The 72,089-nt window shown below is 36.0% G+C and overlaps 1 protein-coding gene across 8 annotated transcripts in view; it reads left to right on the top strand.

Annotated features, from left to right (window-relative positions):
* The first annotated feature begins 70,679 nt into the window (after positions 1-70,679).
* Positions 70,680-72,089, top strand: part of NTNG1 (netrin G1) — a 473,391-nt gene continuing 471,981 nt past the window's right edge. For 2 of the 8 annotated variants that reach the window (XM_056819152.1, XM_056819154.1), the window contains exon 1: positions 70,725-72,089. This exon is cut by the window's right edge and continues 149 nt beyond it. The gene's annotated coding sequence lies outside the window, so the exon portion shown is untranslated. The other 6 variants (XM_003340407.4, XM_007485050.3, XM_003340406.4 and 3 more) reach the window with 5 other exon arrangements.

The following is a 72,089-nucleotide window of genomic DNA, read 5'->3' on the forward strand; positions in this document are numbered from 1 at the left end:
CAAGTTATTTTACTCTATTTGCCCCAGTTTCCTTGTTTGTCAACTGAGATGGAGAAGAAATAAGAAAATTACTCCAATGGGTACAATGCATAAAGCTCAATTTCAAAAATTGTAAATTTAATCTAATCAGGACTTCCAAATTACAGATTTTCTCCTAGACAGAGTCTCCCACTCATGTTCCCGAAGATCCTCAATGAAGATAATTTTCATCTGCCCTGAATAGTTCCAATTCAAAATCCCAAAGTTTAATTCAATCCAAATTCTGATATTTAAATTTAATTTTAATTTAGTGAAAATCTCAAAATGTATACACTAGGGGATTCTATCTGAGTATATACATCACTATGTCCTATGTTTTGGCCTAAATGTCTTTTGTTAGTCCTTTCCAATTTCTAATATCTGAATCAAGTCCTATACTTTTGGATAAAAAATATTCCATTATCTGACATAAAGAGAAAGTAACAATGACTATAGACCTTTTCCTATTTGGACATAATAATAATAAATTAAATAATAAGAAAAAAGGAAAGTTTTTTTTTTTTTACCATAGTGTTTTCAGGATATAAAATGCAGCCACATAATTATAAAAAAAATTTATATGAATGGTCTAGATTTCTTTAATTTAATCCATATAAGTTAAACATAAAACCAATCAGTCCCCCTTATCTTAACTTGGGATATATTTTCAAGAAAAGAATTTTTGGGAAAGCTTACCAATCTACAGCATTGAAAAAAGCTTAACTTGTCTTAAAGAATTGGCATAGGAATGGTGGGAAAAGTCCGACATCCCATGACCAGTATCTCAAAAATTCATCCAGTTATGCACTTCCTCTTGGGTCCCCAACACGTGTGGCCTAAGAAAGTAGGAGCCCATCCCTCATTGTCCCATCTGTCACCATGATGTAATGCCAGAAATGCCAAAAATGTGTCCAATTTGCAATAAAACAACCAATTTAGGACTCTGATTCAAGAATTATTTATCAAAGGGACCTGGTTCCCTTCAACAAGTTGGATCCCAGACCTCTCTCATGGTCTGATGCCCCTACTTTCTCCAGAGTACTGCTTTCAGACCTCTTTGGGCCCATTCCAGTCTTCATGTGCATTGGGGGATTCCAAACTCTTGGTATATCCCTAAATCATGTTGCTACAGAACAGCAGTGTAGGCACATGGCAAGTAGACAATCTATACTCCATCCTCATGACAACAAGCCCATCTACATCCTATCATCATGACATCACTCTGCCAACAAGCCACGTGTACTCTAACAACAGATCCTAGGCTGATATGGTTAAGTGAGGTTGCTAGGTCTTGAGTCCATCCTCATAACCTCTCCTGCCTAGGATGGGTCATGAGAAGGGGGAGAGGCTCTTAATACATCTCAGAATGTTTTGCTGAATCTTGTGACATTTGGGTGGAGGCTCCTTGTGAGTCATGCAGACAAGTTGAAGTTTTGCATGAAAGAATCTATTCAACTATAAGCCTGATCTGACTATCCCATAATTATATTCTGTATTAAAATTAGCTAATTATCCCCAACTAACTGTATGTATATTAGTGTCTGTTAATACAAAAAGGATATCTGAAATATAATCCCATGTCCTATGGAATCACCTTAAACTAGATAATACTGATTGAATATTAGAATAGGGATGAAATAATGAATTTAAGATGAACAGGAGTCTACTAAAATAAGGTAAGGATCAATTTATTTCTCATTACTGCTTCTTTTTTTGATCATTGTATCCCAATATATAACTCAGTTCTTAGCATATAGTAAGTGTCTAATATGTGATTGATGATTAAAGACTTTTTATCTCCTAATCCCTTAAATGTCTGTCTTCAGAGCTCTGTTCTGAGTCCTCTTTTGTTTTTCTGACCAATATCCCTTAGTGATCTAAACTGGCCTCATGGGGTCAAGTTTTTTTTTTCTATAAAGTGATGATTTCTTTACCTCTAGCATTGTTGTTTAGTCCATTTCAGTCATGTCTAAACTTCATGACCCCATTTGGGGTTTTATTGGCAAAGATACTGGAGTTGTTTGCCAGTTCCTTTTCAAACACATTTTAAACATAAGGAACTAATGCAAATTGGGTTGAGTGACTATTAAATATTAAATTGGGTTTCTATTGGGTTACTATTAAATTGGGTTAAGCTAGTGAATGTCTGAGGTCAGATTTGAACTCAAGAAGACGAGTCTTCCTGACTTCATGGCTGTAACTTTATCCATTGTAGAACCTAACTGCCCATCTCTCTATCTAGTCCTAATCTCTCTTCTGGACTCTAATCCCACATTGTTAAATGCATTTGAATATCTCTGCATAGATGTCTGTTATATATCTCAAATTGAATATGTCCCCCAAAGAAGTTATTCCTCTCTACCCAACCATATACTCTATCAAACTTTTCTGTTTCTATCAAGGGCACTGCCACCTTCTGAGTGATACAGGTTCATATATTTTGGAGTCATCTTTTCTTTAATCTTTCTTCTCATCCATCTCTTCTACCCAGTTAATTGCCTCATCCTGAAGATTTGATTTTCACAATATCATTCATATCTGATCTCTTCTCTCCATGGATATAGCTAGTATTCTGGCTCAAGTCCTTAACTCTTTTTCATTTGGACTACTGCAATAATCTATGAAATCATTTCTCTGATTTCAGCCACTCCCTTTTATATTCTTCATACAGCTATCAAAATAATCTTTCTGAAGCATGTGTTACCATGTCACTACTTTTCTAAAATGTCTTGTATCCCCTGTTGTCCATCAGAGTAAAGAAAAGGTCCTTAGACAGACTCCTACATGTCTTTCTAGAGTTATTTCACACTATTTATTTTCGTGAACTCTAGTGAATCCTTGAAATAAATGTTCTAAGTCCTTCATTCACACAAACCATCTCCTATAGCTGGAGCATACTTTCTCTCTCTCAGGGTTAGCTTCCTTTAAAGCTCCACTCAGATTCATCTCTTTCATGAAGACTTCACTGATCCCTCCAATTGTTAGTGCTATTTCCTCCAAATATTCCTTCACTATTCATATTTGAATAAATTTTGCCTGCCTCTACTCCAGAGGATATGTAAGCTCCTTGAGAGTAGGCAGCTATTTTGCTTTTGTTTTTCTGCTTCAAGTGTCTTGAATGATGCTTAGTGAATCATTTCCTCCCCAAATTGAATGCAATATTTTGATTTTAAAGTTAGCTGCTTAACACTTGGTTAAAATAATAGGAATGGATGTTATCTGCTTCCAGAGAAAAAGAACTGATAGAGTCTGAATCCAGACCAAAGCAAACTTTACTTTTTCCTTAATTTTTTTCAATATAGGGAAATCTACATGAGATTGCTTACCATCTCAATGGAGGTAAAGGGGAGGGAGAGAATTTGAGACTCAATACTCTTTGAAAAATATTGGAAACTTTTTACATGTAATTAGATAAAAATAAAAATAAAGTTTAATTTTAGTAAAGTAGGGAGAAGGGAAGCCTAACAGTATATGATATCAAGTGAAACTACAAAGTAAGAGTCTTCAGAACTATTTGCTACTGGCTTAAAAAATAGAAAAGCCAATTAGTGGAACAGATCAGGTGTACAGTGTACAGAAGAAAATGAACATAGTAGCATAGAGTCTGACAAATATGAATACCTGAGAAAATGGGATAAAGAGTCAATTTTCAATGAAAACTGATGGGAAAGCTGAAAAACAGTATGGCCAAAGATTTAAATCAAGATCTCATTATGTACCACAATTATCTCCAACCAGACACATGAGCTAAATAAAATGTTTCCATCATAAACAAAATAGAGGGGAAAGGAAGAAAATGTATTTTGCTACTATGAATAGGAGATGAGTTCATAACCGGAAGAGGGTTAAATAAGGCCATAGAAAATGATGTAGGTAATTTTGATTACATAAAATTGACTCGTTTTTATAAAATCAAAATCAATGCTGTTAAAATGAGAGGAGAAAGAGTTAACTGCAAAAATATTTGAGGCAAGATTCTGATAAAGGTCTTTTATCCAAGCTACATAAGGAACTGATTTAAATATATAAGAATGGCAGCCATTTTCTTATAAATGAATGGTCAAAGATTAAGAAGAGGCCCACTATTGGGAGCTGTCCAAGTTTTCAGCATCCAAAAGAAAATAATGTCAAAAATTATTCCATATATCAGGAACAGAATAAAGTGAGGGGTATACAAACACAAGCAAAAAGAAAGATAGTACTTGAGCACCAGGAGCTTTCACTGTAATGGAGAAAGCAATACATAAAAGAAAGATGAAAGGGAGGGAAGAAGGAATAGGGAAGAGGATACCCACATCATGTCTGTAGCATCTACTGTGTACCAGTATTGTACTAAGCACTTTTTACTAATGTCATCTCATTTGACCCTCACAAATCTGCAAGGTATGTCCTATTATTGTCTCCATTTTACAGCTGAGGACACTGAAACAAAAATAGCTTAACTAACTTTCTCTGGGTGACATATCTAGTAAGTATATGAGACTGAATTTGAACTCAAATCTTCACCTAGCTACTATAATTCACAAAGAAATATTCTTCCTTTCAACTGCTTGATGGATCATAATATAGGCAAGTGATTGAACTTGCTCTACTATGGCCCAATGGGCAGAAGTAGAAGCAACAGGCAGAGATTTTCAAAAAGAAAAACAAATTTAGATTTGATACCATGAACAATTTATTTAATCCTTCCTAAGAAATTGGAACTATCTAAAAGAGGAAAAGGTTTCTTTGGAAGATGGGGGATAATGCAGTGGATAGAACGCTAGATCTAGAATCAGGAAGAACTGAGTTCAAATCCTGATCCAGATACTTACTGGCTATATGATCCTGGACAAGTCACTTAACCCAATTTGCCTCTGTTTCCACATCTGTAAAATGACCTGGAGAATGAAATGGTAAACTATTATCTTTGTCAAGAAAACCCCAAATGGGATCATGAAGAGTTGGCTATGACTGAAACAACTAAACAGCAACAGGTTACCTCTGACTGGATTTCTTCAAACATAGGCTCAATAAAAATTTGTGAAATATATTAAATAGGAGATTTTTGTTCAAGACTGCAACAGAATGGATAGCTTCTGAGGGACCTTCCAAATTTGCGATTTGGTGATTCAATCAAGGCTGTCCTGCTTGGCCCTAGAGGGCAGAGATAGGAACTTAAAATTTCAGAGAATTTTTTATTTACTGCATGTCAGAAAATACTGAATAACAGCTAGGTAGTACAATGGATTGAGCCAGGAAGAGTTCAAATCCAGCTTCAAACTCTTACTAGTTTTGAGACTCTGGGTAAATCACTTCACTTCTGCCTTAATTTCCTCATCTGTAAAATTGAGATACTATTAGCACCTACTTCCCAGAGGTTTTTGTGAGGTTCAAATTTGATAATAATTATAAAACATTTAGCATAGTGCCTGGCACTATATAAATGTCAGATAACAATTTATTATTATTAATAATTAGTTATTAAAAAATAGAATGAATCTCTTCAGGACGTAGTGGGTTTCCTCTTATTAAAATTTTTGAGGCAAAGTTTAGATAATGATTTTTCAGTTATAATGTTAGGAGTTTTGCTTTGGTTCAATTTGACCTAGATTTTGTGCTTGTGTGCTACGTTACTAATGGCTTCAGGATGAGAAGCAGCATAATTGACATCATCAGGGACAGGAATAATCTGAAAAAAATTGGGGGGCTACTCATGTAATGAACCTGAGGAACTGTTGATGGACAGTCCCAGTGATTTATTGGTACTTCCATGATATTAGAAGAACAAAAGAAGTTAATCCCCCATGTTAGTATGTAATCTATAGAAGATATCAAAACACAAAAATGTAGAGTTCAGGAAGGCATAATAATAATCTGCATTGAAGTCATGAGCACCAACACTGAAGGAGAAAAAAAAAACAGACTAATCAAAGCAAAGTCACCTTTGCTACTGGTATGAAACTGTAAATTAGAGTGGTTTGGGTGAACACTATATCTGCTTGGCAGAAAACTGTTCTTTATGCTGGAGACAACAATGGGGCTGGAGGTACTGAATACTACACATCATATTGACAAGCCCTTCTCTACAGACAAGTTCTTTGGTTGGCTTTTGCAATAACAAAGAATTCCCAAAGGGCTTTGTCTATAAAGATCTTAAAAATCTTAGAGTTATTAGTCATAGAATCATAAATTTAGATCTGGAAGGAAACTTGAAAGGTAAAATAGCACAATCTCCTCATCTTACAAATAAGAAAACTTAGACCTAGAAGGAAAAAGTGTCTTGCTCAGTCATAGAGGTCATTTTTGAGCCCGAGTCTATTAACTCCAAATCTAGCATTCTTTCAACTGAATTGCATTGCCCCTTTATAGCAGTAGTAAAATGGTCAGATTTTCAGACATTTTCCCCTCAGATATGCTTATTAAAATTAGAAGAAAAAAAATAAGGCACCAAAGCAAATAACCAAGCTAGTCTTATCATCCAGACTCTAAACACCTGAACCAGCCCAGTGTTCCCTGGCATTTGCTTGAACAGACTCTGAAGAAGTAACATTTTCTGTGCCCTTTGTTTTCTGCCAAAACATGGCAGCCAAAACACAAGGTAAATCAATGTACACTCTCTTCTGAGTCCCTCAGGTACTTGTGAACTGTAATAAATGCAACTCTTCACTTTAGTAATGCTGGGCTGTAATCCAAAAGAAAAGAAATTCTTAAATTTGGAAATGGAGTCTTGGATCTGTCCATGGCTCAGCAAGATATTCCAGGTTTTAGAGCAGCTAACCACATTGGAGGAAGAATGAAGATAGAGCATGTTTGGGGAGAGATTAGTCACCCCTCCCAACATTGGAATGATTTTAAAATGATCAGTTTTCATATTGTGGATCTTGAAGCATACAATTTTATATTTTTCCTGTGGTATGTTGTTGTTAACTGACTCAGTTGTAAATTTATTATTAACTTACTCAGCAGTAAATTTTCAAGTGGAGAGGAGAGCGTTGGAGTTAGATTCTGAGTCCAATGATGTTCATTACCCAGTGGCCCAGGACACCTCAGGAGAATGGGAAAAGATATCTAAGAAAGAGATAAACTCGTGGAAATTGTATAATAGTGTCAACTTTCTGGTTTTATGTACAGAATATATTATAAGATACAAGTAACATAGATTTATCAAGTCAAAGATTTATTGCAAAATGAAGGTGAAGTGGGGATGGGAAATGGTGAAAGAAGTGAAGTTAAAGATATTAAAAATGATCAATAGATTGTTAATGTCTTTTCTTTCAGGGATGCTTCTCTGGTCTCACATTGAGAAAGTTGCCCCAATTTAATAAAGCTTGCTAATCTTATTTTTCTCAATAGCTTTTTGTTATTGTTATCATTGCTGTTTGGGTAGAGAAGGGAGCATTGCTGAGATCTTTTGTAATATTTTATCACTTAAATAGCAACTAGGTATATAGGGATAGAGAATGGAGAGGGGAACAAAGACTATGTATGTGTATTTAAATATGTATACATCCTCCTGACAATTTTATTAGTAGACTAAAAAAATGAGAATATCAACTCATCCAATTCCCTTTCAACCTGCCTTTCCATGTTGGAACTTTCTTCTGTATCTTTGGCCATCACACCTTGGAATAGCCCTTTGCTATGCCACTACTTTCATTGGTGTATTCTTCTGGAGCCTACATTTTGTGACTGGACCCTAAGATGTAAATACCATATTCCTCAACCAGCCATTCTCCATCATTCCCTACCTCTCCCTCACTTTTTAGATTCCTTTTAATTGTAGTTTTCTCTCATTAGAATGTATGTTCCTTTTGGACAAGGTCTAGCTTCATATCTGTAGAACTCAACACAGTGCCTGATATATAGGAAATTATTAATAAATGATTATTGCCTGCATGTCTGCCTGCCTACTGGATGACTAATATCTTCTACCAGATCTTTATATTTGCAATCCTTTTCATGACATGTATTTTGGAAATAATGATTACATACTATGATATCTATTAAAAACATTATTCTTAAGATTTTGTGGAATAATATTACATACAGATAATTGTAGGCAATAGCTCAGTTTTTGATGACAGTGTGGGTCCAGTACAAGTGTGTTTATTTAGTTCTCCAAGATATTTTGAAGTCAATATTAATAATATAGAGATATGTTGTTTGTCAGTTCATGAAAAGTAGCTAGCTTCTAATATGTAATTTCAGCCACTAGGTCTGGTTTTGCTAGATATTTTGTAGGTGTAAGCATTTACAGTCATCACTGATAATGCACAATTTACACCAATTAATTGCATAATTCAAATTGATCACTAAATTTCAAGTTCCTTAACTAAAACTCTATAATTTCTGATGGCATTAATCTGTTCCTGAATTACCATCAAAACTCATTCTTCTTTCACAAACAAATCTGTAGGATTTAGCCCTTTGGTTGATACTTTTTGCTGAGAGGTTTTTAGGTAGATTCATGTGGAGGCCACTTATGAAGGGACTTTTGGTTTCATATTTGGATCTTAGATAATTCATAGGCTAAACACTAGGTTACATTTGACAAATCCAACGGCATGTACCTATAATCAGTCACACTTTATTTCTTAGTTAAGTGTTTTGCTTGATACAAATATTTTAATGAAGGTGTCTGACTTATTTTTTATGCACTTGAAAAATGTTTAACAATTTTTTCTTTCCTTTTTTGTGTGTGGGAGTGTTAAGCTTCCAATAAGGCGATGAACCTCATTTTGTTAAAATTTTATGAGATTTTGTTAAAATACCTTCCAAATCTGATATTCCATTTGGTACTCCATTTGGCAGTTCACATTGCACAAATACTCTTGTCTATCAGCTTTGATTTAAGGATGCCAATAAATCTATTGAGTTATTCAAGCATGGTTTTCTCCTTGATATAGCTAAGCTTAAAAGTGTCTTGTCTAGAGAAGACAGAGATTTTTCAATATTAGCTTGATCCTTTGCAGCAATATGACAATTGCCTCGAGTTCAAAGTCCTTAGTCTTCTTTTCTCCCATGATGAATAAGAATTTTGTACTTAGCAAGTACACATAATTTTATGTGATTAGCAATATATATATAAAATAAATATATTTAATATAAAAATATATATAAAAAATAAAAATTAGCATAAGGTTTACTAGATTTAAGAACTGTTCTATATGTTTTGGGGTACAATTATAAAGCTTGGTGCATCAATGTAAGTAAAAGAAATCACTGAATGTTTTGGTTTGACTTTCCTTTTAATATGGAAAATATACTTACTTCTAGTTTTATCCTATGGGTTTCCTTGTTAAATATGGCAATTTATTTCACAATTTGGTATCAGCTTCAATCCTAGTAAATTGTTTACTGAACCTTGATAATTATGGGATTGCTAACCTCAAGATAGTCTTCTATCCACATAAAGCTGCATTTGTTTCACCAGAAAATATATAGAACTTTGTATAAACCAAAATGTATCTGGAAATTTAGAATATTACCTAAAAAATTCTCCCCAAGCATTGCTATAAAAATTTCTGGAGAAACCTTGTTCCTGGAGTTCAGATAAACCCATGAAACGCATGAAAATTTCAACAACTATTTTTCAGCCCATGAAATGTGTGTGGTTCATCATGTGGTTAATACTTTTGTAATATCTTTCTAATGCTATGTATATTTTCCCCTCTCAGTATTTAAAAAACTATGTAATTTACCCAAGTCCTATGAAAATAAATTCTTACATATGCCCTTGAGTTGAAAATAGCACCTATATTTTATAGATAAAAATTTGCCCTTCAAAAAACAGATAAAACAACTTTCTAATGTGCCCTTGAAGATAGGCACGTACTTCCTTATGGTAGCCATTAAAAAATTATTCAAAGAGTCATCAGGAGGGAGCTACTCATATCCATCTACTTTTAGTGAAGAAAGACTTTAGCAGCTATATATTCTGGCAAAAAAGTATTCTGCCCACTATCCATATGGGGAAAAGTGAATGGATGAGATGAATGCTTTATATCCAGACAATATGCATTTGAATAAAGTTTACCAATCAGCACACAAATCTTGAACAAATACTTCAAATTGTCAATTGGCTTGGCCCAGAACACAACAAGAGAAGAAGACCAGACTGGATTGCCTTTAGTGAACTGATCTAAAGTTTTTCCCTAAAACAAAGGTCCATCTTTTGAAGACCAATATGCATCCCATAATGTTGGAATGCTGCAAGCTATTGAAGTCTTTGAAGAGCTGAAAGTAAAAGTCTCTCAAAAGGCAAGATAGCAGGTTGGAAAGGTGCTGTCCTCTGTGACAAATGTGAAATGATATATTCATGTGAAATGATGCAAAGTATGTAAGTGGAGAGTTGTTGTAGTTTTTAATAAGCATGCAATTCAGTCACTGGGGTACACCCTTCCCTCACTATCACCAGGGCAGATTGCCAACTTTCCTATAAACTCTAGTTTTCAAAACTTGCTTAAGGGTACTAGAGGCTAAATATTTTCCCTTAGTCATATGATTAGTATGTGTTAGAGGAAGAATTTAAACCCAGGTCTTCCTGGTTTCAAGGCCATTATGCCTATCCAAAGATATGTACCACAGGCAAAGGAAAAAAAAATAGATGGGCTACTCAGTGTGAGAGTGACGTAAAATCACTGGATAATCATTGTCCTTCCATGATATTTACATGATGTCAAGATAATAGGAAAAAAAAACCAATCCTACAAAATGCATTGGCCAGACCCTCTATTGTAACTTTATAGAGCTATTTGAATGAAAGTTGGTAGAGTAAGGGTTAAATTAGGAGTTTTGACAAAATAAGAGAGCAGCTTTTAATAACTTAAGTTTTAATGAGAATATAGTAGACTTGCAAAATAATATTATCCCTTTAAGTCTGAGAAAAGAAAGCTTCTAGCAGCTTTTAACAATTAACAGTTTAGTTTTATTAAAATAGAGATATACATATATCCCAGCCACCAACTAACAACTAATCACCAATCCACACCACCAGCAACCAACCCCCAATGACCAACTACCAACTACCAACCACCTCCCAACCCAAAAAAGGTCAAAACTCCCCTCTCAGTCCTCATGCTTGCCTTTTATATTCCAGCAACTAAACACCAACCACCAACCCAACACACTCCCAGCAGCCATCTTCCCCACAACTGCCACACCTAACTGTCAGTAACTGACTGACCAACCAACTGCCTCTGGCCCCTTTTCTACCCCTTTCCACCTCACTTCCTGTCTCTATGGTTCCTCCTTCCTGTCTCTATGGTTTCTAACTTCCTGTCACTGTGGGCTTGTTAATCCCTACATATCTCTATGGTAAGAGGACCTCCAGGTCCCCCATAAACTTAAAAAAAAAAAGGAATAAAGAATTCCTTTTTATATTAGGATGAGCAGAGTCATTTCATTCATGGAAGCATTACAATAAAATATGCATCACTGGAGAGAATAGCTATATCAATGAGATCACAAATCCATTGGAATATTATACTGTTTTGTATATATAGTCATTCTGTTCTCTTATGCAACTAGGACATAGAATGAGAGGGTCACAACACAGCAAATGAATTTGGTTATTTTTTCTATAACCCTAATGTAGCATCAGAATTTTAATGAGCTAGTAAAAATCTGAAAGGGTTAATAGTTTTATTTATTTAAAAGGTTACATGTATGCCTAAATACTTGCATGTGTATATATATATATATATGTATACATATACATATATATGAGTATTTATGTATATATATATATATATCCATGTATACATACATGCACACACAAACATATATATACAAGTATTTATACATATGAACCTTTGTCCTCTAAACCAACTAAATCTCAAGGACAACTTCAATACTTTAAAAGAAAAATAAAACTAGTCTAAATTTCATACTTGCATGAGGACGTAGTATAAACACATGTGTGTTCATGTGTGTGTATACATATACATACATATAAACACAGATATAGATATATACACATACATATGCATTTCTTTGTCTTTTTCCCAGAGATAAAAATCCAAAAATATTTCTATAGAATGTTTATACAAAAATGCATAAAGGCAGTATAAACTTTATTAAAATAATATTTTACAACACTGTTGAATAGCAATCTTGACCCAAGTCTTAGCATGACTTTGAGTAGAACAAAGAAAGGTCGGAAACATTCTTTGCATGAAAGTTTTATAATGTGGCAGCTCAAAAGAATAGAACCCTCTCATCTGAAATCACACTTGTCTGTGAGGCTTTCTTTTTTATTCTTTCCTTGGCACACAGTAAATTGAGTCTTTTCTGGCAATAATGCTGTTGGGAACTCTAAAGATAATTAAGAAACATAAAATATGTCAGTCTTCTCTAACACAGTTGGAATTTGGGTTTTGAATGTCTCTCTCCTAGCAAACAAATGAGGATAGGTTTGAAACTATGTTCTCATAATTTTGTGTAATTGATCTCTTATAATGTGCTTCAATAATAAAAAAAAAAAGATGCCTAATAACTGTGCACAGGAAAAAAAAAACACTTACATACTTACACATATTTCTTAAGAGACCTAGGAATGATTATAATGTATTGGCAATATGTAAGCAATTCGTTTTTTCCACTATATAAGATAAATGAATAATATGATAATTAAAAAAAGTTATTATTGAGTATATAAATATAAAGAACTCAAGCTCTGATCACTGGGCTTGCTACTAAATTATTGGGCTCAATTCTTCCACTCAATTTGAGAAGGGGCCAGCAACCCACAGAAGGTAGAAGAGTCTACATTTCAGAAGACTGTGTGTCTGGAACTATGAGTTGTCCATCACAAGTTGTTTATCCCATGCTAGGAGCAAGTCCTAATTCAGGCCAGTCCTCTGGTAACTAAGGGCTAAAACCAGAATGAAATAATCCTCGTTAACTAAGCAGTTAATAAAAGGAGTTTGATTTAGCTATAGCTGGGAAAGAACATCCAGGGCATGGAAAGGATAGTCATCTAGTACATAACCTTGATTCACTGATTACAATTCTCCCAAGTCAAAGTGGTCATCCTGACCTCTTGAGGAAGGAGTACCCATTCCTACTGTCCTGGCCAGAGTCTTGGTACTCTGAAACAATTTTTTTTAATTAAATAAAATGTATTTCTATATATCTTAGCCCCTCTCTCCCCTCCTTGCACCATAGAAGATATCACCCAACAGAAAGATATACGTATATGAATTGTGTTCTTCATGTTTTTATCTATCAATTCATTCTCTGGGGGTGGACATTGACTAGTTATTGTTCAAATATTAGTTCTGTAGATGTATATAATGTGCTCTTGGTTCTACTTGTTTTACTCTGCATTAATTCATGTACATCTTTCCAAGTTTTATTTTTTTCTAATTAACCTGTTCATCATCTCTTATGTCACAATGGTATTCCACCACAATCATATACCATAATTTGTTCAGCTATTCCCCCGATGACATTCCTTCAGTTCCAATTTTTTTGCCACCACATAGGGCGACACTGTAAATATTTTGGAATATATAGATTCTTTTCCTTTTCTCCCTGATCGCCTTGGGAAACAGACTCAGCAATGGTATTGCTGGATCTATGGATATATACAGTTTTATAACACTCTGGGCATAATTCCAAATTGCTCTCTGAAATGATTAGATCAGTTCCAAGTTCCACCAACACTGTATTAGTGTCCCCATTTTTCCACATCTCCTCTAACATTTGTCTTTTTAACATTTTATCATTTTAGCCAATCTAAGTGGTGTAAGATGATGTCTCAGAATTGTTTTGATTTGTATTTCACTAATCAGTAATGATTTAGTGTATTTTTTCACATACCTATATATAGTTTTGATTTCTTCATCCAATGTCTGTTTATTCTTTTGACCATTTCAACTGGGGGATGACTCTTATTTTTATAAAATTGACAAAGCTCTCTATGGATTTTAGATATGAGATCTCTATCCAAGAAACTATGAACCTTTTCAATTTTCTGTTTTCCTTCTAATCTTGCCTCTATTTATGCATAAACCATTTAATTTAATGTTACCAAAACTATCCATTTCTCAATGTTATCCATCTCTTGTTTATGCATAAATTCTTCTTCTATCTATAAATCTGAGAGGTAACATGTTCCTTATTTTAATTTGTTGATGCCAGGCCTAGAGATGGGAGGTCCTAGGTTTAAATATAGCCTCAGACACTTCCCAGCTGTGTGACCCTGAGCAAGTCACTTAACTCCCATTGCGTAGCCCTTACCACTCTTCTGCCTTGAAACCAATAAACAGTATTGATTCCAAGATGGAAGGTAAGGGTTTAAAAAAAATTGTCCAAGTCATGTATCTACTTTGATCTTATCTCAGTGAATAGCAAAATATAAACATAATATAAACCTCATTTCTGCCAAACTACTTTATAATTGCCCCCAGCAATTTTTACCAAATCGTAATTTTTTTCTAAATATTTTGGATCTATATCTTTATCAAATACAAAGTCACTATAATTTTTTACTAATGTTTGTTGTATATCTATTCTGTTCCACTGATTTATTTTTCTATTTCTTAGCCAGTGCCAGATAGTTTTAATAATTACTGCTTTATAATATAGTTTAAAAACTGGTACTGATGGAACATTTACATTTTTTCACTAATTCATTTGATATTCTTGATCTTTTGTGCTTCCAAATGAATTTTGTTGTTATTTTTCTATCTCAATAAAATGATTTTTTGAATTTAATTTGGATGGTATAAATTTCTTTAGGTGAGATGGTTATTTTAATCATGTTTACTCTGCCTACCCATGAACAAGTAATTTTTCTCCAATTACTTAAATATGGCTTTATTTACATAATAAGTGTTTTATAATTATGTTCATATAGTTTCTGGGTTTGTTTTGGCAGTCATACTCTCAGGTATTTTATTCTGTTTGTGGTTGAAATAATTAAATCTTGAGAATGATTTCCATATCTTTTTTTTGAATCCTTGTCTTCCATCTTCTAGTCAACACTTAATATTGGTTCTAAGGCAGAAGAATGGTAGCACTAGGTAAATGGGATTAAGTAACTTACCCAGGATCACACAACAAGAAAATCTCTGAAGCCAGATTTGAACCTAGAATTTTCAGTCTCTAGATCTGACTCTCAATCCACTGAACCATTTAGTTGCTCTGATTTCTATCTCTTTTAAAGAGAAAATAGCTTATGTAGCATATCTGCATGGTTTGGTGGTTGATAGGATATTACTTCCACTATAGCCTTCATAATGGGATCCAGGAATGAGTAAATGAACAAAAAGGCATTATTAACTATCTATATGTTCTAGGTTCTCTACTAGACACTAAGGATAGTAATGAAAGTGGAAGACAGTGTCTGCTCTCAAAGAGCCTACATTTTTAAAAGGCAAGACAATACATTTGAGAGAGTGTTGTACAGGGATGGGGCTTTTGGTCCAGAAATTCACAGGGATGATGAGTGAAGACATAACGATGAAATTGGCATGCACTTTCTAATAGCCATGGCCATGTTGATTAGATCATGAGTCTGAAAGCAAGAATAAAAAGTACAAAGCAAATGGGGGTGGTCATACATGTGCAGAGGCAGGGCTGATGGAAAAATGATCTCATTGGTTTCCTTGTAAATGGATGGCTTGGATATGAGGCAAGAGAGAACATTATCTTCCTTTCTTTGTAAATTAGTAAAGTCAGCTGAAAATAACCCCTGATAAGTTTGTGGTTGTCTTATACACTAACAATTTGGGGAAATGAACTATAATCATTAAATTTTAGATTTTGAGGTTTTCCAAACTTAGCTAAATTTATTAAAGGATAACAAGTTTATAAAGCAATGGGACCCTATGAGTCATCTAGGCCAGAGAGGTGAAGCAACCTTTTCCCTTGTCCCATAGTTACTAGTAGAGAGCACAACGCCCATCTCCAACCCAAGCTTTTTTTTTCCCTATCATGGAATTAGAGATTGAGGATTGGAAGAGATTTTTGCTTCTCATCTAGTCCAACTGCTTTATTTTTACAGAAGAAGGAACTGGGACTAGAAGTAAAATGAATTGTCTAAGACATGTAGAAAGCACATCGCAATGCAAGGATTCACACATATTTTCTGATTTCAAATCTAGCTCTTTTCCCACTATTTCATATGGACTTGCTACACAAGGCTGTTGTGTGGCAGAGATTAGACATCTCTTCCTATAGAAAATAATTGATTCCCCTCTCAGGAATCAGTCTCAGATTTAGCCACAGTTACTGTGGAAAAGTGGGATGTCTTTTCTTTGGAGTGGCAAAATGACATTGTAGAATCAGCCCTGGAATAGGAGTCAAGGCACCTGGTTTCAACTCCCTACTTTGTCACCATCTAGCCTTGTGATCTAGAGCAGGTTATGTAAAGTCTGTGGTTATTAGTTTCTTTTTTTGTGGAAAAAGTATTCTGAACAAGATGATTTTCAGCCCTTCCAACACTGATGCCCTCTGAGCCTGTCTTGGTTTTCTAATTTTTAAGTCAGGCTTAATGGTTCATTCAGTACAGAATGGAGATGCACAAGATGGCTTCCCCAGGGCCCTTTAAATCTTAAGATCCTGTAAGAATACTGTTGACTGTCCTGGATAACCAACATTAAGCAATGTAGCATTATCCTGCTAGGAGAAACATATAGCAATATAATTCTCTCAGTGAATTAAAAAAAATTCTAATATTTCAACTATGAAGTGACTGGCCTGCCTCAAATGAAGTAAAAGATGTGTCCTCTAGAATTTTAGTATGCTTATGTTGTTGCTAGAAGGTTAAAATGAGTTGGCTCTATATTTGAATCTTATTTATAAAAATCACTTTGTTGTAAATTGTGCATTTTAAAATGGCTCTGAACCCTGGGAGACTACATCTCCCAGGACTCTCTACCCCAAATTCTTCAGACACCTTCTACTTCCTTTGTGGGAGGTGTCTGAGAAAGTATAAAAGAAGAGAGAAGCATGGGTTTTGGTGCCTTTTCTGGAGAGGCACCTTTTCTGCAGAAGAGCCTTTTGCCCAGTTACCCCCAGACTGGAGATCTAATTTTCTCTAGTCTTTCTAGACCTTTATTTTCAGAGCAAAAATAAACCTTTCTAAGGATCCCTGAAGTCTGGCTTGATTTAATTTAATCCCTACCATAATTACAGAGAAAAAGAAAAACCTGATCAATTTCCTTACTGGGACTGGGGGACCCCTGACTAACTACCTTTCCCTACCCTTTCCTTCCATTTTCCATCAACATTATTTGGTGAGCTATTTTTGAAATTTTAGCACATTTCTTATAATTGCATGTGCAATTTAATTTTTCCTAAGCACATGTCATCTACATAAATTGAAAGATTTTAGATTATTATATTAGTGTAGATTTACTATGTCCATTAGTTCTAACTGTAACTGCCTGCCCAAAAAGCCTTAGACTACGGAAATTACCATTAGTATTTAAATATTATGGGACTTAATACATATGTCTGATTCGAAGGAATGGGAACAAAAAAGGAGCGCAGACCTGATCTACACAGTACCAAAGAGGCACAGACATCTACACAGTGCCACAGAAGCATGTATTTAACCTGAATGGTGCCAAAAGAGCACACAGATCAAAAAAGATAAGCCAATCCTGCTAGGATTGCTGAGACTTGCTGAAACTTCTATGCCAATAAAAAAAAAAAGGACTTGAACCTAGTGTGAGACTTGAGGTTGTGGCGCTTAATGTATGTTAAGATGCAGGACTCCTTGAACCACACTTCTTGTGAAATTTATATCAAGTACCTAACAACTGGCTCTTCTGGCTTGATATTCTATCCCTGAGAAGAAATGACGAAAGAAGAATATATCAGACCAAGGAATAAAAATCTAGTCCCTTTACCTAACTTTCTTGCTGTGGCAGTTGATTGCAGTCCTGGCTGTTGAGTGGGTAAATGCATGATATTGGGCATGAATTACTTTAATTGGGAATTATTCAAAGATCTATTACAATTTTGTATTTTTCTTATTTAGACTTTTCCATATAAAATTTAGGATTAGATGTTTAGAAATTTCATCCAATACTTATTTGGCTTTTTTGAGCTATTTTACTGATGATTTTAATTGGCAATGATTCATAAACCTCATGCTTCAGACATGTTTCCCTGTGTGATTTCAATGTTTCTTGATATCCTCCTCAGGGGGGAATGTGTTTTTATTTCATATGAAAAAAGATTTTAAATTATTTTAGGGAAAGAAATTTACTGTCTCCTGGAATCCTGATGGAGATGCCCATGGAGACCACATGAAGACCTCACGCTACTCCAGGAGATCCTGAGAGAAAATCTAGATGCACAAAATTGAACATTGGGGGGGTGTTGAAATTCACTTGATTTGGTTAAAAGTTCACTCGTTTTGTCAAAAAAATTCATTTCTTATCTATGTGTATATATATATATATATATATGTAGTTGTGAAGAAGGGGACTGCCCCCTGATTTCTTTGTAAAAAAAAAGTGCCAAGTATTTAATTTTCCTTTGTTGTAAAATTGTTACTATTTCCCCCTTGCATGGATGTATATACCCTTTATTTTTATTGTGATTGTAAATGTATTTACATTTGTTTTGATCCACTGGGGAGACTGGTCTCCCAAAGGATCACAGAAGGAAATTCCATTTACTTTGTGGGAAGTGTTTGAGAAAGTATAAAAGAAGAGAGAAGCATGGGTTTTGGTGCCTTTTCTGTAGAGGCGCCTTTTCTGCAGAAGAGCCTTTTGCCCCGAGACCCTTTCCCCCCCCCCCCCCCCCCCCCCCCCCCCCCCCCGGCTGGAGATCTAATTTTCTCTAGCCTTTCCAGACCTTTATTTTCAAAGCAAAAATAAACCTATTTAAAGATCCCTGAAGTCTTATTTGATTTAATTTAATCCCTAGCATAATTACAAAGAAAAAGAAAATCCTGGTCAATTTCCCTACTGGGACTGGGGGACCCTGACTAACTACCTTTCCCGACCTTTTCCCTCCATTTTCCATCAACAAAGAGAAGACATAAATACTTAAGTGAGTAAATGAAAGACTGGAAGAAAATTTGCTTTAGGAGACAAAGATAATGAGAAAGGTAACTTTTTAAAAATTTTATTTTTCCCTAATTACGTGTAAATACAATTTTTACATTCATTTTAAAAAAAGTTTTATTTCTAAATTATCTCCCTTCTTCCCATCCAAGCTCCCTCACTCCCTTTCATAACCTTATCCCTCCCTGAGATGATAAATAATCTGATATAGATTTTACAAGTGTAGTCATGTAAAATATTTTTCCGTATTAGTCATTTTGTGGGAGAGATCTTAAACAAAAGAGGAGGAGAACAATGAGGAGGAGGAGGAGGAGGAAAAGGAGGAAGAAGAGAGAGGAAAAGAGAGAGAGAAGGAAGGAAGGAAGGAAGGAAGAAAGGAAGGAAAGAAGGAATAAAGGAAGGGAGGAAGGAAGGAAGGAAGGAAGGAAGGAAGGAAGGAAGGAAGGAAGGGAGGAAGGAAGGGAGGAAGGGAGGAAGGAAGGAAGGGAGGGAGGAAGGAAGGGAGAAAGGGAGGAAGGGAGGAAGAATGAAGTATATGTTTTAATCTGAATTCAGATCCCATCAGTTCTTTCTCAGAGGGCAGAAGACATTTTTCACCATGAGTCTCTAGGATTGTCTTGGATCATTGAATTGATGAGAATAGGTCATTCATAGTTGTTTATAAAAAAATGTTACTGTCACTGGATACAATGTTCTTATGATTCTACTCATTTCACTTTGCATCAGTTCATGTGTTTCCAGATTTTTCTGAAATCATCCTGCTCATCATTTCTTATAGTACAATGGTATTCCATCACAATCATATACCAAAACTTGTTCAGCCACTCCCCAATTTATGAACAATCTGTCAATTTCCAATTATTTCCTATCACAAAAGAGCCACAGTAAAATATTTTTGTACAAATAAATCAAAAAAGTAAACTTTTTGTGGTAAAATTTTGCTTCTGTCTTCTATGATAGTTAAGGTAATATTTCTCTAGTCTTTCTACTTAATTTTACATAAAATAAATGTACTTGTCGGGGGAGATAATCAGATTTGAAATCTTGTGATTCTGGATCTTAAGCTTTGTGCTGGTTGAACTAGTTCCAAGATTTTAAAAATCCATAGAATCATGTGAGGAATAAGATCTTAAAAGACAATTTATTGATATTTGCTATGGCTAGAGAATCTCATTGATTTATTGTAAGGAAAAAATGAGATAATATATGTACACTATTTAAAAAACCTATGTAAGTAGAAACTATTATTATTGTTCTTATATGTATTGTGTGAATATGAAATTTCTTCTTTGAGATCTCTTGATAATTTCAGTATTTTTCCCCCTTATTTTCCACTATTACTCACTTCCTGATTCCCTCTCTTTGATTATGGCTTCTGTCAGGGCCAGACCCCAAAACTGTCTCAACTTCCTCCCACATTGGACAATTCATAGTTGGACAATTTCATCATTTTCTGTCCTGAGTCTTAGCCTCAAATGACTTCTAGGAGCCAGTATTGGCCCTAGTTCCATGCAGAACTCATCCTCAGGCTAAGTGGAGTGCTACATAATCACATACACATGGTCATGGTTACTCCAGGTTCCTCTCCTCTTTAATTCTGTCTGAGCTCTTTTGTGGCACAGTGTCCCAATTCTGTTTGCCTGAGAGTGGTTTCTGGTAGGGTTGGGAATGCTGAATGATCATATTATGGGCTAGAGATGTTTTGAACTGTTACTAATTTGGGGTTCTCAGTGTTCTATGCAATGGAAACAATTGGAATTGCTTCAACTCTTCAATATAATTCCTGTTTTGGAGAGGTCATATGATTGGAGAACATGTTAATTCCTCCATCTTACTAGCCATGTGACCCACCATATTTTAAATAAAAGAAAAAAAATAAAAGTTCTACTTAGTAGAATTAAATTCAGATGTATAGATCAAGTGTTACCTTTTATCTAAGAATTATCTGATTTTCCCCTTGTTCAAACATTGTCTCCTTGGAATGACATTGTTTTGTGTAGTATGCATACTTTGTCCTTACTTGAGCAAATATTGTGTCTTCCAAGAAAAATGTGACCTCCTTGAGGGCAGGCAATCGGGGTCTTTCTTATGTATGCTTAAATGTTTTGTACATATTGTTTATTGGACTGAGTTGAATGGAACTCCATGTTCTACAAATTTACATATGGATTTGACATTTGTGGCTACATTGATTTAATTTGATAAATGTTTCCCAGTCCAATTAGAATCACTGTAACTTTCCCTCCTTGTTACCTAATGCCTTTGGCTATGTTAGACCATGCTTCTTTTGCTAGTAAGCACTTAATAAAAGCTTGTTGACTTGACTTATTCTTCCTGAGAAAAATCTAATTATTCAAATGGTCTATTGGCACAGTAGTATTTTGTCACATTTCCTGGCCCCTTTTACACAGCATGAATAAGCTGTGAAATGTATTCAAAGACAATGTATTTAATGACTTTATTTAAGAATACATTTCGGGTTATTCATGCTGAGAAGTACTTACTTTCTGAACTTTCAAACAGCTGGGCTGAGTTCAATGGGCAGTTCTCCACGATTTCAGAAACATCTAAAATTAGAGGAAAAAAAAGATTATAAAATAGAAATGGCTCTACAGTCTATCCTTTCCTTTTCACATAAATATTGTAACTAATCACCCTTGCTTCATGCATAATTTGTGAGAAGAGGCCATTATATTGTTTTACATTTAACCTGGCCCACAGATAAGAGAAAGTAAAGTCAAATGTAAGCTCACTTCAAATCAGAGAATATCCAGGTTGGGAAGGGAATGGCTATTTAGTTCAAGGAACACTGGAATAAGAATGCCTTTGAAACAGATAATAGCTAACATTTGTAAAGATTTGATTTTTAAAAATAATTTAATGTATTCATTTGTTTGTTACATTAAAATTCCCAGATATCTCCTGCCCTTTCTCCCCTCCAAAGCATAATTTCACAAAAAGACAGATGTAATTTATATAGCTTCACTCCCCTGTGCCAGGTAATGTCTTAAGTGCTTTATAATTATTATCTCATGTTCCCTTCACAAACAGCCCTGGGAAGAAAATATTGTTATTCTCCTCATTTTATAAATAGGGGAACTGAGGCAAACAGAGGCAAAATGACCTACCTAGGCTGCATAGCTAGTAAAAATGCCCAAACTTATCCAAGAAATAATCATTCATCCTTTCCTAAAGATTCTAATTATAGGGAAACCAATTGACTCCTAAGGAAGTCCATTCTACTTTGGGGGTAATTCTAATTGTTAAGATATTCTCTTGGCATGAAAATTAATTTTCCTCTTTTCAGCTTCGACCCATTAGTCCTAGTTCTATCTTTTATGGCCAAATGAAACAAATTAATCTTTATTCCATAAGATAATTTTCAAATATTTTTAAAGAGCTTATCATGTCCCCTCTGCCCCATTCTTCTGCAGACCAAACATGCCTAGTTCCTTTAATTAAGGCTCAAATAACACAATATTAAGATCATTCTTCATTTGGGTTGACTCCTCTGGATGGTGTCTTCAGATCAATATCCTTCTTACAAAATGAAGTCCCAAACTGAACAATATCCCTCAGGTATGGTCTAATAAGAATAGAGTTTAGCAGAACTTTTATCTCCTCATTCATGGCTGCTTATATTTTTCTTAATGTAAGCCAAGAACACACTAGCATTCTTAACTGTTATATATCACACTGTTAACACATACCAAGCTTGAAATAAAGTAAAACTTCAAGATTGTAAAAAAAATAAAGTTGTCTAAGTATAATTACCTGCCTTATAATCATACAGTTTGTGTTGATTTTTTAAATCCCAGTGCAGGACTTTCTATTTACTTTTATTTTATTTGGTCCATGTTCTGTTACTCTATATAGCATTCCATAGATTTGAATCCCCCTATCTCCTTACCTTACATTTTATCTCTGAAATAGAGGGGGGAAGGACAGCGGAGAGGATGGATTGGCTAAGATGTTTGTTGTTGCCACTAGGAGTATAGCTATTAAAGCCAGCAACAGGGTATTATTCCCATCAAAGACACTAAACATTAGTAGCAAGTCCTGAAATACTCCTTTGGTTCTTAATAAACGAGGTCATTTGTGCCTCTTGTTATTGTTTCTCTCTGTCAATCAAGGCAGTCATAAAAATATAGAGCAAAAGGGGCAAAATTATAAACCAAGCTAGAATAGTAAAACTTTTGCTTCTGAAAACTGAAGGGTCAAAGAAAAATCATGAATGGGGAAACTTTTGAGTAAGTAGGGAATAATTATATGTAATCTCTGGGAGAAATGCAACAACAAAATGTGTACTCCTCTTCTAGATACAACTTGGGACATGTAAAATTGAGTAAGCAATTAGTAGGCACTGCAAAGAAGCAAATTTCTGCTTTATGTAATGAAAAAATAACGAATGATTAGATGGATGTTGCAAAGTAGAAAATTTGTCCTAGATGTGATTTAATTTTTTAAATGGCCTAACTATTAAAGCCAACATTTACTAATTATTGAAATTAGAATGTGCTGACTAGCAAGGTAGTGAGTTTGCTGTCACTAGGCTTGAAATGAGAGCTGGATGATTATTTTTTTGATGTGAGTGCCAAACAGGGAGATTTTGTTCAGGATTGAATTAGACTGGATCACTGTGATTTATGAAAAGAGAATCACATTCATTGACTTTATGATTCTATATTCACTCTAAGATTGGCCAGGCAATTTTGACCCCGTTTTTCAGCATAAACCTGAATATTCCTGACACCACTTAAATCATAGTTAGGATATGACTGATAAGAAATGATTAAGAAATAATTCCAGATCAAAAAGGCAAGATAAGGCACATGGTGGACATCTGCTCTTGTTTTCAGAAGAGTAATGTCCTGGAAACCAGTGAATTAAGGCTCCTAAAATCAGACAACCTAATTGGAACATTAAAGTGATAAAATGACAAAAATACAGGTGTTTTAGTGAATCTAAAGATAAAATTAGAACACTTGAGAAGTGACTGTGAAATAGAACTATAGCTGAGTTGACTTAGATACAATTACAGATAAAATTTGGGAAATGAGGAGCAAAAGACATGTTAGGAAATTTTTCTCTTTCCTTCTTTCTTTCTTTCTTTCTTTCTTCCTCCCTTCCTCCCTTCCTCCCTCCCTCCCTCCCTCCCTCCCTTCCTTCCTTCCTTCCTTCCTTCCTTCCTTCCTTCCTTCCTCCCTTCCTTTCTTCTTTCTTTCTTTCTTTCTTTTTCTTTCTTTCTTTCTTTCTTTCTTTCTTTCTTTCTTTCTTTCTTTCTTTCTTTCTTTCTTTCTTTCTTTCTTTCTTTCTTTCTTTCTTTCTTTCTTTCTTTCTTTCTTTCTTTCTTTCTTTCTTTCTTTCTTTCTTTCTTTCTTTCTTTCTTTCTTTCTTCCTTCCTTCCTTTCTTCCTTTCTTCCTTTCTTCCTTTCTTCCTCTTCCTTCCTTCTTTCCCCTGGAAAATCCTCATTGTTCTGAGAAAAGTTATAGGGATTTTCCTTTGAAATATAGAAGACAAATAATCACTATGTTTTTTAAAGATTTTTCCAGTATTATAACATTAGTTTTACAGTTTTATAATATTTAAAAATAACAGGATTTTCCTATGAGGTGAGTCAAATCATCATTATAATTATCATTTTTTTTTGCCATTGGTTGTTTACATTTATGATTCATCAGAGGTATTCCAAGATTAAGTCTTCTTTCACCAATGAAGACTGGCAACAACTACTACAGTTGCCTATAGGTATGGAAAAGCTTTCCTTTGCCTCTGACCACAAAACCAGTAGGTGTCAGAGATAAGGATTGAATCTAGGTATTCCGTATTTCCAGGCTGGCCTTTTCTCTGCTATACTACATACTATCTGTTTCTATTATTTATTGATAATGCCTGTCAGCTGAGTAACCACCCCAAATCACATGGCATAAAAAGAGCATATTCAATATATTAGACACTTTCAAGGATATTCTAGTCTGATGTTTTCTACTCACATTAAAAATGAAACATTTATTGAGTTTCTACTATATATAAGGCATGGGATAAGATGCCTGGGATATACAAATAGATAGGACACAAAGCCTACTATCAAGGTGTTGAAATAATTTATTCATTTGGGATTCGATACTATAGTAATATAAAATTCCAAACATTTCAGAGTGGTTTGTGTTTCAGAAATGCAATCTAAAAGCATTTAATTATTTTTTTCCAGATTACATATAGATGCAATTTTTCATAATAATTTTCTGACTTTTTTTGATCCATGTTCTCTCTTTTTCCTCCATTTTTTCCAAGATGGCATGTAATATAATATAGGCCAGGGATGGTGAACCTTTTAGAGCCTGAGTGCCCAAACTGCATCCTCACACTGCATGTGAACTGCCCACTTACCCTAGACAGGGGAGGGAGGAAGCACTCCAGTTGGGCTGCTGGGCAGAGGAGTGAATGATGTGAAAAATGTCCTCAGTTACTGTGGAGAAGGAGGAGGGAAACCATGAGTCCAGACACGCAGAAGTTCAAATTAATGGAACCAATATTTATTTATTAATCTATTGATTAATAAACATACCTACTGGCCAGGACAGACTTTCTTAGTAAAAGCTGCGCCAGACTAAAATTACAATGCAGTTTTTATAGTGTGCAAAATACAAAACAGTGTTTATTAATGAGACATAATCTTGATGAAGCAAGCAAACCTTATTGTCTAGAAGTCATATTTGTCATTAACGTGGGGTACAGGACATTGTATATCTTATCCTAGACTGGCTGCTTGTTAATAAAGGAGTTACTTTTTCATGGAGCCTGACTGTAGGTTGTTTTGGTCAGTCGACCTTCACAGGAAAGCTCATTTCTGATTTCAACTTTCCACAGGGAAAAATAGGTTTTCTGGTCAATGATTTAGTTTACTTCACTTCAGCAGCCATCTCTGGCACACATGCCATAGGTTTGCCAACACAGATATAGGCTATACATACAATACATTTTTCTATGTTTGTCATGCTGTGAAAGAAGACACTTTGCTTATATATGAAAAAAACTCATAGAGGAAGTAAAGTGAATCATAATGTGTTTCACTCTGCATTTGGACTCCATCAGTTCCTTCTATGACAGTGGATAGCCTTTTTCATCATGAGTCTCTTGGAGTTGTCTAGGATCCTTGATAATAGTTATAACTGAGAATAGTTGTCATTCACAGTTAATCATTGTACATAATTGCTGTTATGTACAGCATTCTCCTGTTTCTGCACTTCACTTTGCATCACTTCATAGAAGTCTTTCTAGATATTTTTTGTGCAGAAGAGCAATTGTTAATGTAAGCCCATGTTCCCTTTTCTAATAAATATAATATAAATGTGGTCTAGTTCTCAGGCTAGCCTATACACATGTGTACACATATGGTATGGTATGGTAGTAGTCTCTCGGTAACCAAGGATGACGATTGTCTTTGTGCGTTTTCATCTATGATAGATGAGTGTGCACAAAGACACTTGTGCGTGAAGGAGATTTAAGTGGGAAAGTTGATGCACAGAGACAGTCCCACTCTCTCCGCATTGGAAGCCTGGGTCCAGTGGCACGAAAAGTCGTTACACCTGGAGACTTCCTCAGCTGCATTGGATGGCCGTGTTGTCCTTTGTGCTCCAACACGCCCTAAGCACTCCACAGTGCTTTGCTGCGTCGCCCTCTCAGCCGTTGAACCTTCTTGGTTTTTTCCGTCTGTTCCGCCGAAGCAGTCTTCACATGCTGGGTGAGCAAAGCCCTAGTTCACCAGGGGTCCACGATGACCCGATGGCTACCCTCACAAGGTTTAGCCAGCCTGTCGAAGCCGTTGCCCGGGGTGTGGCCGCTGCCATATACTAGCAGCTACTGGGAGCCACACGTGAGAGCTGGGTGTCAGGTGAGGGTCAGAGGCTGGAGAGCTGCCCTAGGAGGGCACGATAAGCCCTCCATACCAGAGATACTACCCCTCCCTGAACACCCCATACACATATACATATCATATTAAAAAATCTTTGTAAATCTCAAAGTGCAATCTATATGTGAGAGCACACTGATCTACAAACAGTGAGTATTTAAAATATGTTTTATTTAATCTAATTGAAGTGTATTTCATAAAAGTCTTACTCTTCTGTCTTAGCATGGCACGGAGGTAAATCTGGGTTCTTGAAGTCTATTCCAGAGAAGAGCAGAGTCTGAAAGGTTCTACTAAATTAGATGGGCTTCAAGTACAGGCTCACCAATAATAGATTGGGACTGCTGTCTGAAAACCAAGGATCTACTTGCTTCAGTAGTTTAGTGGATCTGTTAGTTCAACAATGTGACATTTTTTATAATGATGCCAATCAAAATCTGCTTATACCTTCTGAAAATGTCTTTCTAACTTCCATAGACAAAGAAAGAAGAATTTGAACTGACTAAGGAGGAGGACACTGTATGTGATTTGGAGGGTTTTGCACTGATGAAGGACATCAGAGAGTAAATGTAGGAGAAACTGGGGGAAAATTGTAGAAGTACCATCTTTAGTTCCTGATACTTTATACCTGAACTTTATTTCAGATTCTACTCCAGGATCCTTTAAAGAAAAGAAAAAACAAGGTCAACAATGAGTAAGGTGGCTATAACAGGATTAAAGTGGATTAAGGGGAATTAAATGAGATTAAGGAGTAAGGAACTAAAGAGGTGGAAGAAAGGAAAGCAGACAGGTAAGAAAAAATAAAGTAAGCAAAAGAAGTTAAATAGAGCAACTTAATGAAAATTAATAGAGTGAATTGGTGTGTTGGGTGACCTGGTGAAATAGAGAGAAGATTTATGTATGGTAGAAATGGAAGGTGAAGTATGACTAAGAGAAATTAACTGAATGGGGTTTTCAAATTATTAAGAGATTATAATTTGGTATAGCAATTTTAGATAGTGCTTAGGGTTGAGGTTTAACAATCTATAAATAATCATTTTAAATTTCAAATGATTGAAACAAACCTCAACCAGTATGGAGAAAAGTGAAAGCCATAAGGCAACTTCTATTGAATATGGAATGTTGCATTTCAACCACAGAAAAATGACTGCTATCTATGCTCCAAGTATAGGTTGATCTCTCTCCTGAAGGAGAAAGTAAAGATAATTGGGGAATGACTTCACATTCCTGGTTGTTATAAATAATAAAAATCTCTAAAGAAAATTGAAGTGAGATTTCAATGGAGAAAAGTAGTTGAGGTGGAGATATGATTTGGTAATATGTTCATAAATTCTGGAGTGGAATCATGTAAAAGTGGTATAGGGTGACATATATCCTATGACCAAGGGTTCAGAGGAAAGGTTATTTAGCATCCTATCAAATAAAATTGTACATGGATAGGTCAGCCTGGGTGGGGATAGGAAACTCAAGAATGAAAATTTGAAGATATAAAGGAAGACAATTCCTGAGATGGGGGGGGGGGGGAGGGATGGGATTAGATTGATTTGGATACCTCACTAGATAATTTAAATTTAGAAAATATATGTATACAAGATGGGACAAGAGCAGATACCAAAGGATGAATATAAGAGCATGGTATGGTCCCATATAAAGCAGGTTAGGAATGATTAAGCCCAGAACAATCTGAAGCTGTCAAAGAAAACCAAAAATATCAACAAGTTTTTGTTAGCTATATTTGGAGAAAAAGAATAAAAAGGAAGGGATCAGATCATTACTATTGTGGAAAGTATGTTGATAACAAAAGTGAGAAGGTAGAGCTCCTCAGTGATGATTTTGTTTCTCTTTTCTCTTTCAAGGAACATAGTTTCTGAACTAGAAAGGTTGAGACAAAACCATTTAACAAAGCTGAAACGCAAGATAAATAACAAGATAGTAAAAGAATACCTATTTGCCTTTGATGAATTTATGTCATTTAACTTAGAGGAACTACATTATTATATCCTGAAAAAACTGGCAGTTGCTACAACTAAACTAAAGTCCATAGTATTTGAAAGATCATAGAAAAATGAGAGATACAACTATTTTGTAGCAAAGTACTGACTTTTTCTTTAAAAAAGGGAAGAGAACACACTTCAAATAATAGGTTAGAAATCTTGATGACAACTGAGAAATTCTAGAATGGATAATTTTAAAAATGGTTTCTAACTATCTCAGAAGGGAAACAGTGATTACCTAGAACTCTCATGACCTCAGCAAGAACAAGTTATGCCATACTGATCATATTTCCTTTTTTTTTTTTTGACAGTTACTTTATTATTTTAGCTAAGGACTTTCCTGTACAGGAATCTCCCTCTCTTAAAATAGACTATGGGCAGTAATGTTTGAATGTTATCAACATTAATCTTATGAAATAAAATTTTATTTTTATTCTTATAAGGTTGTATGGGTCAGCCTTCAAAATGCCTGGCCAATTTCAAATCAATCAGTTAGCTAACAAGCATTTATTAGGCACTTAATATATTGCAGGTACTATACTAACCGCTGGATTGACAAAAAATTTAGAAAGGAACATACATTCTAATGAAGAAGACCATGAAAAGAAATATATATATATATATATATATATATATTATTTATGTATGCATGTACATATGCATATATGCACACACTCAAAAAGCATCTTTATTCTCTCTATATATACACACAGATAATACATCTACACAACATAAATAGATAATCTCAGTGGGGAGGCATTAACTGGGATGATCCAGGAAAAACCTGTTGCAACAGGAGGGATTTGAACATAGTCATGAAGAAAGCTTGGGAAACCAGGAGGCACAGCTGAGGAGGGAAAGAATTTCTGGTATAGGGAACAGTCAATGAAAAAGCATGAAAAATGGGGATGGAATGCTGTATTAGACTAATAGCGAGGCTAGTTGTTCTAGATCATAGAATATTTGGACCAAAAGAAAGAAACCATATGAAAGAAAAGTAGGAATGTAATCTCATCTAAAGTTCAGCATTTATTCTTTAAAAATCTTTCCCTTCTGTCTTAGATTTGATACTCAGTATTGGTTTTAAGGCAGAAGAGTGGTAAGGGCTAGGCAATTGGGGTTGTGACTTGCCCAGGGTCACATAGCTAAGTGTCTGAGCCTATATTTTAACCCAGAACCAATCCACGTCTAGGTCTAGTAATCTATCCCCTGAGCCACCTAGCTGCCTCCAATCTTTAGTCTTAATGAATATACAGGTGTTAGATCATGTTTTGCTTTTTTTGATTAAAGGTATATCCATGCAATCAAGTAAGTTCTATTGATGACTGCTTTTAGCTTAAAAAATGCCAGTGTGTTTCAGAGTTCTAGGTCAACATAGCAGATCATCCTCTGATTGGTCTGTATTAGAGCTGGTAAATAAGTGGCAAAAACCATTTTCTGTTTAGAGCATTAAGAAATGAATTTCTGATTTCAAATAGTCTATACAATAAACACAATAAGGTACACTGGGAAAATGTGTATGGATTTAGAGTCCAGATTGACCCAGATTGGAATTTTTGCCTCTGACACTTTCTGTCTGTGTGCTTATGGGAAAATCTACAGTTTCCTCATATATTGATAAAAAATGCTTTTATCATTTATGCCACAAGGCTGTTTTGAGGAAAACATTTTGTCAATCTTAAAATCATATAGAAATTTAACTCTTTTCAGAAGTTCTCTAACACATATAGCTACCACATCATCCATTTTGATTTGATGTCAAATAAAGACCCACAACTTTGTTATATTTGTGACACATTCCATGGTGCGATCTGATGGTCAGAACAGAAAAAGACAATGATCTGTAAGGTCTTACAACCTCTAATGTCCTGTGTTCCTACAATATAATAAACATTGAGTCAGGATTTTGCCACACAAGACTCTACTTTAAGATGGGAACAAATTGTGCCTAATAGCAAGGTCTTTGAAGCATGGAAAGCATAACTCCATGGAATTTTGAGATAATATACTTCATTTATTTTTTTTACTAGATAAAGGCTGCATGTTGCTGATTCTTTGTTTAGTTTTTTTTTCTTTTACAGGCTCTTCCAGATGCTACATGTTTAAGTAGATCAGCTCTCAGGTTATTAATATTTGAGTAACTGTAAAAATTAAGCTAAAATACCAGCCGGCATCACTGATTCATTTTCATCTCTTGCCTTTGTTGTTTCACACCCTTTGGGATTTTTGGCTTGGGTCTACATAGTTTGGGAAAATGACTATTTAGAAAATATTTTCATTATCTACAATGATTTTTCAATAATAGGTCAGCATTTTAACTGAAATAATATATTTTATTTTAATTATTCTTTTAAGATTAAGATTCAAAGGTGGTTGAGTTCAGATATGAACTTGGGTCTTCCTGATTTTAGGTCCAGTCCTCTATCCACTGAGCCACTTGGTGACCTTTTTTTTTTTCTATCATACCTTTCCTTTAGTCTTTTGATTACTCACAGTTCTAAGCCTCCGAGAATTGTGATGGTGTCCAATTTTTTTTATGTATGACTATAATGCATTTAAGAAAGACTGATTTCCCCCCTTTTTTGGTACTTTCAGTAAAGATCTCAAAAGTCTTAGGTGGCACCCCATCCAAAAATAAGATAGAGTACCATTGAAGATGTCAGACTTTGTAATAATCTATTAATTACCAACACTACCCATCCTTCTCACAATTTGTCCTTTTGTTTGTGATTCATGGATATTCTCTGTTCATGCAAGAAGGTTTCAAACATAACAAGTACTCAACTGCATATAGATAGCTCTTTTTTATGCTATATTAGATAGTATATGACCTTCCTTAGACAGTGGAGTGATTTGTCTCATTCTGATAAATATTTTCTGGTTGATGGATTGCAGATATTTTATTTATGAAGGAATGGTAATTGGGGATAAAATAAATGGCACCCTTATGAACCATTCTGGATTTTACTTATATGGAAATCTCATAATTGTTGACACAATAGTAAAAGTCTTTAAATACTGAAACACTGACCTATAAGATTAACTATGTGGATATTCCATCTAATAATGCAGATTACAGCTGGTCTATGCATGTTTAATATATATGACTCTCATCTATGGCTATCCATGATTCCAGAGCAGAAGACCCATCCAACATACTAGAAATATTTATTTCATTTTTCTCTTTAAATTGAATAGAAATCAGTCTAGCACATTGGTTATTATTACTTTCTATTGGTTATCCCTCATGCTCACCATATGATTAACCTATGTTCCTTTTTACTTATACATTTCTTTGATGTAACTTTGTATTTCAATTCTCCATTATTCCTTATTTAAAATTTATTGAAGCATATTCACACCCACCTTTCTTCATCTCTAAGGGAAGGTATTATGTATATTGGAAATGAACACTGAATCATCAAAGATTCCACGGAAATAAATCCTTCAGGTTAAGATTGAAAAAAAAATGTACACAAAACATCTAGTCCATAACATAGCCTACCTATTGTAAGTTGCAGATCCTGAAATCAAATAGACAAAAATGTATTTATACAGCATATCAGCCTAAAACAATGTAATCTAGGAAAATGTCTTTCTAATTTCCAACTCTAATGACTTCCCATTGGTTATTGAATACAGACTATTCTCATTAACATGGAATAAAACTTTATAATCTGATTCTAACCTACATTTTCACTTTTCTCTCACAGTAGTTCATATCTTTTACTAAATGCTATGGGAAAACTCCATTTTTTACTATCATCTGAACACATAACACACATTCATGCCTCCATGCATTTGTTTTTACTAGGACTGTCTTGTGCAATTATTAAATTCTAAGTTGGAATTGGGCAGGGGCAGAAGACTAGTACTAATGAGAAATTTACAGGGAAGCTCAATATGAGAAAAATCTTCCTAACAACTAGAACTGTCCAATGTGCTACTTAGATATATGAGCTTCTTGTCAATGGAATTTTTAAGTGAAGAATGGATGACCCCTTTCCAGGAACATTGTAGAAGTTATTGTTTCAGGTAAATGGTTGTATTAGAAGAATTCTTTCAGACCTTCCAAATTAAGAATTCTACTTGAGATTAGAAAGTCTTTTTTGCCTTCATCTGACCTCAAAGAACTTTGTGCTTTTTGTGTTCTTTTCATAGCCTCATGTATTTGATCTTCATTCCTATGTTGTAAACTTCTTAGGAGAAACTATGTTTTAGTGATCTTTACATCTTTCTCTGTGCCTAGCACAGTGCATAGACAAAGTATAGCATATGACTGATGTTTCAATGTTTGCTAAAAGAAGACTGATGATATAGTACCTCTTTAGAGGAGGAAAGATAACACTAAATAAAAGAAAAATCTTGAGGGAAATTTGGCTTACATGAGCTCTGAAGATGCAAAGTCAGGATGATTATCAGGATGGGTGGCTAGAATCAAAAGTAACTAGTACCAACATCAACATTAAAATATTATAAGTGATTGTCCTTTGTGAAGATTTTGCTAAAAAAAATAAAAAAGATAACCCATCTACCTTATGGATTGAATTATTAACCATGTTGATTTTCTTCTAAGAAAACAAATCACTATGAGATGGTGTGGTGCAGAGGAGGGAGTTCTAGTTTTGTAAGGCATGAACATTTACTACCTGTGATACCCTTTTTGTGATTCAGTTTCCTCCTTTCTAAAAACCAGAGTGTTATATTAGATAAATTCTGAGGTCTCTTTCAACTGCACCTATGATCAGGAAAGGAACAGGAAGGAAGGAACAATTTATCTACCTCAATGGGTCATTTATGTACTAACTCCCTGAAAGCTTAAGTGACTGTGATTTAGAGAAGTTTTGGGATTTTGTCAGTGTGGGATATTCATGCAGGTTAGGAATTTCTTTCACCACTATAAATTGTAACACATTGAAAATTTAGAATACTGGTCCCCAGTGTTTTGTTTTTTTTATCTTGATTTCTTTTCAGCCACTCAAACAAAAATGTGTTCTAACCCCACCCCAAGGTAATATAATATATTCCTGATTACATTTTGTAATTATTTACTGCTTAAAGTACCATTAAATAAGTTTTAGCCCCAATTCCTTAAACTATAAGTGTCAAACATGGGGCCCCTAGGCTACAATACTCCTAAGTGTAGCTTGAACCATATTAAAATGTAATTGGGAAATATTTAACAAAAGAAATAAAAATACAATCACACACAGATATTACATTTTAAAATTAAGTCAATATATAGCCCATAGGGAACCATTTTCATGGTTTAGTGGCCTTTTTTCTATTTGAATTTGACACCAATGTCTTAGACCAGCATCATGAACCTCTTGGAGTCTGGTGAGACACTAAATTCGAACCATTGGTCTAGAAAATAGTACTGAGACTAAAAAATATTAAAAGATTTGCCTTGATAAGACCAGCACGAGAATGGATTTGAATTCAGGCTTTCCTGACACTAAATCCAAATCTCTATCTAAGCCTCCTACTTAATCATTACAAACCTTCCAATTTTTAAATCTTAAATTAGTAGATGTCTTCAATAGCATTCATTTGGTCATTATTTCATTATTAAATTTTTAAGTGCCTACTCTGTGAAAAATACTAGAGGTGGTAGAGAGATAAATATGACCAAGAGTTAAACTCCATGACCTGGAGTTTCCAGCCTAATATATCTATATTACAAATGAAAATGATCTACAAATTCTACTGTCATTCTCCAAAGTCCAGGATTTGGGAAAATAAAAAGACAAAAAAGAGGAACTGTTTCAAATTATTAGTTATAATACACAAATTGTGAGGAAACAAAATAATCCCTACCAAAATGTAACTTCTCTTGGTGATCAAGAATCAGGTTTACTGTGTGTGATGAGGTCAGAAACATTCTTTCAACCTCCAGTTGCATTTGTCTCTGGAAAGTGGACAGTTTCGGTATGGTGCAGCTTGGTCTTTCTGAATCTGCCCCTTCCCACTGAAGACCAAAAAGAGAATAAAATGTTAGTTCCCAAAAGCAGGCAAAGTACTCTTTTTCTCCAAGCCAACACAAAACATGTTTCTGTAAGCCTGAAATGTAGGGTACAAATGGAGCCAGCTAAGTGTTCACAGCTGTTGTGTTGACTACCTCTCCAACTCAGGATGACTGAAATGAAGTTAAGCTAATAACGTGGGGCCTTTATGACATTGGCTTTTGTGCTGGTATATCCTTCAGCTGCAACATGTCTATAACCATGTCTCCTGTCGGGCTCAATTGTTGTTGCTGAATCCCTTTCTTCTTTGAACACAGTATGGGGTTCTGAATGGTTTTCATTTGTGTTCTTCTTGTATAATCAGATGGGGTGGGAGAAGCAACAAGGCAATAAGAGCATTTATATTAAAAAATACTAACCTACTGAAAAATGATATTTAACAGTGTTAAGTTTATAATTCTTTTTGTTTCCTGAATAAACCCAATTATATGTATTTATTCTTTACACATGAGGAACAATTAAAAGTATACATCAAATTGGATTAAACACAGCCTATATTTTTTTAATAGTGAGAATTTGTCATATTGCAAAAATAAAGATTTGGTGATTTGATATTCCTGCACAGGAGTTCAGAAACAAATCATAGTGAGAGTTGGACTAAATAACCTATAAAGTCCCTTCCCATCATCAGAATCAAAAATTAGGGCTGGAAGAGATTTTAGAAATCATCTAGTTCTCTCCCACAGTTTTAAGGATGAGGAAATTTAAGTTGGTGAGATTGAATGACTTGGCCTGAGATCACACAGCTAGCTCATGGCAGAGCCATCATGAGAACCTATACCTCTTGACTTGTCCAATATTCCTTCAACTATGCCATACTTGGTTTTTCTACTAGCCATAAAAAGTAATAGTTTGAATTTTCTACAGTTATTCTCATCTTTAACAACTCAACAAATATTTTAAAGTCTCAACTATGTGAATAATTGTGAATAATTGTCATCATGGTCTAATAGTTGGGTGTTAGGCTTGAGGTTAAGAAAACCTAAGTTTAAATTCTTGTCTATGATTCTTATTAGATGCATGACCCTGAACAAATTATTTAACCTCTGTATACCTCTGGCAACTCTTTTGGGCAGATTTTCAAAGAAGTCATTGAATTGATGAGGGAATATATGATTATGGATATTCTGGTATGACCCCAAGAAAGTGACTGTACATTATTTATAGCCAATAATTAAAATGAAAATAATAGGAATCAAGAGAGAACAAGAGTTCCGGATCTCAATATATATTATAAAGAGTAATCACTGAAATAATTTGGAAATGGTTAAAAATAAAGAAAAAAATATACCAGTGGGGACCAACTCGATAAGCCAGAATCAGAAACAATCTACCTCAGTAATCTAGTGTTTATCAACTCAAAGAGTATCAACTACTCGATGAAGGATTTTCTATTAGACACAAAAAGCAGAGAAAATTGGAAAGCATTTTTGGTTAAAAAAAAAAGTTATACAAACAAACGTCTTATACCACATACTACAATATGTTTCAACTTTCATTCTATTTCTTACAACCTCTTTTTGTCTTCTGGTTTCCATTGTAGAGAAAGTTTTAAGATGCTACATATTAGTTCCTTCAATTGTATGTCTAAATTTCAGTCATTGTAGAAATATCTAGGGTATAACAACATCTTGGATCATTTCTATAGGTGGTTTTATATATATATAATTCTTTCCACCCTTTTCTCATTTTTCTGCCATCATGCTACTCTCATTGAGGAAACAAAAGGGGACTACATATGACTGGAAACCATTTTACATCACTTTAAAAAAGGATTGCCATCGCTGAAGAATTTATCACTAAATGGATAGTCAATTGGTGATGAGACTCTTTGTGTTTACTTAGGTTGAGCTGTGGAAAGCATGCATATTTTGTTTCCAGTGGCAATTTGAAACTTCTCCAACATAACAGAATGTCCCAGTACCTATGCTCTATAGAAATAACTTTCAAGAACCCAGAATCATCTCAAAAGCATGACAGGGCATCAGAGGAGACCTTGTGGAAGACATAAAGAATCATAATAAAAATTAAACAGGTTAAGTACCTAAAAGAGATACAAATAGGATAATAGATAAGCTTTAAAGAAAGAAAAGTAATTTCCATCTGTGGACATGGGAAAATGCTGCATGGTATATTATAGGAAGGAGTAGATTTCCAACATTGTAGATTTTTTTTTAGCCAATTGAGGAATATTGTTGTAGGGAAAGTACCAGACTGGGTTCAGGGAAGGAATAAGATTCTTCAAGCAGCTGCCTTGGCTAGAGAATGACTAAAAGTATCATGCTGATCTTTCTTCATCCCCCACTGATGCAACTAGTACACAGCTCCAACTGACTTCAAAAGCAGAACTGTGATCTAAGTGCATTTACAAGCTCCTGAGCAAGATGATTAAGAAACTAGAATTGGTAAATACTTTACTCAAAGTGAAAAAAGTCTTAGACTAAGGATATGATTGATATGCAGGTATTTCCTAGGGTTTATGCCAGAATGTTTATATTAAGTCCCATCAAAGCTTTTGTATTAAGTACACTGGTCAGAATGTCTTGTCCAGTCAGACAGCTATCTTCAGGTAGAATTTTTAATGATGGCTCCCATTGTCATTGGGCTCCTGGTACTCATAGAAAATGCTCATGTACTGTGGTCTATGGATCATCACTAGCTGCTGAGATAAACTGGGGAATATAAGGTCCTTTAATGCAGGGACTATTTCATTTTGACCTATCTTGGTAATATTTGCAGTCAGTCAACCAACAAATACATTGTTCCTCAGGTATGGAAAGCCTGGTACCTCCTCACCTTGACACTGTACAATCAATCCCTAGCTTCCTACTTGTTTTGTATATCAACTGGATATTAACCACCCTCCCCCAGTTCAACAATAATTCTCCTTGGCTGAGAAAGCAGAAGTAAAATAAGAGTCCAGCAAGTCTGCTTTCTCATTATCATGGATTTTAACCATCCCATCCAGCCCCAACATTGGTTTTATCTTTTTATTTTTACTTTATATTCCCTCAATATATCTTTTTAAATATTATTTTTGTTTTTTTAATGTTTTCTCTCCAGCCTCAGTTCATTTTACATTTTCATTCATACTATATACATATAATATAACTAATACATAATAGTTATGTTTAGATTGTCACCTTTATTAGATTGTGGCCTCCTTTAGGACAATGACTTTTTCTGCATATCACTTACTTAGCATAATGCCTGACAGATAGTAAACACTTAGTAAATTATTTGGGGCAAATTGATAGATTTTATACTTCGACATTCCTGCCACTATTGCTTTCAAAGTCCTCTTTTCTTACAGTCTCTCTTCCTTTCATCTTGTTTACATCTAAGTGTTAGTTTAAGGTGGTTAACAATGACTTGTGCATCAATATTGATTTTTTAAGATGACTTTTCCTTTTCTCCTTGTTGGAATTGTCCCTTTTTGTGTTTCCCAATTAATTCCTAATCATTTTTCTAATGATATTCCTTCTGAGCCTTTCTTACTTGTGGAATTTTAGTGAATGAGATGCAACCTATCCCTCTACAGAAGCCTTTGAAATCTGCTCAGTGGCAGAAGATCTGAGATCATATCTGGCCTCAAATACTAGCTATGTAATCCTGGGCAAGTCACTTAGCCTCTGTTTGCCTTGGTTTCCTATCTGTAAAATAAGGATAATAGTAGCATCTCCACCCTAATGTTGTTTTGAAACCAAATGACATAATATAAGTAAAAAGTTTTGCAAATGTAAAGAATAATATATTTAGTATTATTCTTGTTGCTGTGGTTGCTGTTATTTTATTTCCCTCCTTGTGATATATAATAAAATAATCTCTCATTACTTTCAATATTGTGTTACATAAAAGATGTATTTCCTCAATGTTTACTTAGTCTAGTTCAGTCATTCCTTCTAGTTTCATCTTTTTCAGTACCATTCCTACTTCTCTTTATGACATATCAGAGATTGAGGTATTGAGGTTCAAAAACATGGTTGTTCCTTTACTATTTATGAGGAAAATAGATCATTATAGAAACACTGATTAATTTGTTCCATTTTCCATCTACTTATTTTCCTCCTGTCAGTTTCATCTACAAATGCTCTTGGGATAATGTTTGTTTGGATCCTAGACTATTATTTCTATAGACTTGTTTTCTTTCATTTCCAATGCTTTTTCACTGTTTTATGAAGCAATACTGCTTGTAATCTTCCACAATCCTTCCCAGTAGTGTTTTACAAATAAGTTTGTATTCTAAACTGCTGCTGTCCTTGGCTGCTACATCTTTACTTTTGGCAAAGAGTTTGGGTATTTGTTGACTAAAGTGATTTATGGGATCTTTTGGGCTCCTTGTTGTGGTGGCTATTTTACATTAGTTAAACTTGCAGGAAATGCTGATAATTAAGGTCAGTGTTTTTGCCTTTTCAATTTCTCTGGTTTTGTTTTGTTTTTTGGCATCCAAAGCTTATTTGAATAGATCCTGTTAAAGATGATACACATTCTTCAGTACCTTCTTTTCATCTCTAGCCAATGTTTACAGAGAAATGAAGCTGAGGATTGAGAAGGCCATAGCATCTGGGAATAGTATCATTTTTGGCCTTTGAGAGTTGATCAATGACCCACCAAAGGTTCCAACACTTGCTGGCAATATGACTACATCAACATCACTTCATCTGATTTGCTTCAATTTTCTTATCTCTAAAATGAGAAATAAAATACTTTATTGTATAAGATCATTATAAGGAAAATGTTTTATAAAGCTTATAATGCTACATAATGGTTATTATAATTATTCTTAAAGAAGGTTAAGTGGTGGGTGAGGTCCATATCCCAGAGAGATTTTTTAAAAGGGGGGAAATACCTAGTTGTACAAAAATATTTTCGCTGCCCTTTTTTGTGGTAGCAAAGTATTGGAAACTGAAAAAATGTCTGTCAATTGGGGAATGGCTGAACAAATTGTAGTATACGATGGTGATGGAATAATATGCCTTAAGGAATGACCAACAGGATGATTTCAGAAAGAGCTGGAAAGACTTTCATGAACTGATGCAGAATTAAATAAGCAGAACCAGAAAAACACTGTGCACAGTAACAGCAATATTATGGAATGATCATTGTGATAGACTTAGCTTCTTACAGCAACAAGAAGAGCTGGGACAATCTGGGACTTAGGACAAAGAATGCTATTCATCTCCAAAGAAAGAACTGTTGGAGTCAGAATGCCCATGAAAGCAGATGATTTTTCAATTGTTTACTTGGGTTTATGTTTTGGGATTTTGGTCTAATAAGGATATCTTTTCCTGCTTCAATTTCTGACTCTCCTGACTTTACTATCATTCTTCAGTTTCCATCTGGCTTTGGAAGATCCCTCTACTCCTTATTCCTTTCTTCCATTGGTGAGTTCCTTCTGGAATTCTTATTTTGAGTACATGTTCTGCTTCTGGTTCTTCAGACGTTTTCAACCACACCTTCATATGGACATCTTCTCCCCTTCCTATCACTGTATTCATAATCCCATTTGAGATTTTCCTGGCAAAAATACTGGAGTGGTTTGCTATTTATTTCTCCAGCTCATTTTACAGATTAAGAAACAGAGACAAACAAGGTAAGTGACTTGTCCAGGGTTACAAAGCTAGTATCTGAGGTCAAATTTGAACTCATATCTTCCTGACTCCAGACCTGGCACTCTATACACTGCACCACATAACTGTCCTTTCTGTGTTGTTTTTTTAAATTAAAATATAAGATTCTTGAGGGCAGAGAATGTCTTTCTTTTTGCTTATATTTGTATTCTCTATGCTTAAAAACAGTGCCTAGTAGAGGGCACACAATAACTCCTAATTAACTTGACACTTGATGTCACCATCATCCTTCCAGTGAACTAGTTTTTCAAACTTGGAATCAATGAATTGATCAACATGCATTAATCAACAAGTGCCTAAAATGGAAAACATATTCCATAGACACTATATACTGAGGACTTGCAAAGAGCTGTAAGTTCCTGCATTCCAGTAACACACATTCTAAAGGGCAAAACATTCTGCATTCTATACACAATGTATGCAAAATGAATAGGAGATTCTTTTAGAGGCATTGCTCTAATAATTGAGAGGATCAGGAAAATATTTGAGTGGAAAACTTTAACTGAGCCTTGAAGGAAAACAGGGATTCCAAGAGGCAGAGGTGATAAAGGAGTGTATTCCAGACCTAGGACATCCAGGACAAGGACATGGGAAGATGGAGCACTATGTGAGAGATAGCCATTTGGCCAATATGACTGGACCATAGAGAGAAAGATAGGAAGTAATGCATAAAGAGCCTTAAAAGGTAGAAAGGAGACAAGTTGTAAAGACCTTTAGATATCAGACAATTTTTTTATGAAAATAATTGAGATTCATTGAAGTTTAACAAGTGGAAGAATAAGAGGCATGTTAGAACTATGCCTTAGGAAGATCATTTTGACAGCTTCGTGGAAATAGAGTAAGGAGACACTTGATTTAGGAATTCCAATTAGAAGATCGGTGTAAAAATCAAAGCATGAAGTAAAGAAAAATTGAACTAGAATGGTGGTTGTATGAACAGAGAGAAGAGGATATATCTAAGAAAGCTTATAAAATATAAAAATAAGATTTAACAATTGAATAAATGAGAAAACATGCCTATTGTAGACTGAGCAATAAATGTTTTTCACAGACATTATTTTTCAAGCCTATGTAGATATGAATAACAAAAAAGTTCATTTTAATGCATAACTAAATTGTTAGTAACTTTTTTCACTCATCCCCTTCTATTTCTCTCTTCTCCCTCCCTCCTCTCATCATCTTTCTTCTTCCTTCTCCACATATTATTATCATAATAATCATAAATGGTTATTCCAATAGATTTTTTAAGATAATTTACATATTTAGGAGGTAAAATTGAGGATAGCAAAATGTGTATTCATCTATAATGTATTTCCACCATAGCTATAGAAAATGCTCAACATCCTTCACAATCAATATACACTAATACTGCAAGTATTATTATTGAGTGGAGTGGTTCATGATATTTTTAAATTTTAACTACAAGAGTTCCTCATATTTAGATCACTTAGACTAAAAGTTTTTTATATGAATTACAGGATCATAAATCTAGAATGGATCCCATGAGATCATTCCATCCAATCTTCAATCAGATTGAATTTATAAACCACATACATGGTGCAGATGGGTGTTTATTCTCTTCTTGAAGAGCTTAGTATGTGTTGTAATCCAAGAGTCCTCTTTCTCCCTCATTGCCTGTGGTCAACATGTTATGGGGTCAGCAACAGCTGTTTGTAATTTGGATTCTACATGCTCCATCTGAAATCTCAGCATGCTGATTAATTCAGATTTGGATATTCAGTACCTTTTCACTTGCCTCAGCCCCTTCTGCCTTCTGATTAGAGAGTTGGACAGCAGAACACTGAATTTTCCAGCTAACTTGCCACTTTCTAATAGCAAACTCTATGTGGTGTGGCCTCCATAGAATATTTTTCTCTGTGCTGGGTACCCCCTGCTTCACTCCTAACCCTAACCCTTTTTCAGCTTCCTTTTGTAGGTTGTCTTCCATTAGATTGAAACTCCTTTAAGGTAGGGATTGTCTTTTTTTTTTCTTTTTTGTATCCCTAAAGTTTAGCACAGTGCCTGGCACAAAGTAAGTGCTTAATAAATGCTTACTGTATTGGATTGTTAAACCTTGCTGATTTCACTTCCATAACATCTATTTCTAGCATCCTTTCCTTTCTCTTAGTTCACCAAACTACATCCTATTTTAGACCCTCGTCACTTCTTTGCCTAGACTATTGCAGTAGCATTCTAATTGCTATTCCCTGTATCATTTCTCTCCACACTAATCCATCCTCTACACAGCTACAAGGCAATGTGATTGGCCAGGCTAGGATAATAAATCATACCTTTGTACAATTTCTGCAGGCCAATTAGATCTGCTTTCTCAGGATCTACTGTATTGTTCTACAGTAATCTCTGTAGGTGATCTATCCACTTTATTCTTTATGACTAATAGTAATATCAATACAGTTAGAATATGCTTCTTGCAATATGTTGTCTCTCCAAAACTCAGTCTCTAAATTATGCAAACTAGCCTTCCAGGGGACTTCAGGCTGTCTTACTATAACACTTTGTACAAAAGCAAAAGCTGTCCCTCTGAGACTGTCTGCCAATCTTAACATCTTTTCTGATTCTAGTGCCTTTCACCATTGTAATGCCTCAGTTTGTATGATGATCCAAAGTTTTGCTGTTCTCCTGAGGGATACAGTTCTTGTCCAGAGAAGGTGTCAGTTTAGAGGCTATAATATCTACCAGTATATACCAAGAGGTATAGCCTTAGCTTAGTCTACAGATGAAACATTATTTTCAGACTTTAAAATATGTACTTTCCTCTCTCTCACTTCCTATTATTCTCTTTTCCTTTCTTTCTTTTTTCTTTTTTTTTCTTTCTTTCTTTCTTTCTTTCTTTCTTTCTTTCTTTCTTTCTTTCTTTCTTTCTTTCTTTCTTTCTTTCTTTCTTTCTTTCTTTCTTTCTTTCTTTCTTTCTTTCTTTCTTTCTTTCTTTCTTTCTTTCTTTCTTTCTTTCTTTCTTTCTTTCTTTCTTTCTTTCTCTCTAACTTTTCCTCCTCCCTTCTATCTTCTCTATTATTATCATTATAAAGAATTATTCCAATATATTATTTAAAATTTTTTAAATTTAATTTATTTTTCTATTTAAAATTTTTTTAGTTCTGAGCTCCAAATTTTCTTTCTCCTCCTGCCTGGCCCTTCCCTGATCCATTGAGAATTTAAGCAATATGATATTAATTCTTCATGTAAAGTTATACAAAATATATGTCTATATTAGACATGCTGCAAAAAGAAAGGGAAAAACAATATGCTTTGATCTACACATGGAGTTCACTAGTTCTCTCTCTGATGGTATATAACATTTTTCATCATAGGTCCTTTGTATTCTAATATATTGTTAAGAATACAATTTATATAGTTTTGAGACAAGCATCCACAGTAGTCATATATGAAGAATCTGGTCATTAAAACCAACTGACTTTCAGTTACAAATGGTCAACTTAGTTGGGTAATATCTACATTATTTATTATTGAAGATTATCTCATTTAATCCAAGAGTAACATAATAAGATGGAACTAGCTTAGTATTTATTAATAGAAAAGCAATAGCTATGATAGCAATGGGGAAGCTAGGTGGTATAGTGGATAGAGTGTCAGAAGACTCATCTTCCTGAATTCAAAACTGGCCTCAAATACTTACTAGCTATCTGAGGTATATGACCCAGGGGAGTCACTCAACCCTGTTTGCCTCAGATTTCTCTGAGGCAAATAAAATGAGCTGGAGAAGTAAATGGCAAACCACTTCAGTGTCTTTGCCAAGAGAACTCCAGATCTGGTCATGAAAAGTCAAACACTACTGAAAAACAACTCAATAATCACATAATAGCAAATTTTAAAGTAGATTATGGATTTGTTGATTTCTTGGGTACAACATATGACTGTGTGTGTATTTCTGTGTGTGTGTGTGTGTGTGTGTGTGTGTGTGTGTGTTATGTGTAAAACAGCTGATGCTGCCCTTTGCTGATCTATGGTGGCATACCACAAATCAGTCATCACAATGGACTGACAAGAAGGAGGCAGACCATATGTACCAAATGTAGTTTTACTCATAATTAAGCATTTATATAATGTTCACCCCCAAACTTCTTTTCCACATCCAAAGGCTAAAAGAACTGTCATTTATTCTGCACTACTTGAAAAAATGAAATTGTAATATTTATTTCTTTTATATCATTTATTGTAAACCATTGTTCTCATATGATCCTTTAAGTGGTATCTATAACTATGTTGTTAGAAAAGTTAGTCCCAGTTGCTAATTAAATGTCAATTCAGGAATGTTAAGTACAAAACTTGTCTGAATCCCAATTCCAAATAAAAATAACAGAAGCAATTATATAGACTTGGTTGTAGAAGAAATTTATTACTAGTATTTGCTTTAATAATGTCTATTTATTTATATCAATAACAGAATCCTCAGTTTCTATAAACCAGAGAGACAATTCTGTTTATCTTTAAGTCTCTTCCTAGAGTCATTGTATGAGGGCATTAGTTACAAGATCAAAAAAAGTTTGGAATTTGTACTAGAATTTATCAATTATTAGCTAATCTACTTTTAACATTGGTTTTGTTCATTGATGATCTGTATTAACTGCTAAAGCTTATAAAAATAACTGTGAATATCCAAAAGATGTTCTCATCACAAATGGGTGTGATGAGACCCCCAGTTCTATTTCACCCACAAATAAAAGTTGAATATTTTCGGCTTGGAATTATGTCCCAGAGATTTTCTTTATTTCTTGCCTACTATCTATCTGAAATGCTGTCATGTAAGATGAGCCTTTTCCTTTATTTCATCAATTTTAGTTTTGGAAGGCAACTGGTTACCTGCATCATGGTGTAGTGCAAAGGCTCTAGGATCCAGTATCAAAGAATTGGAATTATTATAGTCCTCCTGTGAATGTGGGCAAATCAGTTAACTTCTCTGGTCCTCAGTTTCTTTATCTGTAAGTTTCCTTATTTATAACATGAGAGAATTGATAAGCCTTCCCAAGAGAACTGAATCAAATTTATAAAGGTATTCTCCAATTGAGAAATTATCAAAGGGATATGAACAGCCAGTTCTCAGATGAAAAAATAAAACTATCTATCTATCTATCTATCTATCTATCTATCTATCTATCTATCTATCTATCTATCTGAAAAAAGTTCCAAATCACTATTGATCAGAGAAATGCAAATTAAAACAAGTCTGAGGTACCACCTCACCCCTATTGGACTGGCTAAAAGGAAATAATAAATGCAAGAGGAGATGTGGGAAAGTTGGGATACTAATAATGACTAATATTATATATATATATATACATATATATATAAAATAAAGTGTTTGTCATAGCTCTTTGGAAAGAGCTATAAAACTTTGCATAGTCTTTGACCCAAGAATACCACAACTAGGTATATATCCCAAAGAGATCAAAGATGGGGGAAAAGATTTAATTGTACAAAAAATATATATTGCAACTCTTTTTGTGATGACAAAGAATTGGAAACTGAAGGGATCTCTAGCAATTAGGAAATGGCTGAACAAGTTGTGGTATATAAGTGTAAGGGAATTGAGTCATAAGAAATAATATACAGGATGATCACAAAAAAAATTTGGAAAGTCTTATAAGAAGTGATGTAAAGAGAAGTTGAACCAGGAGAATGTTGTACACAGTAACAGCAATAATGTATGAAGATCAATTATGAATGACAACTATTATCAGCAATGCAAGTATCCAGAACAACTCCAAGGGACTCAAAAAAGGGCTATCCACTGCCACAGAAGGAACTGACAGAGCCTGAGTGCACATGGAAGCATACCATTCTTTGCTTATTTCCTTCATGCATTTTTCTCTAGTATAAATGATATCGTTCTTTCACAGCATGAACATGGAAATATGTATTGCATGATAGTATATATACAACCCATATCCTTTTACCTGTTAGCAAGGGGAGGAGGGAGAGATGGAAGGGAGTTAGAGAACATAGATTAGAAAATGTCAGAAAAAGATGATTAAAATTGTATCTTCATGAAGGTAAAGGAAAAATATTACTTGCCAGCTCTTCATCTAGATTTTGTCATCTGTCTTGATAATGACTACTTTTATCTTAATAGATATCTTATCTCCACTGACTTTTCAAACAGGTCAGACATTCCTGAGTAAAGAGAATGGCAATCAACACTTCTGCTTATTAAAATTCTCGTTTTCTTTAAAAACACAGCTTAAGTATAACTTCTTCAGGAGCTCTGTCACATTCACCCCAGCTTCTTATGTATTTATCTTATATGTCTCTATTCATACACATGTTGTTTCCTGTTAGAATGCAATCTTCTTGAGGGCAGGGACAATTTTTCTATTCCCAGCATTTAGCAAAATTTCTGTAGGTGCATCATAAATGCTTGTTAATTGATCGGATAACTGATATGAAGCACCACAAATAAATAACTCCCCAAACAGAAAAAATTAAGGGAAGAAGAAAGGAAATGAGCATTTTTATATAATGACTAAGCACTTTACAAATAATTCAACTGATTTCCACAACAATCTCTTATCCACCTTTTACAGATCAAGAATCTGAGGCTATTAGGGTAAGTAACTCACCCAGGGTCATATAATTATTGAGTACAAGGTCAAATTTGAACTCAGGTCTGACTTCAGACTTAGTGCTCCAACTACTGTGTTACCTAGCTGCCTCTAGAGGGAGGGGAAAGAGAGAGGTGCAGCCAGGCAAACAGGCAGACAGGCATAAAGAGAAACAGCAAGACAGAGAGACCAAGACAGAGATAGAGAGGAAGGAAGGAAGGAAGGAAGGAAGGAAGGAAGGAAGGAAGGAAGGAAGGAAGGAAGGAAGGAAGGAAGGAAGGAAGGAAGGAAGGAAGGAAGGAAGGAAGGAAGGAAGGAAGGAAGGAAGGAAGGAAGGATAAAAGGAAGTAAAAAAATCTTTGCTCTCCCAAATCATTTTCCATTAATTATGTTTAACAATGAAATGAAGCTTGGGAATTTTAACTTTTAGCACAAAATATATAATAGCAGATTCTCAGATGTTGGCTTGTTTTATTTCTCGGGCACCATGACATTTTGGTTTGTGCCCCCTGAAATGTAAATTAAATTCAGTGTTCTCTAAAGCCCTGTATTTGGTCAGACTCAATGTTGGCCTGTGAGGCCAAAATGACTGCAAGTTTGGCCTGGATCAAAATGACATCTCCTTTAGACTCTGCAGCGATCCCTTGACCCAGACATGCTTTGACAGTAGACAAAATGTTGAGCTCACTTCTTTATCAAACTTTCTTTCCAAGGCTGGCGATTATCACTAGTCATCCACCTAAATGGAATACATATTTAAGTTTTGGGGAGTCAAGATTCAATTTGCAATGAGTTATAATTTATTATTACATTGATCAACATATTCAAGCAACATCTGGTTATATGAAGTATAAGTAATAGTAATGAGATTCTTTTCACTTAAATAAATATTACTTCATATGAGTCAGGTGGCTTTTTCAGAGGATCTTCGAATACTAGAATGATTTTTCTGAATTATGTCTCCAGAAAGGTTTATATATCTATTTTGTAACAGGGAAACTCGGGTCTCAAAAAATTCCATCATGAAGAAAAGGAAGCATTTAATAGAATGTTACAATGAAAGATATTTATCAAAAGGGTGTTTTATTCATTTGAAGACCACAGGCATTCATAGTCTACTATGTGCTAGGCACTGTACTAATTAGAGTTGCAAAGACCAAAACCAAACCCAAACAAAAGCCAACAGAAAGGGAATTGTCCTTGTCCACATAGAGTTTACATTCTATTGGGGAAATATAGCATGGTCAGTTTAATGGACAAGAAAATATGTGTTTTATTTCTAAGCTAGGGGGAAACATTCAAATTTATGAAAACAAAAGATATTCCTAGATTAATAAATTCATAGGAAGGAAAATCCCTCTACCAATGCGGTTCAAGGTTTTCTGCAACTTATACTCTTAAAGAATTGCCTGGGAAGTCCAGGGACTTACCCAGGATCACAGAGTATATGTCAGAGGAAGGCCTTGAATCCAGGTCTTTAATATGAGAGCAGCTCTCCATCTACTATATTGACTGTCATTTTACACTGAGATTATTACAATAAAACTTTTATAAGTCCTTCTGCATGAAATCTCTATTCTAATATATTCCCATAAACTACTCTTCCAAAAACATCATTTTACTCAAATTATTCCTCCCTAAAACTGCTCAAGAGTTCTCAGTCCAAACTCCCCAGCCTCATATTCAAGGTCCTCCACAATCTATAACCAGTCAAAAAGAGACTGATTTACACTAATGATCAGTTACCTGAACAAGAGAATGGACAAACAAGACCAGGAGCCAAAGAGGCTGGGGATGGAATAAGTGTAAATGAAAGTCAGGATAGAATCTCCATCTGTGGAGTGTTGACCTCCAAGGGACTGGGATGATTGGGAAGATTTCCTACTTATAGCAGAGATTCAAGCCTCTCACAATGCCAATAAACATGGATCTTTCTCTCTTCTCAAATCCTTTAGTATTTATTATCTGCCACTCATTTTGACATTTAGGCATTTAATCATATACAGATTTGGGTTGCCTGTTCTCTGTGTTATATTCTTATTTATCCTCCAGAATACCTAGCACAATGCTAAACAGATAAACATATGTTTGTTGAATAAATGTGTGAACTCATGACAAGAATAAAAAGTGTAGTACTTTTAATTAAAGAGGACCTTGTCATACATGGGAAAATGTTTTTTAGTTTATTTATTAAAGGGTGTGCTGGGGGAACTAGCATCTCTGGGATGAGGGCTTACCAAGACCTTTTCAGGGATGCTCGTAGATGTTTCTTTGGCATCTACCTGTCATCAAATTCTCCCACCTGTGGCTCCAAGAAGCTGGTAAAAATGTCTCAGCAGATAGACTAACCCAAGTTAAGGGAAATTTACAGACCTTAAACCTACCAATGACTAAGGGTATGTCTACCCCCAAGCATGGGAAGACTTCCCCCAGGGGAATGGGTAGATGAGAACAATTTACTCCAACAACCATGAAGGCAGATGAAGAAGGTGTTGTAGATAACTTAGAACTTGGTCGGATATCAAAGATGCCTAAATTATCCACTGCATCCCAAGCTATCACCAGTCATCTTGACTTTTGTCTTACACCTGAACTTTGATGAGTCAGGAAGAGAGAATGAGGCTGATGACTTTGTGCGACTCTGCCTCACTAAACTCCAATTCATAAGTCAAGACATCACCCCATGATATCAATCTTGAAAAAGCATCTTACAAACATTATGCCATTTAAGCCTCAGAACAAGCTTACAAAGTATTTAATTTTTACTGTTCCCATTTTTACAAATGAGGAAATGGGTTCACAGAGATTGAACAATCTGCATGGGGTCACTTTGATCAACGAATCCAAGATTTAGCTAATTTATTTTTACAAATTCTGATTTCATCTTTCTACCATTCTCTGCTCATATTTGTCATGCCATAACTTTTTGTTGATCTGAATTTGAATGGAATCAAATTCTGATACACCAACAAGTAACAGGTGCACTAAAAACTTTCCAACTTTGACACAGCTTCAACAGCTCAATTGACTCTTCTCCTTTCTTCTTTTCCTGTGTATAGCACAGTTCACCCTAAAACACAATTTCTTGACACTGCTTTTAATGTTCAGGTCACTTTTTGTTGTACTTTAGGGAGGGATCTCTTCTCTCCACCCTGCCCCTTTACCTTTTCTTCCCTGAGTGCCTGAATGTCCAATGCTGACCCAGCTTTTTGGGGGAAGGAGAAGAAGGGGGAAAGAAAGGGAAGAAAGCAGGAAAGAAGGAATTTTGTACATGACTTTTAAACCCAGCATTTTTCAAAATTTTATATAGTATATATGCCTGGATGAAGCAAGTGTGGCATGTGTTGAAATAATGTTTAATTATAAAATATTTATCCTTTAAAATTCTTCCAGATTAAAAAATAACCCTTAGCTTTTCAGAAATAGCCAAATCTGGGGTGGCTAGGTAGCTCAATGGCCTACAGATGGGAGAATCTGAATTCTAATTTGACTTCAGATACATCCTAACTGTGTGACTTTGGGCAAGTCACTTAATTTTTAAAAACTTTTTAAACATTATTTTATTTGGTTATTTACAAACATTATTCATTGGAAACAATGATCATTATCTTTTCCTCCCCTCGAACCCCTCCAACCACTTCTCCCATACCCTGCGCACAATTCCACTGGGTTTCACATGTGTTCTTGGTTCAAACCCATTTCCATGTTGTTGGTATTTGCATTAGAGTGTTCATTTAGAGTCTCTCCTCAGTCATTTCCTCTCAGCCCCTGTAGTCAAGCAGTTGCTTTTCATCAGTGTTTTTACTCCCACAGTTTATCCTCTGCTTGTGGGTAGTATTTTTTAGATCCCTGCAGATTGTTCAGAGACATTGCATTGATACCAATGGAGAAGTCGATCACCTTCGATTGTACCACAATGTATCAGTCTCTGTGTACAATGTTTTCCTGGTTCTGCTCCTTTCGCTTTGCATCACTTCCTGGAGGTTGTTCCAGTCTCCATGGAATTCCTCCACTTTATTATTCCTTTTAGCACAATAGTATTCCATCACCAACATATACCACAATTTGTTCAGGAATTCCCCAATTGAAGGGCATCCCCTCATTTTCCAATTTTTGGCCACCACAAAGAGTGCAGCTATGAATATTCTTGTACAAGTCTTTTTCCTTATTATCTCTTTGGGGTACAAACCCAGCAGTGCTATGGCTGGATCAAAGGGCAGACAGTCTTTTATAGCCCTTTGGGCATAGTTCCAAATTGCCCTCCAGAATGGTTAGATCAGTTCACAACTCCACCAGCAATGAATTAATGTCCCTACTTTGCCACATCCCCTCCAGCATTCATTACTTTCCATAGCTATCATGTTAGCCGATCTGCTAGGTGTGAGGTGATACCTCAGAGTTGTTTTGATTTGCATCTCTCTGATTATAAGAGATGTAGAGCACTTTTTCATGTGCTTATTAATAGTTTTGATTTCTTTGGCTGAGAACTGCCTGTTCATGTCCCTTGCCCATTTATCAATTGGAGAATAAGTTGATATTTTGTAGAATTGATTTAGCTCTTTGTAAATTTGAGTAATTAAATCTTTGTCAGAGGTTTTTATGAAGATTGCTTCCCAATTTGTTGCTTTCCTTCTGATTTTAGTTATATTGGTTTTGTTTGTACAAAACCTTTTTAATTTGATGTAGTCGAAATTATTTATTTTACATTTTGTGACTCTTTCTATGTCCTGCTTGGTTTTAAAGACTTTCCCTTCCCAAAGGTCTGACATGTATACTATTCTGTGTTTACCTAATTTACTTATAGTTTACTTCTTTATGTTCATGTCAGTCACCCATTTTGAATTTATCTTGGTGTAGGGTGTGAGGTGTTAATCTAATCCTAATCTCTCCCACACTGTCTTCGAGTTTTCCCAACAGTTTTTATCGAATAGTGGATTTTTGACCCAAAAGCTGGGATCTTTGGGTTTATTGTATACTGTCTTGCTGAGGTCGCTTTCCTCCAGTCTATTCCACTGATCCTCCTTTCTGTCTCTTAGCCAGTACCAAATTGTTTTGATGACTGCTGCTTTGTAATTTAGTTTGAGATCTGGGACTGCAAGGCCCCCTTCCTTTGTATTTTTTTTCATTATTTCCCTGGATATCCTTGATCCTTTGTTATTCCAAATGAACTTTGTTATGGTTTTTTTCTAAATCAGTAAAGAAATTTTTTGGAAGTTCTATGGGTATGGCACTAAATAGATAGATAAGTTTGGGTAGGATGGTCATTTTTACTATATTGGCTCGTCCTACCCATGAGCAGTTAATGTTTTTCCAATTGCTCAAGTCTAGTTTTAGTTGTGTGGAGAGTTTTGTAGTTGTGTTCATATAGTTCCTGTGTTTGTCTTGGGAGATAGATTCCTAGGTATTTTATTTTGTCTAAGGTGATTTTGAATGGGATTTCTCTTTCTAGATTTGCTGCTGAACTATGTTGGAGATGTATAGAAATGCTGACGACTTAAGTGGGTTTATTTTGTATCCTGCAACTTTGCTAAAGTTGTTGATTATTTCAATTAGCTTTTTGGTTGAATCTCTAGGATTCTTTAAGTAGACCATCATGTCATCTGCAAAGAGCGATAGCTTAGTCTCCTCCTTGCCTATTTTGATGCCTTCAATTTCTTTTTCTTCTCTAATTGCTACTGCTAGTGTTTCTAGTACAATGTCAAATAGTAGAGGTGATAATGGGCATCCTTGTTTCACTCCTGATCTTAATGGGAATGGATTTAGTTTATCCCCATTGCAGACGATATTAGTTGATGGTTTTAGATATATACTGTGTATTATTTTTAGGAACGACCCTCCTATTCCTATGCTTTCTAGTGTTTTCAATAGGAATGGATGTTTTATTTTGTCAAAGGCTTTTTCTGCATCTATTGAAATAATCATGTGATTTTTGTTGGTTTGCTTGTTGATATGGTCAATTATTTGGATAGTTTTCCTAATATTGAACCAGCCCTGCATCCCTGGTATAAATCCTACTTGATCATGGTGGATGACCCTTCTCATCACTTGCTGGAGTCTTTTTGCTAGTATCCTATTTAAGATTTTTGCATCTATATTCATTAGGGAGATTGGTCTATAATTTTCTTTCTCTGTTTTTGATCTGCCTGGTTTTGGAATCAGTACCATGTTTGTGTCATAAAAGGAGTTTGGTAGAATTCCATCTTTGTTTATTATGTCAAATAGTTTGTATAATATTGGGATTAACTGTTCTCTGAATGTTTGATAGAATTCACTTGTGAATCCGTTGGGCCCTGGGGATTTTTTCTTAGGGAGTTCTTTGATGGCCTGTTGGATTTCATTTTCTGATATGGGATAATTTAAGAATTCTATTTCTTCTTCTGTTAGTCTAGGCAGTTTGTATTTTTGTATATATTCATCCATATCGCCTAGATTGCTGTATTTATTGCCATATAATTGGGCAAAGTAATTTTTAATGATTACCTTGATTTCCTCTTCATTGGAGGTGATGCCCCCCTTTTCACCTTTGATGCTGATAATTTGCTTTTCTTCTTTCCTTTTTTTAATTAGATTGACCAGTACTTTGTCTATTTTGTTTGTTTTTCCAAAGTACCTAGCAGCTTCTAGCCTTATTTATTAAATCAATACTTCTATCACTTTCGATTTTATTAATTTCGCCCTTAATTTTTAGGATTTCTAGTTTGGTTTTCTGCTGGGGGTTTTTAATTTGATTGCTTTTGAGTTTTTTATTTGCATTTCCAATTGATTGATCTCTGCTCTCCCTAGTTTGTTAATATATGCACTCAGGGTTATGAATTTACCTCTGATTACCACTTTGGCTGCATCCCAAAAGGTTTGAAAGGATGTCTCACCATTGTCATTTTCCTTAATGAAATTATTAATTGTTTCTGTGATTTCTTCTCTAACTAAATGATTTTGGAGTAACATATTGTTTAATTTCCAATTAATTTTTGATTTGGTTTTCCATGTACCGTTACTGATCATTATTTTTATTGCCTTGTGATCTGAAAAGGCTGCATTTATTATTTCTGCTTTTCTGCATTTGTATGCCATATTTCTGTGACCTTGTGTATGGTCAATCTTTGTGAATGTGCCATGTGGTGCTGAGAAGAAGGTGTATTCCTTTTTGTCCCTATTTATTTTTCTCCACATGTCTATTAACTCTAATTTTTCTAAGATTTCATTCACTTCTTTTACCTCTTTCTTATTTATTTTTTTCATTTGATTTATCTAAATTTGATAATGGTTGGTTCAAATCTCCTACTAATATTGTTTTACTGTCTATTTCTTCCTTCAATTCTCCTAGTTTCTCCATTAGAAATTTGGGTGCTATATTATTTGGTGCATACATGTTGATTAGTGATATTTCTTCATTATCTAAAGTCCCTTTTAACAAAATATAATTACCTTCCCTATCCCTTTAAATTAGATCTATTATTGCTTTGGCTTTATCAGATATCATGATTGCCACTCCTGCCTTCTTTCTGTCAGTTGAGGCCCAGAAGGTCTTACTCCATCCTTTAATTCTGACCTTGTGGGTGTCAACCCGCCTCATGTGTGTTTCTTGAAGACAACATATGGTAGGGTTTTGGATTCTAATCCATTCTGCTATTCGTCTACGTTTTATGGGTGAGTTCATCCCATTCACGTTCAAAGTTATGATTGTCATTTGTGGACTCCCTGGCATTTTGATATACTTCCCTAATTCTAACCTTTTCTTTTTCGGCTCTACCTTTTAGTCCAGTGATTTACTTTGAATCAGTCCCCCTTGTCCCCTCCCTTGATGTTTCCCTTTTTAGTCCCTCCCTTTTTCTTCCCTCCCCCTCCCCCCTCTCTTTCCCTCCCTTTTTGTTTTCCCTCTCCCCCTCCCCTCCTTGGTTTTCCCTTCTCCCTACCCTTTTTGGGTAAGATAGAATTCAAGATCCCAATGGATCTGGATGTTTTTCCCTCTCAGAGTTGATTTCCCTGAGAGTAAGGTTTAAGTGAAAACTCTCTTCCTTTCCTTTTTATAGGAGTTTTCTTCCCCTCCCCTTCCCGTGTGAATCTTTGTGTGAGAAAGATTATTCTATTTGGTCTTTCTTTTCCCCCTATTTACACATTACATTTTCCATATATTAATATATATAGATTGATATAGATGTAGTCCTTATAGAAGAGAGTTTTAATAAATGAAAAGATAACAATTTTCTCCTTTTCCCTTTCCATCATATTTACCTTTTCAGGTATTCCATGCTCTTTGCTTTTCGATATCGAACTTTCCACAGAGCTCTGGTCTTTTCTTTGCAAAAACTTGGAAATCTTCTATTTTGTTGAATGCCCATACTTTCCCTTGGAAGTATATAGTCAGTTTTGCTGGATAGCTGATTCTTGGTTGAAGACCCAGCTCTCTTGCCTTTATGAAAATCATGTTCCATGCCTTACACTCATTCAGAGTGGAACTTGTAAGGTCTTGTGTGACCCTGATTGGCATTCCTTTATATCTAAATTGTCTTTTTCTAGCTTCTTGTAGGATTTTTTTCTTTTGCTTGAAAGCTTTGGAATTTGGCAATTACATTCCTGGGAGTTGTCTTTTGGGGATTTAGTGTAGAGGGTGTTCTGTGAGCTCTTTCAGTGACTGTATTGCCCCCTTGTTCTAGAATCTCTGGGCAATTTTCTTTGATTATATCTTGTATTATGATGTCGAGTTTGCTGTTTATTTCTGGATTTTCTGGTAGTCCAATTATTCTTAAATTGTCTCTTCTTCCTCCATTTTCCAAGTCTGTCACCTTGTCAGTGAGATATTTTATGTTGTCTTCTAATTTCTTGATCTTTTGGCTTTGCTTTATTGATTCTTGCTCTTTTACCTGCTCGTTGTCTTCCAGTTGCCTAATTCTGACCTTTAAAGCCTGGTTTTCCTTTTCAGTTTGGTCAAACCGTTTTTGTAGTTGTGTGAAATTCTTTTTCATTAATTCCCACTTTTCCTGCCAGAAGGCTTCCATCTTTTTGATCATTTTCGATTCAAATTCTTCAAAAGTTTGTGGAGAGTTTCCATTTCCTTTGGAAGGATTAGGAGCATTTGCTTGTGTTTCCTCTTCTATCTCCTCTGTATTTTGTATTTTTGCTCCATAAAATGTGTCCAAAGTTGCCCCCTTCTTTTTTTTCCTTTTGTTTTGAGGCTTTTTTGCTTCTGTGCTGTTTGCCATCTCTATCTGAGTGAGGGGGGCTGGCTCTTCTGTTATCTGTCTGGTGTTCAGTGGCTTTAGCCCCAGGCAAATTGTCTGTCTTCCCCAAGAAGCCCGGAATTGCTGGTATTTTGATGTTTCGGTGTTACTACCCTCCTCAGTTCCCTCCAGATGCTTCTCTGTTGCCTTACTTCTATGCTCTGAGCCTGGCTTGACACTCTCAGATGTATTTCAATGCCTTCGCTGGCCAGAGGAGCCTGTACTCTGAGGGGGAGGGGCCATGGCTTCCTGGAGCTCCAAGGGCTGGTGATAGGATTAACCTCAGACTGAGTATGCCCTGAGGCAGGGACCTTTGGTGAGACTCAGATGGAAGGATCTGGTCAGGGGGCTACAGGCTCCTCCTGTCTATCTCTGTTTCCCTGATATCTGGGTGCCCCCTCGACTGGTTCAGGTTGTTTTCAGGGTGAGGCCTTCAGAATAGCCGGCTCATGTGGCCCTTTTGCCTGCCCTGAGGTTCCTGCTGCTGCCTCGGATTCAGCGCTCTGGGTTGAGGGGATGGGTCCTGGGACCTTCCTTTTGCCTACCCCTTAGATCCGAGTGATCTCAGGTTCTGACTTTTGGGGGACCATACCTTTTGATCCAGGTCCAGGAGGAGTGTTCCCGGGGTCTATTCTGTTGTTTGGTTTGAATTCCGGTGCCCTAGGAGCATTCAGTTTGAGATCGGTAAGGAAGGGTTTCTGGAGCTCTGAACTTTAGCTTTCTCTAAGCTGCCATCTTGACCGCAGGTCACTTAATTCTTATTGCTTAGCCCTTAAACATTCTTCAGACATGGACACAATATGCAATATTGATTCTAAAACAGAAGGTAAAAGTTAAAAAAAATACCCAAAGAGTTTATGGTCATATAAAAGAAACTTTATTTCCCAGGGAATTGGTGTTTATCAATGAAAAGATATACTACAAGGAAAGATATTATGGCATCTTATCTTTTCTATTACAAGAGTGGGGAGTCAGCCTAGCCAAATACCCCCACCCCAACTGAAGAAAGTGAAAGAAGTGTTATTCCCTAACACTTTATCCAGGCCAGAACATATCTCCCTTATTCCCTTGGCATGGATAAGACCTAAATATGTGCATTGAACAAATAAGTTAATCAATAGGGTATAAACTAAATCTTTGATCAACCTAGATGTTTTTGTTAACCATTGGATTATTGGAGTGACATTATACATGGAATCTGCTTGAAATGGTTGAAAGACTTGGTCATGCTCTGTGGAACTCCTATAAAACCAGTGAGTTCATTGGAATAGAGGATAAGAGCATCTGGCAGCTTAATTGTGGAAGCCTCTAGCCAAATTCCCAAGAAAGAATTATTTGTTTATAGAAGCCTTTTGTGAACTTTGGAGGACCCAAGGATTTGGACTTCCTAAACATCCTAGCATTGTAATACTCCTCCTAACCCCTTCAACTTCGCAAAAGCAACAACTATTGGTAATTTTTGGATTGAGAATCAACGACAGATTGGGAGAGATGATAAAAGGCACATCTGAAGCTCTTTTTGGAGCATAGCAGAAAAATTACCCCATATCTAAGAGGAAAATTTAGAGCAATAGAACTTTGAAGATCTTTAAGTTACTTCTTTGAGGGGACAAATGGACTTCCAAGAACCAAGAGCAACAACTTACAACTTTGCCGTTTGTGCTCTAAATTTATTTTTAGACTCTGAATATTTAGATTCTTAATCAAACTTTTTTTGGGGTGTGTGTATAGAACTTTTTGGTACCAATTCTTATAATTCTCATTTGTAAATGACCCTTACTAACAGTTAAGCAGATATATCTGACTAAATGATTACAATATGATAATCATGAGGATAATATCCCTGATGGGGGTTCATGAGCTATAACATTAGAAAATTGATCAACAAATCAGGAATAGCCCTAAAACCATGAAAAAAAATATAGAAGTCACCTCCCTCCTGGAGACCCAACCAACAGGTTCAAGTAGAAATCAGGAGAATAGGTCCAGAGTCAACACTATAACATAAACTACAGAAATGGAGCCTTAGAAAAGATTGTTATGAATTAAGAATGATGAAACAGTAAATGTTTCTTCTATTTTCCAAAATGCACTTTGTAAATGCTTTGATCTCTCAGCTGCCACAATATTATAGGCATTAAATACATAGACTTAAATTATTTTAAGTTTATAGCAATACAGTTTTATTTTATATACAAATCATAGACAACAGAAGATATTCTTATCATTAGAGAGATGAATGCTTTTTTTCCTTAATTTTTTTTCTGTACTGATTTTTCATAGACTTAGAAATTTCAATTTAGTTTAACCTTTAGGAGGTGTCTAAAAAAAGACTGGACATGATCCTACTTTTTGAAAAAAAATGTTTCAATTATTCTTTTACTAGACAGTAAGCTCTGAGAAGAAAGGAAGCATGTCTTATGAAAATTTTGAGCCTTCCCTGACTATAGTCAGGCATTGAGTTAGGCAATGGAGAAACAAAGACAAAAATAAAACTGTTCTTGTTATTGAGGAGCTTAAATAATAAATAATTAAGTATCAGAGAGATATTATGGAGAAAGAAGGAAGTAAATACAAATTCACAAAATATTTTTTTTTAAATTTTTTAAGGTTGTTTTTAGGAGAACACATTATTTGAATAGTCAGGAATGAGTTTATGTAGAAGCTGTCACTTAAAACTAAAGCTTGTGGAGAGACAGGGATTCTCATAGAACTTTCCTTGATGGACATAAAAAAAAGTTTGGAGGTGGAAGATGAAAGGTCATGAAGAGGGGGATAGTAAGTTGCCAAGTATAACTGGAAACTATAGTATTTGAGGAGTAGTGATCTACAATCAGTGCACTGCTAGGTGTTGCAACAACTGGTCTGATGGGTCCAATTTTAAATTTCCAGGTTTATGGTCATTCTGTCATTGGGAATTTAGTTATGAAATATATGAATGGCTTATGATTTTGCTCCCAATCAGAGAGAGAAAAATCAAAAGAAAACCTCTCCAGCAATAGACTAGAGGGTTGGGATCCTAATTCTGCCCTGAGAAATGTCACTGCTCTATGTGGCTCCTAGGGCTCAATCTCTGAACAAAGGGAAAGGAGGAATGCAAAGGACAGGATCCATCATCAGTATTTATGAGAAATAACATTTGATTAATTAATGCTGTTCAGACATGTCCGACTCTTTGTGACTCCACTTGAGGTTTTCTTGGCAAAGATACTGGAATGTTTTCCCATTTTCTTCTCCAGCTCTTTTTACAGATGAAGAATGAGGCAAACCGTGCTGTGACTTGCCCAGGGTCCCACAACTAGTAAGTGTCATGACGGCAGATTTGCACATGGGTAGATGAGTCTTCCTGATTCCAATCTGGGTGGTCTTTATCCATATGGCCACCTTCCTGCCTTTAGATCTGTTCAATGCAGTCTTGAACAGAAAATAAAGTCAGATTAGGAAAGCTTTTAATTGCCAAGCCTAAGAGTTTGTATTTGGATTGCCCGGAGGCAAAAGGGAGTTTATAGTTTTTTAAAGCAAGAGAGTGATATTGGAGACTGAATTAAAAAGATTTGAGAACTCATTAGATATTAGAAGTGAGAGAAGGCAAAGGGTTGAGGAAAGAAAAAGGAGTATCATGTATTATAGGGGATTGTGTTAACATCACACTGGTAGTGAGTAGTCTAATTTGTTACCTGAAGGAAGTAAGGGCTCCAGATAAGGTTTCTGCCCCTAAATGTTGTCGATTTTAGCATATAATCCAGATTTTTAGTAATAGTTTGGGGAAAGGTCTGCTGTGTTGAAATTCAGGGTGCTGAGGTTTCTGGGATATTATAATTCATTAGCATATAGATCAACACATATTCTTAATGTTCAAAGCTCTACAAGTTCATCATAATATGCACTTAAATGTCAAACTCATAGCTTTCTTCATCTCTTACAACATTAGACACGAAGCTGGTCAGGCAGATCAAGTTACATGGGCTTAGAAGAGAAGACAATGGTTTATCATGACTTCTTCCCCCTAGTTATCAACACTGAAATTTCCAAGTTTCAAAGTAATCCCGGGGAGAAGTAACTGTGCATTTCAGCTGGACAATATCTCCTATGCAGGTCAAAAGTTACTAACAGGTTTCTGTTAAAAATCAGCTTTTGGATTCCCTTTTTGACTTAATTCGAGTTGTAGTTTGTTACTCATGTTTCCCTCTCCAGATGACTGACAGTTCTTGATTTAAAAATGTGGTTGCATCTTTACTTTCCCCTAGTTTTAATAACTACTTCTCCCACAAAAACTGGAAATACGACTGTTAAAGACAGGAATTAAAACTCACGCTTATGTGTAACTCTGAGCTGGGATCTGGCCTGAATTAAGCTCCCAAAGAGATGCTTTCTCAGTCACTGACATCATGAAATTTGGGGGATTTGTGTGTTCATGTGCATGCTTGTGTGTGCATGCGTGCGTGTGTGTGTTTTGCTATTTCTAGAAGAGAAGGATCTGAGATGAAGGGTCATCCTTGAGGTTATCCTTCATTTTGATGCCTTGTGGACTTGGCACAATAGAACATTTACACATTTCTACTCCTTTCCACAAAGACTGACAGCTGGTGTTCCAACCTGCCACCAGTGGAGCAGCAGGAGGCATGCCTTGCAATGCAGAGATGAACTCCATTCTTCTCTCCTTGCCTTGGAATGGAGAAGGATGCTAACATTTTAATGGAGCCATTCCTCCAGCATCATGTCGCCTTCCCCCTTACAAGTTGAATAAAAGTTTCTGTGGCAGTAAGAAAGCCTTGCATTGTCCCCTGTTATTCCCAATCAACTATACTATCAATTTCTTTCATTTAACAACCCCCCCCCACACACACACACTAGATTTCTCTGTGCTCTTTGCCCTATCCCCTGCTACTATTTATTCCTATTATTATATACAGAAACTAATGACTACCAACCCTGTCTAATATTTGGTATCAGCAGTGATGATAGAAATTGGGAAACTGAGGAGGCTTGACAAAAACCAGAAAAAGAGTATACACATCCAGTACCTAGTCTGAAAAAAAAAAAAAACAAGAAAGAATCTAAAGCTTAATGATGCCTCCCCTGGGAGATCACGAGCCTCCTTAGTTACTTTCTTTGCTATTGTATTCCTTAGCCAGCTCAAGGTGATAATCAGGAAAGTTAATAAGCAAGGAGAGATTAAAAACCCAATGACAATCAAAGAAATAATCCCTTGAAATAGAGATGATGTTGATAGTCAAAGCCTGAGGGGAAGGAAAAAAAGGGAAAGGAAGAACCTTTCTGTAGCATACTATATCTTTGAAATCATTATTGTTGCTTACCTCAGATTTTCCCTATTCTCTCTTTCCGCAGTTTACCAGTGGTTGAGGATATTTACACCATGAGGGACGACTTTTCTCCACTAACACATATCACTGATATTTACTTTACTCAAGGAGGCTACCTCTCATGGAATAAGTCTTCCCAAGGACAACAGTTCATGAAAAATTTAAATGCAAGAGACTTGAGCAAGCCTAACTCTTTCAATCTCCTCGTTTTATATTAAATCAAGTCCCTTTATGTCTGCATTACACATAGGAAGCCCTTGTTAAACATGGGGCCTTATTACATATACAGTGATTTTTTTTTCATGTAACAGCATTGTGTAGTGGGAGGCATGCTGAAATTAAAATCAGAAGACCTGTGTTTGAATATTACTTGTGCTACAGCATTATTTTGGCAAGTTGTTTTACATCTCTGTGAATCAGTTTCCTTGCCTGTAAAATTATAATAGACTAGAAGACCTCTGAGATACTTTTCAACACAGACTAAGGATCATATTTCAGCCTCCCTCATTTTTTACTTAAAATAATATGAAATACAGAGTTGTTCATTTAAATACTTGGGTTTTTCAGATGAGGATACTGAGGTTGGAATGATTAAATGACTTGACAAAGGAATACTCAGTAATAAATAAAGCTGGAGCAAGAACCCAGGTTCCTCGACTCCAAACCTGATGTTCTTTTTCTTACAGCAGGCTGATCCTAGATAACAAATGTAGAATCTGTATCCAAGGAATTAGGAAGTAATTTTTTTGAAACTAAAATGGTATATGTAGTTACTTTTATGGTCAACTCTTGATTATTTCTGGTTTTCCTTACTGAAATGAACCGTTTCCCAGGCTCAAGATATAGAGAAAATGATGCATTTACGATATATGTCAGTTCAAACAAAAGAGGTTTTATTTAGCTGAATAAAAAAAGAATACTAGAAACAATGATACAGTAGGGTCAGATCATCTTCAAGGTATTGTATTTGAGTTGAATGCAGCCATACTCACTCCCTTTGACCCTTGGATGTATGACCAGGAAAGGAAGGATAAGCAAATCCAAAAAAGAAAGGATTGTCAAGTCAGCCAATCAATAAGAACTTTTTGGCCACTTATTATTATATATCAGGCACTGTGCCTAATCTTGGGGATACAAAAAAGGCAAAAAACAATACCCTCAGGGAGCTCAGAGTCTAATGGAGGAGAAAACATACAAACAGCTCAGTATCAATGACATACACAGGATAAACAAGAGATAATATCAAAAGAAAGGCACTAAAATAAAAAAAAATCTAATGAGGAAGGCTTCTTGCAGAAGAAAGGATTTTAGCTTCCACTTGAAGACAGGGAAACCAAGCAATGGAGATGAGAAAGAAAAGAGTTCACGCATTGGGGCAGGTTGTGAAAATGCCAGAAGTAGAGAGATGGAATGTTGAGTTTAAAAGACCAGTTTTACTGAATCACAAAGTACATGAAGGAGAGTAGAGTGTAATAAACTAGAAAGATATGAAGGGGACAGGTTATAAAAGAATTTAAACCTCAAAGAATTTTATAACTGGTAAAAATAAAATAGAGAGAATAGAGAGTCATCGGAATTTATTGAATGAGGGAGACAATAACATGGTCAGAGTTCTTCAACTCAGTTTGATATCAGAGTAGAGGACAGGAATAGAGAGGGAAAACTCTCAGGGAGAGAAGACTAATCATAGGGCTATTATAATACTAATCAACAGACTGAAGGTGAAAAGGATCTGAATCAGAGTATTAGAAGTGTTATAGAAGAAAGGGGGACGTATGTAAATCATGTTACCAAGTTAAAAGTGATAAGACTTAACTGATTATATTTTAAGGATGAGAGAATGAGAAACTGAGGAGGACACTTAGGTTGAGGGCTCAGGAGACTAGGAAGCTAGTGGTATCCTAAATAGTAGGGAAATTTGCAAGAGGGGAGAGGGGGAGAACGATGCAAAGTTCACTTATGCTTGTTACGCAAAATCCAACGTGCCATTTGCTCATGATTCTAGATATCTAGACCAGAACTAGTCCTACTCTATGGTAACCAACCATATCCTCAACTTCTGACTCAATTTATTATTATATTATAATATATGTAATTATAACCTGGTAATGATTTTTGGAGAGCAGAAACAGTGAGAGAGGTTGTTGAATTTCTTACTAGAGGATGAAGACTAAAGACATTTTTTTTTCCTTTAAGGGAGTGACTGTGTTGTGCTGCCACAATTGCTCAGTGCTTAATTCTAAATTGTCATCCCTACTTTCATAAAATAATCCTCTACTCTACCTCCTTCCTATCAATATTTGCTCAGAAAAATAATTCTAGATTTAATTAATCTAAACAAATGAGGAGGACTGCATAAGATAATAAAAGAGCACTTGATATGGAATGGGAAGACCTGGGTTCTAATATAAACATTGCTATAAACCACATATGTGATCTTGGGCCAATCACAATCTCCCTGGGTTGAAGATTCCTCATCCATAAGACAAAGGCATCACACTAGAAGGTATTTAAACTCCATTCTATCCTGAAATCCTATAAAATAATTCTTCCAAGGTATCAAGGATCATGACACACAGTAGAGGTAGACACATTCAAGACTAGCACCTCAAGAGTTTCTATGGGGTTGGAGGCAAGGCAAGAGTTTAAAAAAAAAAACAAGAAGGAAAATCTGGTACCTGAAAGGGCTAGATCAAGATGGAAGTGTTTCAAAAGGAAAATGGGGTTAAATTCAGAAACTATAGGAGTCACTCAGCACCCAAGCATTTATTAAGGTAGTTATGTGGCAAAGTAAATAGAATATCAGACTTGAGTTCAAATCTAGCCTCAAGAAAAATTAGTAGCTGTGCGACCCTGGGTAAATCACTTAACCTCCGTTTGCCTCAGTTTCCTCAACTGTAAGATGGGGATCATAATAATCTCTAGCTCCCAGTGTTATTGTGAGGATCAAGTGAGATATTTGAAAATTATTTTAGCACAGTGGTATGTTTTAGAGAGGATGCTTCCCTGCATTGGTAGAACAAAATTTTGTTTTGGTTTTTTCACTCAAGAATTTCCCAAATAAATGAAATCACATTTCTATCCCCTATTTCTATTCTTAACTGTTATGAGGGAGCTGGATGATATAGTCTATAGATCACTGGCCCTGGAATAAGGAAGATCTAAATTTAAATCAGATCTCAAAACCAGCTGTAAGCCCTTGGGCGAGTCACTTTTCCTCTGATTCAGTTTTTCTCATTTATAAAAATGGGCACAATAAAAATATTTGTTTCCAGTGTTGGTGTGGGGACAAAATAATATGATATTTATGAAATCCTTTGCAAAGAACTTAAGCGTTAAGTAAAGACTAGCTAGCTAAAATATGATACTCTTTTGGACTATCCATCCACTATTCCCCAATACTACTTTAGATACCTGAAATTTGGCCAAACTGTGTTTTTTTAATAGCTTGATTCTAATAGAACTGATAACTTCAGAACTGCAAAAAATCCTATTCCTCATCTTGCAGCTCTCCTTTTCTATCAACTTTCCATTTGTTGCTCTTATTCTGGTTGGTAATTTCCATCACTTAAAAAACTGATGGACTCTGAGTGCAGATTGAAGGATATATATATTTTTTTTTCCTTTCTTAATGTTTTTCTTGGAGGATAGTTAATGTGGAAATATGATTTGCATTAGAGTATATGTATAATGGATATTTTATCTCTCATTTTCTAAATGGGGGAGGGGACAGAGGAAAGGAGATAATATGGAACTGAAAAATAAAATTTAAATTAAAAAGTAATTTCCATCACTTTGCTGCTTATAAATATTCCTTACAACACTTATTTGCCAAGTGACTTGCGTTCTTGGGAAGAAATATATCCCAAACATCATTTAGTGACATCCATGGGGGCTTTGCAACTCTACCCTTCTCCCTGAACATTCTAAGTACAGCAGATGTGATTAACAAAGCCATTGGCACTGCCCACCTTCCTACCTTATTGATATTCCCCCTTGCTTTGAGAGTCATAGTGGTGTTGCCTTCCTTTATTCTTTGTCTTTCCCCCCTCTACCCTATTACATACTCTAAGAATGAATTTAAGTAAATGAGTCATTTTCGTAGGAGACACTATCTTTTGGCCAGATGAGCTGACATCCCACTAGGAAGTAAAGGCCAGTTGGCATGTTTTAATCTCCCACACCAGCTAGCCCCTCGCTTGTAATTCCTGTTTCCATTCAGCAGAGATCAGAAGGGTGGGAGCCAGGGGGCACTGCAAGGCAGCAATCACTCATCACAGTCTAAAGAAACTCTCCAGCTGAACCGAGAAATCCAGTACATTAAGTGCTGGCCCATATCATTTGGCCCCACACGTGAGAACCATCATCCCTGTTTGAGTCACGTGTTTTTCAAGTTGGAGTGTAGTAAAAGAAAGGTCACATAAAAATGAACAAAAGGAGCGAAACCTTAAAACTTCACTATCCATTTTCCTTTGAAAAAGAGAACGAAAACCCATATTTTGTAATAACTGCTTTTTTTTTCATTACGCTAACCGAACTGTTAATTTTATTATTTCCAAATTACCATTTGCAGAGCAGTTTATTAGAAAGCAGGGCTGTGTCAGAGGTCATGCGTTCTGCATCAGTCACTAACTAGCCAGAGCAGGAACAAGGGTATTGCCTGGTGGTCACCTTTCCTAACAAGTTATAAAACACAACGGTAATTATGTACCTACACCGTCACCCCATTACACTATAAGATGTGGTTGAAATCATTAATGAGAAATCAATTCATTAAAGCCATGGCCTTAAAAGCAGTAATTTAGAGGAGGTCGGTTGACCCTCCTGGCCCCCCACTCTTCTAACAACAACACAAGCAGTTTAAAAGTGAATAAGAGACTGAAGATCAGAGGTGGGGGAGGTAGGGCAATGGAGACAGAAATTTGTTCCCTACAGAATAACTCACATTTATATAGTACTTAAAAGTTGCAAAGCATTTTCCCCACATCCACCCATGGGTACTTAAACTGATCTGTTAAGAGAGGGGAAAATAGGAAGTGATCCTAAAAAAAGTTAGCAAAATGACATGAAATCCTCTCATGGTAAAGAACTGAATGTAGTAGTGAATGATGAATAAGAAAGAATGAAATGCATTTATTAGACACTTAGTATATGCCAAGCACTCCACTGACAGGGATGCATATATGGAAACAAGACCATAATTGCCCTTGAGGAACTTAGTTTGGAGAACTGAGATTTTTTTTAAGAGGCAGCTAGGTGGCACAGTTGATAGAACAATGGACCTGGAGTCAGAAATGTTTGAGTTCACAATCTAGCCTCAGATACTCACTAGATATGTAAGAGGCTAAGGTTAAATGGTCTGTGCAAGCCCCTTAACCTCTCTTTGCCTCAGTTTCCTCAACTGTAAAATGAGGATAATATCTCCCAGAGTTATTGTGCTGATCAAATGAGAAAATAATTGTACAATATGTAATCATCATAAAGGACTTGGGACATACTAAGTGCTATATAAATGTTAGTTATTATTATTTTTAATGAGTAAGACAACACATATAGAAGTAGTAGCCACCAATGGAGTTTTGCATGGTGGATAGATGCTGGGCTTTGAGACAGAAAAATCTGTGTTGAAATTACCCTTCTAATACTTAATACTTGTGTGACCCTGAATAAGTCATTTACTTTCTTTGGGGACCTCAGGGAAATCCATTGGAGTTATTTCCTAAGTCATAATCAGAGGAGGCAGTATAATTCAGAGGTAAATCTTAGGTTTTAAATCAGAGGATTGCAGTTCAAATCTCAACTTTTGTATTTATAACCAATTTGAAAATGGACAAGTTTAACCATTTAACCATTTAACCATTCTGAGATCTCCTTGGTAAATTGGTACAATAAACTCTCCAGGATTTACTTTATGGACTTACTATAAGGATCAAGAGTCAGTATAGGCAAAGTGAGGCAGAGGGTTGGGGTTCAAATCTCAACTTTTGTATTTATAACCAATTTGAAATAGGAAATTTATTTAACCATTCTGAGACCTCCTTTGTAAAATGGGCACAATAAAATCTCCAGGATTTACCTCATGGGAATTTTTGTAAGGATCAAGAGTCAGTATATGCAAAGTGCATCAAAAGCTTTTAAAGTGCTATTTAAATGTCAATCATTATTATTAACAACTCTAGGGCCTCACTCCTCATCTGTAAAATGGGATATAGGAATAGATTCTTAACCTGGAGATCCACAGAATCCCAAGGAGTCCTTATCAGTGAACTTGAATGGGGAAACATATGTTTGATTTCATTGAATGTATTTTAAAACATTATTCCATAAAGGGCCCTTGGAATTTACTAGACTATTAAAGGAGATCATGAATGGAAAAAGATTAAGAATCACAGGACTAGATGATCTCTAGTCATTATAACTCTAAATCTTTATAAGTCTACCATTAGAATTCCAATTACTTTTTAAAATTTAAAACAAACAAGCAAAGGAACAACAAACTCTCACTTTCTGTCTAATATCAATTCTAAGGCAGAAGAGTGGCAAGAACTAGTCAATCAAGGCTAAGTAACTTTTCCAGGTTCATAGAGTTATTTTGAGATGACATTTGAACCCAGGTCCTTCCCAGTCCAGCTTCTCCTGTGCTACCTATTTGCCCCACTTCTTGAAAGACAAACTAGAGAGCTGCTGAGGTCTCTTCTATATCAGTGATTCTAAGAACAATACAATATTATGAGAGGAGAAGGAAAAAATTAAGACTGTAGATACTTTTATGACTCCTTGTCACCAGATGAATGACCAAAATCCAGTATCAGAATGGGCATATTGACAGTTAAATTAAAAAAATATTTATGAAATGTCTACCAAGTATAAGGCATAGTGCTAAGTGTTGGATAATTTCACTATATATATAAATAGTGGTATTCATAGCGAGAGTCTTTAGGTATGGGTGATATTTAAATCTCATTTAGATATTCCCTGAGATCCTTGCAAACTGAAAGATTCTAGCAATATGAAAATTATAATCAGAGAATGTATAAATGGAAATACCTGAATGGTGATTGAACCTGTATAAAGATTAATACAGAGAACTGATTCGCTGGCAAACTTATTTTAACTTTCAGAGTTCTGGATTTGTAGTCCAAGGCCTGGAGTTTGAATCTCACACCTTTGTCACTTTCATCTCTGGCAAGTTATTTACCTATCTGGGCTCAGTTACTTAGCTATGAAATTAGTGAGTTAGACTAAATGACCCTTGGATTCATTTTCAGCTTCAAATTTGTGATTTTCCTAAGACAGAGAAGTTTAGAGTTCATCAGTATTATCAAATGAACTTTGGCAAAGAGAAAAGGTAAAGCAATTTCTTTTTGTTGTTGTTGTTTTTGTTTTTGTTATCCTGGAAACCAGGGTGGTTTTCAAAATCTGGAATAAATCAGAAAGCCCCAGAATTTCATAATCTGTAGTTTTTCCATTCCTTCTTTACAACTTCAAATGGCCAGAAGGAAGATATGTCATAAATTAGTAAGGAGTCCTTTCAAGTCTTTTATGAAGAAGTGGCTTATTGCCTAAATTATATGACTAAGGAACTCACATAAAACTCAGAAAAGGGTGGGTATTTGCTTTACAAATTGTACTTTAATTTGAAGTTGGGTCCAGCCAGAAAGGACTGAGCTCTGGGGCATCCAAAAAGAGGGGTGGGGAAGAGGAGAAGGAAGAAGAGAAGGAAAAGGAAGAAGAGGAGAAGGAGAAGGGGAAGAGAAAGAGGAGTCAAAGGAGGAGACATTCAGAAAAGGAAGTAGAAATTATAATGTTAGAAACAGACTATCCACTTGTAAGACAAATTCTAAGACTGATTTTTTCTCAAGGTGGGATCTTCCTGGACCAATGCAAATCACCTCTCTATAACTTAGTAGATACATTTTAGGAACTTGTCGGATGAAAGTCCTAGGCTCATAAAGTCTAGAGCTTGAAGGGATCTTAGAGGTCACTTAGTCTGAACCTATCATTTTATAGAGCAGAAAACTGAGGTTCATAAAGGTTAAGTGACTTGCTCTGGGTTATATTGTCAGTAAACAGCAGAATCAAGATTTGAATTATTTGTTATGATTACTACAGGTATTATTTCCAAGCCCAATAATCTATTCATCACACCCCCTTTCCTTCTATAACCATTAAAAAGAAAGAAGGTGCAGAGATGCTAAATCAAAAAAGTACCCCCCTGTGAACACTATGTAAAAGTCTCATGATGTATGTAATAGGTGGGGAGAAAGCACCCATGATCTTGTTTCATTTTTTCCCCCACTTATATCTTACCCAGGTTGGCAACTAGTGATGAGAGAGGGGAGACAAAGTGGAGAGGAGAGAAACAAATCATTTTCCTGGTACTGTGGTTTAAGAAAGTGAGATGCACTGGAGGGAAGCATACTTGGGTGGCAGACTTAGGGGTGGGGAAGAAAAGGAGGGAGGAGAATGGAGTGCCACACCCCTTCACGAGCAGGCGATACACTTGCTTGGTAGGGTCAGGGTTTAAAGATCTGTCTGTCCATCTCTTCCCGCCATTCCCATCACAGTGCTCAACCCTTCTAACTGTTAAGTGATAGTCCTTCACTTTCAAAGTGGGTGATGTAATGTATATCCTTCTCTATGTGCCCTGCTTGCCAGTTCCCAGAGGGGGAGGGAATCCAGAGACCCCTGGAGATGTGGTGATACGGGGTTTCCAGAGATTGGGGACTTCATCTCTACGTTGGGAACGGGGGAAGGCTCCTGCAAAGCACGCCCCACTTTCGCACTCTACCACGCCGTTAGGCTTCGTTTCTGAATGAGGAAGACACTGTTACCGGCGCTAAAGTGGCAAGTGGTGAAATCTGTAACTGGAACTGTGATCGAAAACCAGGATCCGAAAGACTACTTCTGGGGCAAGCCGAAGGGCGTGATTGGGGACAGCGAAGGGAGGGAGGGTGGGGTGGGACATGGGGCGTGGGTTGAGGTGGGAGGTTACTAGTGCTTGCTAGAGAAGACAGCCAGCCGGCGAGAGCTAGAAGAAAGGGGTCTAGAAGCCACTTCAAGCACAGTAGTGGGGGCGCAGCAACAGCAACAGAGAGCCCGACGGAGTTAGGACCGCTCGGAGAGTCCAGGTCTCGAGGTAGTATACGGTTTGCAATCCTACTTACTGCCAGTTGCTGAAGATTTTGCTTTTAAGTGAAACGTACATGCCACCCATCCGTGGGCTGCTGCTTCTCTGAGCTTGCTTCCCCCCCTCCCCTTTCCTCCACCTCTTTCCCTCCTCCTGTTTTCTTGTCTCACTCTCCCTTTAATTTGTGTGCGCCCCTAAGTTTGTGAGAGAGCTCCCTGACCACACTGAGGCAGGGTCCGTCCGGGCAAGGCGCCGGGGGCGGGGGAGGCTGCGCTGGGGGAATTGCAATCCAGAAGGATCTCGGGCCATGTATATTTCATCAAATGGACTTTCCAAGTGTCTCGTCTGCCAGCCATCAACGCTATGTGCGGTGACATTTCTGACTTGAGTAGAGGAATGCGTGAAGGGAGCCCTGGCGAAATTGGTACTAGAGGATCTCCTTGGCGCCAGTGCTAATTGTCCTGATTTATGTCCCTTCTGAGTGCGCTCAACGTCTTCATCGGAGATAAAATGAGAGCGGTGCCAAGCGGGGCAGAGCCGCCTGAGTGCTGCATCTGATCGCGGGGAGTCCGGGCATCCAGGAGTCCTGCAGCTCTTCAGACCAAACAAGCGAGCAAACACAAAAAGGGAACGAAAGAAAGAAAGGAGGGGGTGGAAATAAAGAAAATACTACGGCCACCAGGAAAGCCTCAGTAAAAGTTTAAGGCGAAAAGTGGGAGAGGTGGCCCAGGAAGTCGCAAAGGAGAGTGAGCAACTGGGGAGACTGAGGTGGACTGCAATTTTATTCTTATTATCATCATCACATTTTTGGAGGGAGAGGCACCTTTCCTTCTCTCTCTCTCTCTCTCTCTACCTCTCCTCCCACCCCTTTCCCCCCTTCTCCACTCCCCCTATCTACCTGTCAAAGTCACTGATCTTTTTGCATTTCGGAAGAGGAGGACACCGAGGAGGAATTCCCTCTCTGGGGTCTCAGCTTTGAAAGGGCCAACTCCTCCCGGGAGCCAGTTCTTTCCCTTCGGCACCGGGCGAAGGTAATTAAGCAGCGGGGCGTCGATTGCTGTTGTGGGGGCTCCCTTTCCACCACCCTCTTCCTAGCCCCCAGCCCCACGCCCTCTCCTCTGGACTTCTGGAGGCAAGTGGAGCAACCCTGCGGCGGTGGGGGCGAGCTCGGCGGCTCCTACTGGACCCCCAGAACCCCTCCTACTCTGTCCGCCCCTGTGCCGGGTCCCCGCGCTCGCCGGAGGAGGC

The sequence above is a fragment of the Monodelphis domestica genome, chromosome 2 (assembly GCF_027887165.1).
Source record: "Monodelphis domestica isolate mMonDom1 chromosome 2, mMonDom1.pri, whole genome shotgun sequence".
Lineage (NCBI taxonomy): Eukaryota > Metazoa > Chordata > Mammalia > Didelphimorphia > Didelphidae > Monodelphis > Monodelphis domestica.